Source organism: Lycorma delicatula, chromosome 7, assembly GCF_047948215.1.
Source record: "Lycorma delicatula isolate Av1 chromosome 7, ASM4794821v1, whole genome shotgun sequence".
Taxonomy (NCBI): domain Eukaryota; kingdom Metazoa; phylum Arthropoda; class Insecta; order Hemiptera; family Fulgoridae; genus Lycorma; species Lycorma delicatula.
In genome coordinates, this window is record NC_134461.1 from 29,369,322 (window position 1) to 29,422,288 (window position 52,967).

Genomic DNA, 52,967 nt, shown 5'->3' on the forward strand with positions numbered 1-52,967 from the left:
GTGTCTCAGTACCAATGAACAGCTGGGGACGCCACGGGAGATCAGGATGGAAAATGAGAAAAGACCCGATACCAATGGGAGTACTTCAGCACACCCATTAGGGCAAAATAAAGATCCAAACAGCGAGCCGACCTGCCATGCCGGACGTACTGCCGGTAGGTGGAAAGGCTCATTAAAGTAATGGACAGTCCTCTGGGTGGAGTTATACCCACCAGTCGGATCGACCCAGAGGAGGAGAAAAAAAATAAATAAAAAGAAATGTAATATTCTGTATTTATATCAATATATTTCTATCTTACTTATGCTCTTAAACTTCTAACATTCTACTCTATAGACAAATTATTATACTACATTTACATGTATGTACATGCAAGTACATATGCAGACAACACATACAACATACACACACACACACACACAAATATTAAATACTAGGTGCAGTAAGTCACTAAATATGCAATAAGTCATCATTATTTACACTTTCTAGCCAATGACACCGTGGTAATTCAGGCCCACCTTTGCCATCACTATCCTTCCTTTTATTTCCATAGCGCTTTTCCAGTCCTCTGTCACCATAGTACCCAAATATTTTTTATTCTTTCACTTGTTCTGATTACTATACATTTTTTCCTATAGGAAAAAATGAAAGAGAATGGAATGACAATGAAACAGTCCTATAGGACTGTTAACAATCTCTGAAGCATGTGTGTGCCATCAGCTAAAATTACAATATTATCCACAAATCTTAAGCGCCGTATTTTTATTTTTCACCCTCCTATACTTATTCCTTTTTCTCTTTCTTCTATACATTTATCATCATATCTTAAATGTAAAGGTTGAACAGTGTCTAAGAGAGGCAACATCCTTGTCTAACAATTTGACTTAAATCCACCTGACCAATTCTATTCTTACTTACTTTCATTGCTGCTGCTTGTCTCATGACTTTCTTTAATTATTCTGTCTTTTTAAGAATCTCCATTATTTTCTTGAATCTGTCTAGCTGCCTTCACTAAATCTATGAAACACAAACTCATTTCTCTTCTTCTGCCTAAGTATCTTTATCCAGCCATTCTTAGTAGTGTGGCATTTCTAACTGCTTTCCCTTTCTGAAGCCAAACTGTTCCTCTCCTGCATTCTCTTCCATTATTCTTACTAACCTAAAGTTTAAGACTCTAACAATATTTTAGCAGCATGGGCTATTAAATTTATAGCTCTGTGTATCAGAATTGATATAATTACCACTTTCTCAGTCTTCATGGAATTCTACTATACAGTGTACCATATTACATAGTTTAACTACTTCTTCCACAACTTTCTCATTTAAGCACTTATAAAATGTTATGGGAAATTCGTTTACTCCAGTCAATATTTTATTTTTCATTTCCTTAATTGCTTTCTGTGGTCTCATACTTTAATATTGCTGGTCCTTCATTCTTTTAGCTATCTCCCATTCCTTTTGTATATTTAGTCCTTATGTTCCTCTCTTGTCACATACAGGTCATTCACGAACTCCTTCATCTTTTTCTTACTTTTTTCTCCTCATGTAGCATTTTACCATTCCTTTCCACTTATCTCATGTATGACCTTCACCTTCCTATATATCATATCATACTGTCCTTTCATTTACTAAATCATTTTTTTTTGTAAATCTGTAGATCAAATAATTCTCCATATTACTTAATTTTAAAATTAAAAAATCACAAACTTTCAATAGTTCTAAATTATCTTCTTATCATAACCATCAATATTCTCAGTACCCATATGTCATTGGATCAGGATGCAGATCAAGAAACTGCTTAATTCTACCCTTCTATTTCTCTTCAAAACTTTTTCTACTTAAACTCAATTTTTTCAAGTCTTCCACACTACCTATCTTCATAGTAGTAGAGTTTGACTTCTTCCTATTGCATTTCAGTTTAAAATTTCTTTTTAACTCCTTTGATACTCTTCTATAATACAAACCATTTTACCCTATCCTGCTCTATTTTCAGAAATATTTCTGATCTTTTCTTACTTATGAGTTTGGTTCCAATTGTTAGGAGAGCACTTTAACATAGCACCAAACAGTATAGCTGTCTGTTTCTCAAAAAAAAAAAAGAAATCCCTGTCATCAGTGATTATGTCTCGTGATTTTTTACAGGAATTAACTAACTACAATTAAATCTGCAAAACTTTACAATTTATTAAAAGTCATTAAATGACTTTGTAAGTTCAACCAAAAAATTAAAGTATTTTAAGAAAAAACAATTTAAAGAAATTTAGTACTGAAATCATCCACATTATAAAAGTAAAATAATTTTTAAATAAAATACAGACCTTGATTCACAGTAGGAATATTCTCAGGAATGCTAAAACTACAGTCATTTTAGTGTTATCTGCAGGGAAGTTATTCTCATTATGTCTGAAAAATTACATTATTCTATAACAGAATATATAATATAAATAACATACATTTGATGCAAATATATAAATTACATTAACTTAAAAAATATCATCCATCAAACAACATCAACAGCATTCAATAACAATACTTAATAAATTTATATTTTGAATAAGAAGCCAGTAGTAATCTTTACTTCACAATTTTAATAAAAAATTTACTGATCCACATCCTAACAACAGAATGTACACGGTTTATTAAACTTAACTGTCTTACGTTAATTACACTCACTTTTACTGCTTTTGTAATTATTTACCTAGCAAAACATTTTCACAGTTATCAAACTGTAAAACTGTTTTTTGAGGAAAGGTTTTCCTCAATCCTTTTCTTCTTCATCTTTTTTTAAAAAGTATGATGGCATCTTCTGGATAAGATATTCTGGAGGTAAAATAACGCCATTGTCAGGTCTCTGCATAGTGACTGCTCAAGAGGCTACAGTTATTATAGAACCAGTGGGATAAAGCAGTATGTCACTCCTCAAGCCACAGCATGCAATGTTCATGGGTTAAACAAGAATGGTAGGGTGGCTAATTTAAAAAAATAAATATAAAGGTTATTATTAGAGTATTAATTATTATTAGAGTATAGCAGTAATTTTTACTTCTTCAAGTAAACTGAATAATTAAAAGTAATAATGGAAAACTAAGTGATATTAAATCAGAGAAAAATAAAACTTAATAATGCAAATTTATTATACTACAAACAAAAGATGAATTAATAAAAATAGCCTCTTTGGATTCAAAATTTTTGTAAGAATTTATAACTGAGGTTTCTTTTCTTCATGTTGTATCTTCATGGAACAGTTAACAATAAAACACTTCTTTTTTCCATTATTTTGCTAACCTTTTAAGAAAACTCTTAATTAATACTAAACCATCATTTGATAATAATGAAGAAGTAGAGATAAAATTTACAAATACTAAACTTGAAAAAGGTATTTCAACATAAACTATTTGGAATAAATTACTTTCTGTAAACACAAGACTACTGGTCTACTACACTTATCAGTCACAAACTGGGTATTAAACAATTTGTGACTATTAATACCCAAAGGATGGGTTTTTAGATACAAAGTACAAAATTATAAGAATTATAAGAACCAACTGAGGATTTAAACTCATGTCAAACTATTCTTTATTAGTATTTCAACAGATTCATCATATCTAGTCAAATAGAACGTGATCAGTTTTGTCATTCTTATGAAACTAAACAACAAACTAATCTAAAAGTTCTTCACAGGATGCAAATGTTTGAAAAATTTCCTTACTATTTAAGAACACATAAAAAGTTCAGATCATTAATTTATCCAGTTAAAGTACAAAAGCTAACAAAGACATTCATTAACAAGCCTTATAACCAGTTTCCATTAAAAGACTATAACACTATATGTTTTTTTGTCTTGCTTTACTATTTTGACCTTCAATGTACTTTTACACGTGTTTTATGATTAGGATGAGATGAATGAAATGATAGGTGAAGAAAAGTCAAATCTTTGCCAGGAATCAATCCTGAGACTACCTGATCTAGAAGGCAGCATGCTAATCAGCATCCTATTTGTTGTTCGGCCAAATTTTTACTGACTCACTGAATCATAAATTATTTCCTGCGGACAACAGGGTGTCTCCTGGTAAGAGAAAGGTCACTTATATGATGAAAATAAGGAGTGAACTGAATAAGAAATGTGGAAGGCAGCAGTAGTATCTGAGGTATAATGAAGTACAGTCTATGAGTAGGAACAATGCAATTAAAAAATCCAAAAAACTGACAAGGTTTCTGTGCCAAAGGTTAGCACTGGCTGCCTGCAAATAAGCTACTAACCCTCTACAGAAGCTTACACACCTTTGAGAAGTACATACTGTATTACAGGTGCTACCATAGTGGATAAGTATCTGTAATGCCAGATAAAAAGGTTCTTCCTAAAAGAGGGTGGCTGCCCTAATAGTTGTGAGGTACTTTAGGCTCCATGTACTGTCCAGCTAAAGGCAATGGAAAACTACAGCTATATTTTCTGAGAAAAAGTTTTCCTCAATTCTTTTCTTCTTCTTTTTTAAACAGTATGATGGCATCTTCTGGATAAGATAGTCTGGAGGTAAAATAACCCCCCCCCCCTGGCAGGTCTCTGCATAGTAACTGCTCAAGAGGCTACAGTTATTATAGAACCAGTGGGATGAAGCAGTATGTCACTCCTCAAGCCAAAGCATGCAATGTTCATGGCTTAAACAAGAGTAGTAGGGTGGCTAATTTAGAAAAATAAATACAAAGGTTATTATTAGAGTATTAATAAACATGATGAAATGAAAAGACAAACAGATTTTTAGTCAGGTTATTTTGCAGAGGATAGAATGCTATGAAAGAAATATGAGCAATCAACGAATAAAAGAGGAACGAGATTTTCAGAAGTTTGCATTAGATCACCATACATAAATTAGAAATTTCAAGCATCATTTTTTAAAAAGCATAAATGAACACGTGCCTGGGTGAGAACAAGAAGAAGGTACATATTAATTGATATAATCTCACAGACATTAGTAGGTCAGAGATTTTGAAAGCAAATTATGGGCAATAAAATGTATCTAGCAGAAAATACTGATTCTGATCTAATTTTGACAAAACATAAGGTGAAGTCAAGAAACTCAGAAAAAATGAGAAGAAATGGAACATAAACTAAAAGAGAACAATGCAAAGTTAAATTTGAACAAATAACAGTAATAGTGGCTAAAAATTATAGGAAAATCAGAATCAGTTAAAAAATGGGTAAATTTTTAAAATAGCATGACTAAAGTAGAAGAAACGTTAGGTACAACATTTGGTAGAGAATCATGGAATGATGGATGGGCATAGAAACTAAAAAATTATAGAAATGATTAAGGAAATTATGTAGGTTCTTTAGATATCAACTTAATAGAAGTAGTAAAATAGTACAATAGAACTGGTTGCAGCAGAGATATAGAAATGATTTGGAATAAGATATATGACTACTGGAAGGGTGGAAGTAGCATAAAAAAAAAAATCCCTTTCAGCAGGCTGGAAGGCGGTGGTAGATTTCACCAGTGCTAAGTAGGAGATAAAAAGGATTTCCACCTTAAAGTTAAGAAAAACTTCAAATTTACTCAATACGACAATGACTGCATGTGAAAAAAGTTTCATATGTTTAGCATACGACAAGCCCTTACAATTCCAGCAAAATTTTGGTCATCCCTTGCCTTAAGTGTTGGTCATATCAAAAATTGCTTCCGAAAAGTTTTAGGTAATGTTTAGAGGACTTACGACCAATTTAAATAGATTCGATACTATGCCTATTAAGGGAGGTATGATTTTTTTTGTCATTGAAACCCCATTTTATCCACCCACTGGGCCAATGGTTGGTGATATCAAAAATCTTTACTAAGATAAGTTTTAGGTTCTTATCCAAATAATAGTAGGAACTTTAAACGAATTTGATATTTCACTTAATAAGAAAGTTAGTGATTTTTTTTTCGAAAAAGCCCCATTTCCATCCCGATGGTCCAATTTTGACCATTAACAAACTCCACCAAGATTTTGGATTGTCATATTGTATGTATCAATTTGAAAGTGATTGGTGCAAAATTACAGCAGTTATCATGTCCACAAGAAAGTGAAATTTATATGTATATATAGACTTTTGAACTGACGGTGGTTTTGGGGTCTGAGGGATGTGAAACGCAAAGATATGTCAAAATTTTCCAGAAGTAGAACCATGGTACCCATTACAATAGGTAGCTTTCTTATGAAATCTATCTAATAGAGAAAACTTCCAAGTACAGTGAATGAAGTCAAAATCTATTAGTATGAGAGGTATATGTGGAAAATCAAGGGTAGGAAGAGCAACTAGTAGGTGATAAGAATTTATAGAACTATAGGGGAAAAGTTATCAAATGGAGAAAGAAAAAGAAAGAAATCTATGGCGGCATTAGAGGAGACTGTTCTGAGATAAGAGTTTGATAAAGCTCTTAAAGACTTAAAACAGAATTGGAGTAGGGGTAGATGATATACGATCAGAATTACTATTTAATCTATAACAAACAGAACTACACAGAAATCAGATTATTCAAGAATCTAAATAGATTATACCCATGATTATGTAAAGTTTGTGAGATGGGAGAAGTACCTGTATATTTGATAAAGGATTCTAACTAAAAGTATTCCAAAGAAAGCAGGAACAGTTAACTGTTCCTAAATTAATCAGTCTAAATTTATAAATTAAATTTATCAGTCTAATATCTAATGCAAAAGAAATACTAAGTAGGATAGTTTACAGCCAATTAGAAGGTGAATTGGAAGTTGACTGGTTTTGTTTCAGAAAGAAGCAAGGAGGTTCCTACTCTAAGACTAATCTTATAAGACAAATTTTAAAACAGGGCCCCTACATTTGAGAGGAGATATTTGATAATGTAGAATGGAATGATATATATAAAATTTTATAATAGTTTGCACTTAAAAATAGTACATAATCTGTGCAAGAATCGGACACAATAATAATAGCAGTACATTACAAAAACCTGTAGCTCTCTGAGAAAGGTATTAGATAAGGATACAACCTGTTATTATTACTTTTCAACTTGCATACATTAGAAACAATACAGGAATTAAAAGAAAATTTTGAAAGAGAACTAACCGAGAGAGGAGAAAGAATAAAGATGTTGAAATTTCCTGAAATATTTTTTTTCTTAAGAAACTAAAAATAAATTAGAAAAAATCTCAATGGCATGTGTACATAGTTAAGAGAAAAATTCAATTTTTAAAGAGCAACTCAATTTGTAAAGAAATTCAACTTAAAAGTAAAACAACAGTAATGAAATAATAACAAAAGAGCTAATGAAAAGGAGGATAACAAGAAATTGAATATACTGGGTGTACAAAAAAAATTTTTTTTTTGTCTTCAGTCATTTGACTGGTTTGATGCAGCTCTCCAAGATTCCCTATCTAGTGCTAGTCGCTTTATTTCAGTATACCCTCTACATCCTACATCCCTAACAATTTGTTTTACATATTCCAAACGTGGCCTGCCTACACAATTTTTTCCTTCTACCTGTCCTTCCAATATTAAAGCGACTACTCCAGGATGCCTTAGTATGTGGCCTATAAGTCTGTCTCTTCTTTTAACTATATTTTTCCAAAAATTTATCAGGGTTTTAATTTGTTATACAGTGTTCAACTTAAAATAGGCCCCATCACTCATCAATTTATACTAAATGCATATACTGGCATGAGATGGGTAAATAATGTAGAAGACATGGTATGAATGGAACCAGTGTGGGGAGGACTGTTTATTGCTAGTCAAGTATTGGCTTTTGAACAAGGTTGCATAACCGTGTGTTGTTTGTTAAAATGTGGTTAACTGTTGAAGAACATGTATTTGTGATGGAAACTTATTTAGGGACAAACTCATGTTGTGCGTTGTGTGTCTGTGAAAGTTCAAGGAGAAATTTGAAAAGAAAATATCAGTGAAAAGTGTTTTTCAAAAGTAGGTTTAAAAATGTTGTGAAACAGGTTTGGTGTTAGGCCAGAAACATGCAGTACACAGGTGATACAGGACATTAAAGAAGTAGTTACAAGATCTCCTCATAAATATTTGCAAAGTTCAGCTCAGACTGCAATGAGGAGATTGCTGAAATATTATCAGTATTGAATACAGGTTTTCCATGAGCTAGCTAATGCTGATTATGCTAAAAGAGTTCACTACTGTCAATGGTTCAAGAACTTCATTACAGGCAACATTGGAATTTTAGATCAAGTGTTTTTCACAGATGAAGCGTGGTTTTACCTCGTGGGAAGTTAATAATCAGAACTACTGAACCTGGAGTACTGAAAATCCCAACATTTCCTCTGAATTTCCCCTGCACCCAAAAAAAGTAAGGCATATGATGTGCAGTTTCAAGGCGATGAATATTAGGACTCTTGGTTTATTAAAAAAACTACGAATACTGCCATCTAACAATTATAAAACAGTTCATAACCTTACTGCAAGAGGATGAGCATGACTTCTGGTTGCAACAGGGTGGCAATAGCGCCACTTCCCATATGGCTCACTCTGCTATGGAGATGCTACAAGACATTTTTGATGGAAGAATCATTTCCAAAGGATTGTGTCCACCAATTTTAATTGTGGTCAATTCTAGTTCCACTTGACGATGGCTTTTCCTGAACAGAAAGTCTTCTGCGTTTTGTAGTTTGCTAAATGTGAATCTTTAGTTACAATTCAAGAGATTCTGTAAAAAGTCTAATTGTGATTCTCCAAAAGACAGTAACATCGGTCGATGGCATAATAAGTTTGAAGTAACTGGATGACTGTGCAAAGGGAGGAGAAAGGGGTAATTATGAATGTCTGAAAAAATGTTCAACAGGTCAGGAAGTCTTTCCTCCTTAGTCCTAAAAAATCTGTAAGGAAGGCCGCCCGTGAACTACCAACGCCAGTGTGGAATGTTTTAAGGAATCACTTACATATGCATCCATACTGTTAACATCTGTTTCAGGCTTTACAGCCTACTGACTAGCTGAGCATGCAGTCTTCGCGATCAAATGTTGCAACATGAAGATGAGGACTTTCTTGATCATATTGTGTTCAGTCATAAGTGAACAATTCATCTTAGAGGGCGTGTTAACACACATATGTTTATATCTATTATCAGAAAATCCTCTCGAACTTCTACAACACAAAAAAGACTCCCCAGAATTATCTGGGCAATATCCTGAGGGCAAGCTTATTCTTTTTCACTGAAGGAAGCATAACTGGAGTTGCTGTTTATTTGGATATGCTGCATATATGGGTCTTTCTTCAACTGCAAGGTGGGGACCAGAGAATTTTATTTGGCAAGAAGATGGTGCACCTTCTCATGTCATAACTCTTTGCGGGTTTAGATGAATAACATTTTCTCCAACTGCTAGATCGGTCGACATGGACCCGATAACAGAACTTATTTGTAACAGCTGACCCCCAGTTTTTTTATGGGGTCAGACTGTCCAATCTGACCCCCATGTAACTTTTTTCTTTTGGGGTATTATAAAGGATCTTGTGTTTGTGCCTCCACTATTAACCTATTTACCCAATTTTAGACCATTATTGAAGCAGCTGTTGTTTCCATTACTCCAGACGAGCTGATTAAAGTGTGGGCAAAATTCTCCGATTGGTTAGGTGTGTGCCACATGGAAAGTATTCATACTGAAGACTTAATAGGTGGCAAAAACTAGGAGTTACTTTTTCATTTTATTTGACTGATTACCGAAGAGTCAAAGTTAAGAGATATTTAATAGCTTTAAAACCCCAATTTTTTTGTAAACTTTGTATATTATGATAAGGGAACCATAAATTTCAAAATTCTGTTACCTAGATAATAAAACTAAAAAGGACGGTCCAAGCAAGATAGTGATAAATAAGCAGCCTGACCCAAGAAAGCAGAGCTTCATGCAAAAACAAAGTTGCTAACATCAAATATCAATTTAAGAGCTGGAAGATATTCTTTAAATGATTATGTGGAGTAGTGTTTGTTGGTCATGAAACAATACTACAGTAGCAAAAAATGTAGCAGTGTTCCTCAACTGTAGGTCCACAGCATGGTCAATTATAACTGGCCACGAAATGTTCTACAATTTCATTTTAGGTTTCATGCATACTTTATAGAGGATGTTCTGAGAAGAGAGTTTTCATGAATGTGTTGAAAAACACAAAAAATAAGTCGTTTTTACTTCCTTGTACAAAGTAAAGGAAGTATTGTGATCGTGAAAATATTCAGGTTTCAGATTTCAACGGAAATATCCATTTTGACCATCCCTGAATTAATTTTGACTAGTTTCGGCATAACATCTGTATGTACGTATGTATTTCACATAACTCAAAAACGATTAACTGTAGAATGTTGAAATTTTGGAATTAGAACTGTTGTAACATTAGTTGTGCACCTCCCCTTTTTGATTGCAATCGACTGAACCAAAAATGTCCAAAAAAGCCTAAAATCAAAAAAAATTTTGAATTTTTCTTAACTGTAGTAATAAGCCCTCACATTCAACATTATAGCATGTGGTCTTATTTTCATTGGTTCCAGAGTTATAGCCAAATAAAATTTTAATTAATGAAATATTTGGATCTTACAAGGGGAAGGCACATCAGTTCAAAGGACTTCATCTCCCATTTCATTTTTTTAATTTAAATATATCGATTTATTAATAATTATTAACCTCCAATTGTAAAAAAAGTTTTACAATAAATAATAATTCAATAATAACAATTAAAAAAAAATCAGAAGTTATTAATGAAATAAAATTTTATGTACTTTTCATTTTAAAAAGATGTTTGTTATTCCCTTCTTAAGAAAGGCACTTAATTTACAAAATCATATGCCAATTTCATTACTGTCCATACTTTCTTTAGTATTTGAAAAAATTATGAAAAACAACTTACAACTTTTTGAAAAAGCATAGTTTATAAAACAACCATTTTTTATAAATCATAGTTTATAAAACAATCAACTACTAACAATCATTTTCCAGTATTTGGAAAATTCTGTAGGTAACAAAAAGATTGCATTTAAAATTTTTGCAACCTCAGTAAAGCAATCTATTTAGTAACATACTTTCTATTGATGGAAAGACTTAGTAGCTATATTATTAGAGGAGCTGTTCAGAACTGGTTTAACTCATACCTTACCAACTGTAATCAAATAGTTAAAATTTCATCTTCTGATAAAAATGCACATATAAAATTAAGTCCATAATAAATAAGATGTAGAATGCGGAGAGCCTCAGGGGAAGTGTTCTCAGTCCCTTGCTTTTTTTTATTGTTTATTAAATGACCTACCTAAAAAAAATTGTGAGCATTCATTGTAACCCTTCTTGCACAATACAACTTTTTCTACATCTGAAAATTGTTATTTAAAAGAAATTAAAATACGAACAACAAAAAATTATTCACTGGACTGCAAACATCTAACTTTAAATACAGATAAACCGTTGCACTAGGCTTCACAGGTAGAAATAACATTGCTGTTAGCATGGATTTCCCATTGTAGTATTTCTGCTGCTCACAAAGAAAAATTTCTGGGTGTTTTGTTTATTAAGTGACAATTCTCATGAGGTGATCAAATTGATTTCATTTGTAACATAAATAAAACTGTACTGTTTTGATCTAAATGCTAAGCTTATCATCACTATTAAATATTTAGTATGTTTACATGAATATAAAGTGCAAAGTCATGTCAATAGTATCAGGACAAATTTTGAAGACAAAAATGGGCTGCATTATCTGGAGGAACCCCCTAAGCAGAAATCGTGTAGACCTTTATTTAGAAAATTAAATATGTTAACTTATCCTTGGGTTAATATTTTATGAATGTGTAATCTTTGCTTTAGAAAAGAATTATCTCATTCTTAAAAAGTAACAATATCCACCATTACCAAATCAGATAATGGAATTGTTTTCAACTGTGTGAAAACACAACACAATTCTACAGGCACACGAAAAAGGGTTTTGTTATGCTGCCCATTGGCTTTTTAATATTCAAACAATTTGAAAAATATTCTCACCAATTTGTTTAAAATACGTATAAAAATATTTCTTTTATGAGAAGAATATTATTCTGCTGATGAGTTTTAAATATTAAAAACCAAAACAAAAAATTTGCTTTATCTGCATCCTCAACATGTATGTAAATATGTGTTCAAAATAATTGTGGTTCCTGAATTGTGAATTATTTTGTAGTAATCTTTTTATATTTAATGTATTTACCTTAGCATTATTTCTTGTGTTCAAGAAATTTACTCTTACTTTTTGTTTGTTATCAATTAATACTTTTATTAAATTTCTAAACAATTATATCATTTTTCAGCTTAGTATTGAAAGGCTTGTTTTTTAGTTTACTAATAATAATTGTGTTTGAATTTATGTTTTTTATTAATAAATCAATATATTTAAATTAAAAAAGAAAGTTAAAAAAAAAAATGAGATGAAGTCTGATTCCAATTGATGTGCCACTACCTGGAACCAATGAAAATAAGTACCTCTTATGATATATCATTGAAAAGCTCTCAATGAAGGCTTATTACTGCAGTTAAGTCCAAAATCTAAATTGTTTTGGATTTTGGGCTTTTTTGGACACTTTTGGTTCAGTTGATTACAATCAAAAGCAGAGATGCACAACTAGATGTTACACCAATCCTAAATCCAAAATTTCAATATCCTATGGCTAATAGTTTTTGAGTTATGTATACATATATAGAGTTGTGCATATGTACATATCTACGTACAGACATCACATTGAAACTAGTCAAAATGGATATTTCCGTTGAAATCTGGAAACAAAATTTTTTTGCAATCACAATACTTCCTTTACTTCATACAAGGAAGTAAAAAATAGTGATATACAACAATTTATATCATGTAGCAAATTTTTCTCTTAGTATTAAACGTTCATAAATTCAAATAGTGCAAATGACTTTTTCAAATTATTTGCCTAATGTCATTGCCAATATCGTCATCCAGTATTTAATTTCTGGGTAACTAGGTGGTGTAATCAACTAACTTTATTCGGTAACTATTGTTAATCTAATGGTTTGTAATGACTCACTATTATCAAACTATTTCAGTGATTAATGCATTACATTCAAACAACTTACACAAAACAATATCAAATTTAGATTATCTTTTAATAAACTTTGTTGCATTTGTTAATGATTTTGTAGCAGGTTAAACCAAAATTTTTCTGTCAAAATTATAATGCCAAAAATATTTTACAACAAATAAATAAATTCATTAAAGTTCTTATTAATGCTATGAATATTCATGGGTAAAAAATCAAATTTAATATTGTGTTTAACTGAGGTGAAATTAGTATTTAATAATAAAAACAACTATTGATTTAAATGTCTTCATTCATATCACAGACAATTACTTCTAAAGCCTCAACAAATTTTATAGAATAACACCACTTTGCAAACAAACCTCATATAGCTGGACTTTCTGAAGACTTTCCAAACCACAAAAGTTAAGGCGTATTTATAACTGCTGTTTTTTTTTGTTTTTTTTAGCTTTTGTTATATTCATACATATTCACTCAATCATTTTTACTTGGTAAGCAGGAACTAAGAGGCAATAATCAGCATTTTTTCTCTAATAACCAGCCTATGCACTGTGTTAATTTTAAATTTTCAAATTGTAGTATTCTTAAGTACTTAAAAAGGTGTACCAACCCTGTGTACATAAAAAAAAACAGCAGAGTTGTTTACTGAACTTTCATATAAAACTTAGCTATTACTATTACAGTGGATGAAAGTGTAGATTATATGAGCCTTCATAGTAGCCAAATAGAAATCTAACAGCCCTCTTCTGTAACATGAGAGAATAAGTTTAATAATGTTGAATGGTACTTGTCATTGTTTTGTACAAGTCATTGTTCCAACATTTTTTTTAATGTAACTTGATTATCAAAAAACAACATATTAAACATATTATTACAATGTATTAAACAAAAAAATGTCTTTTAGCAAGCGTTGTTTGTTTAGATTATGTTGACAATGTGTACTGATGAATCATATGTATATCAACTGGTTAGATTATGTTGATGTACGTACACTGTCAGTACACTGAGCCAACATAATTTTATGTGTTTTGTAATTTTTAATTTTCATTAAAAAAAGTTTTTAGTTTTCCACGATAATTAAACTTGGCAGTGCGATAACAAACAAGACCTCTTATATTTATTTAACAAACAGCTATTTCAGTGAATAATCTTAGTTATTTGATTGTGATAAAATCAGCTAATTCTAACTATAATTTTGATACAGAACAATTAATTGCTATTTTTATGCGATAGAATAAACCATTTTTGTAGCACCAATGTTGCCAGAAGTTTGCCAACATATTTGACATATGTATAAATAGTATACTAGCAAGTTTCGAATAAAATATTTAGTTAAAAATGTTTAATCTGTTTAGTACAGAAGATAATTAAACCTGAACTTCAATTCATGAAGAATTTTCATAAACCCTCAGGTAGTTGTTATTCATATGTATATAATACACACATATGTACTGAATATTTAATGTCAAAATTAATCATTTATTTATTTCACTTTTTGATTTGAAGAAGTATTTTGGCATTCCAAATTTCACTCTTGGGCTCTAAATTTATTTTTAATTTGTAAATTATCTTCCAATGAATACTTGCTTGAGTACATTATGCAATGCTACAAACAAAATTTTGTACACGGTACAATGTTGATTTACTTGAAGAATAAAGAAGTTTATTAAAATCTTTTAAAATTGAACTTTAGCAGAATTAATTTGTTTTGAATGTTTATGTAATCAAAACAGAATAAATATTGACATTGGACCTGGACTGTGATTTCAATTTCTCAAAAAAATACTACATTCTAATTAAATCTGTAATTTCCATTTCACATAAAAAGTTACATTCTAATTATTTTTGCTCAGCTTGCGAAATCAGGCCTTCACCTTGGGTAAAAGCACTTAATTCTGCTACGAAACATTTCTTTTTTGGGTAAAGAACATTACATAATGTACTCAAGCAAATATTCTTTGGGAGATAATTTACACATTAAACATAAATTTGGGGCCAAGATTGAAATTTCATTAAAATTTTTCTTTTAAATATTCAATTCACTGATGTACTAAGTAAATTAAAAAATTCACATATATAATTATGTATTTTATATCTATATACATGTATCACCTACCTAAGGGTTTATGGAAATTATTTATGAATTGAAGTTCAGATTTAATTATCTTCTCTTAGTACATTTATTTAATAAAATAAATCTTAATGAAACAGCGATGCGTTGGATGGATTTCGACTTCCACAGTCTCTATATTCTATTCCACTCAAATTCTAAATATGGATCGTTTAACAAAAAGGACCACTAAAGCTGTTTTTCTATCACGCCAGATGTTATATCACTGTTTAGCGACGGGATATGGAGTAGAGTAGGGTGAATTTACAGTGAAGATGGGTGTAAATTTACAATATACTATGAATGTAATTAGTATATATGGTGGTTATACTACAGTAGTAGTAATTGGGTGGTTATAATTAATTTGATTATAAATCTTAACCTAATATGAAAAGAAAGTAAAGCAGTTTTTACATAAAATTGCCCAAATCAGTCTGTGGGTAGACGGTTTTGTAATGAAATTAACATTAACACTAGAAAATCTTAATTAAAGATAATTACATGCGATTAGAAAGTGGGTATTCTATTAAAATAAAACTGCTAACTTGAGAATTATAAGTAGATTTTAAAATTGTTTTCTAAACAGTAGAGACTGTGTCCTAAATACTTAACTGGGCTTACTGAATTTGCCCACACATATAAGGTGCAATTTTTTATACAGGGAATACATTGCACAACAGAAAGATTTTGCAAAACACATTATTCAATCATATACCTAATGTGTTTGGGTGTTTCCTAACCTTTTTAAGACAGATGCTATTAACAATAATACTATTAGTAATTCCTCAGAAAAAGTTGCAGCTAATCGGTTCCAAAAGTTCTCTAAGTAAACGTTCAGTACTTTAAAAGTAGCTTAAATATTTAACAATAAAATTATAAAAACTATATTTGCCTATTTATTATGATCATATGTAAATGATTATTTACACTTTTCTTGTTTTCTAACTACTTGCATACATTTACATACCCAAAATACGCATGAATAAGACACAAGAAAGCACAGTAAGATGTATTTGCTCAGGACTTATTAACATAAAACTATGTTAAAAATTAAAACAGATATTTTATATTTTTAACATTAAGATTATAAAACAAAAATCTCACAGCGGTTCACAATGTTTTAAAATTATTTTTTTAATTATCTTTTCAAAAGTTTCAACAAATCAATTAACAAAGAAACCGGGGGTAAAATTATGAAATAATTGCTTGAATTCTCACAAATTAGCGAACACTAAGCCAAGATTATGTTAATACTGCAAAACGAGACTGTAAAAAAATTATTGTAGGTTCCAAAATATCATGTACTGCCTAACTCTAACTAGGAATTCCTAACAAAAACCGATTTATTCCTTACAATAACCATGAGACACACAATTTGAGGATAACTTACAACGACTTGGCATTCAAAGTAACAGTAACACCTCTTCTTAACGATCCTAATGAATTATACTTTGCCAAGAACATGATTACGATCAGAAATACACTTTATCTGCGGTAACACAAAATTCTGAAGAAAAAGTATCATGTAACCTAAAACAAACCCACCCATTCATGCCCACTTCTAACAATGCAAATCATATGTGAATTTCACACACTCCATAATAAGCGAATGAGCTATAACAGAAGATGACTTCATTCCCAGCCGATATCTTTTAGTAACATTTATAGGACTGAAATTAGTTTTTCTTCAGCAGAATCACGTTGCTCGCATAATGATTAATAAATTAACAAATTACGAGCACTGAATCCTTTTGATGTCAAAAGTTAACGTAGATTGCAGTTATTATAACTCAAAATTTTGTTTATTGTACGCTTCAAAACAAACAACTTGATAACAATTATCAGTTTTTTATTGCTACAGTTACTGGTGCTTAAGAAAGTAAATTTATTATACACTACGGTCTAATGTTATCAGCTAAGGTCATTCAATAAGTTCTATGAATTTATTCTATTAATAAATCTATTATTTATATTTTGCAGTTGTGTTTTTTAATTTTTATAATTGTTTTATTATTTAATACTTTTTAGTGATTATCAAGAAAAATTCACGATTCAAAACTTATGGATATAACGTATCTAATGTACCGAGTCGATTGAGGAAACTGTAAACATTTCAATTTATTTATTTAATTGGCAGATACCAATCTAAACTTACAGATTTCTCACGCGATTGAGTAGAGATTTTTTATCGTGTGGATCATACAGCAATTTTCTTCGATCCAAACAACTAATGGCTAAACTCTCCAACTGTCTCATGCGACTTGGTGCTATGTAGGCGTAGCCCTTGGCAAAGATGTGAGCACTCAGATCTATGACAGCTCTATCTAGGGTAGTCACTTGTAGTTTATGCACCATCACAGCCAAGCACAGCACAAATTTAGTGGCAGCATACACCGTTCCACTTTGCCCTGTCCCCTTAAACATCAAATTCCACAACAGTGGGCTTCATCCTAAATCCAATGCCGATAGCATTACCTCTAATCATACTGTCATCAAACTCTACAAAGACCATTTGTGGGAGCTCACCGGGTTCAAGCTGGTCTCGGCGTAGTGTCGGTCAATCGAGTTTTCTGAGTATATCAGTTAATTTTTGTTATAAATTAACAAAATCATGATGGAATGTGTTTTTTTTTAAACAGGATATTGGCAAATACCCCGTTTGAATTTTGAAAATCGGAAGATTGGTTGTGAAGGTATGAACATTTCCGAATAACCATGATTTGTTAAATCATTAGTATACTTGATTCATGCAAAAGTTAGCCTTCAATCTACTAACAAATGTCCCGTTTTAATTTTTAAAATCAGAGGATTGTTTGCAGAGATATTATAAAAGCACCCCGTTGCATCTCGTTTGTTATTAGTTGATGGTGATGACCGGTCTAGCCTTGCACAAGGTGCTCGCTAATGAGGTGATATAAAATCACAGTATTAAATCACGTGTTATTAGAAAAAAATTACTTTAAAAAAAAGAACGATAAACATGCGGGCAATAGACTTAATTCTTCAGTTAAACCTAACAAATGAAAAATACTGTAAATAATAAACACCTCTTATTGAAGTAACATCTTTATGCTATAGTGGATTATCTAATCGTTTTCTTTTTGATTTAAAAATATAATCACCTTTTTAAACCAAACTTTTAATGTAGGGTCGATTTTACGATTCCAAATGTAGGGCACCATCTATATGTGCGACTGAATTACAATATTTTGTTATTCTAACTTTCTTAGATTATACTTATACAAAAAGTCTTATTGTGTTCTAATATGTGTAAACAATAGATGAATATTTATTACCGGCAAAAGTATTTATCTAATTAATAAATTAAGAAAGTTATATTCAACAAAACTTCCTTATTTTTAATGTAATAAATAATGAAATTAAGTTTTACCATATTAAAAGTATTAATGTTGTGTTGTGAATTGCAGATAGTAATCAAAATTTCCATTTTTTTTTCTTGATTTGGTTATTCTGTTTCATTCTATTCATTATTAGTATTTTACCGATGAAGTAATTATATCCTCTGTAATTTATTTCTTATGCATCAATCTCTGTATTCCTCTAGTGTTTACTTTCTAACCTCGACCTATTCCCACCGACCTAAACTCCAATGAATACAAGTTCTATTAAATAACAAAACTAATGCTGCTACAGGAGAAATGTTCATATGCCAAATTTGTACAATCAACAGCTGTGTAGCATGTGGCCTTCTCTTTCGATTGTTGCCACTTTAGTTTCTATAGTCATTTTAGTCTGGTCATGGCCTTCTTTTGATAACATCTGTTTTTTTGTTTTGCTGAAAAAATTATAAGCGTTTTATTAAAGCAAAAAATTGTTGTGAAATTTCATATGAAACTTGGGAAAAACCGTTATTGAAACTTTATCTTTTATTAAAAAAGTGTATGGCAATGAATATTTATCACATGCACGGGTTTTTGAGTGTTTAAGCGTTTCCAAGATGGTCGAGAAGATGTTGAAGATGATCAAAATTCAAAGTGACGATTGTTATTTTTTCTATATTCATGGGATTGTGTACCTTCACTTGGTTCCTGAAGGTCAAACTATTAATCAACATTGCTACCTTGAGGTCCTTGCTCAACTCCATGAAAAAATAAGAAAAAAAGACCCGAGTAGAAGTGGAAAGTGGAAGAAGTGGAAGAACAAGTCATGGTTTCTTCATCAGGACAACACACCAGATCACACTGCATTGTCTGTCAAGATGTTTTTAGTTAAGTATAACATCCTAGTGTTAGACCATCCATCATATTTGCCTGACCTGGCACCATGTGACTTTTATCAGTTGCCCAAGGTCAAATTTGCATTAAAAGGAACAAGATTTCAGACCATTGAAGCAGTGAAATAAAAAGCAGCACGCGTCATGAAAGGGCTCACAGAAGAAGCCTTCCAGCCCTGTTTTGAACAATGGAAAATTCACATGGAGTGTTATAGAGATAGTAGAGGTATATTTTTGAAGGGGATAATAACTAAATATGAATAAATTTAAAATAAAATATTTTACAGCATTAGTCTCATTATTTGATACCCACACCTTGTATTTCTCTATGTATTAGAAGTGGTAGTGCTATCCGGATTCTAAATGTATATAAATAGTTCAGTTTACAGACACTCAGCTGTACAAAGAAGTTGGTTGAAAATAGAAAGATAACCTCTTTTTTGATTTTAAGTTACATTTGTTTAACGTTTCATAGGAATGAAGAATGATGATGGACACCGCTTGAGTTTGAAGACTGTATCTAAATTAGTGTCTAATGTTGGGACTGCAGGTGGAAATTGGCAAGTGTTTATTGAGGGTAAAAGTGGTGAATTTGTGGTGACTACCCGTTCAGCTGCTCTTAAAAACAACTCCTGTGCTGTATGGATGGAATAAGTATCTGAGTGTTTCAGTGATTGATTACTTCTTAATTTGAATTTTTTTGTGGTATATTTTTTATTTTAGTGGTTGTTTTTTTACTTTCCCATCTAGTGTAACCTGTAGAAGGTAAAGTATTGTAATCTGTCTAATTTCGGTATATGTAGTTTTCATTGAATTTTGATGTTGACACCTAAGCAACTCGAAAAACCGAATGAAGATTTTCCGGAAGTTTATATGTACATAAGTGCGTGTGCACACGCGCATGCTTGTGTGTGTTTGGTGTCACACTCTACATCAACTTATATCAACAGAACTACTGGCCCGATTTTGATCAAACTTGGTCAGATTGTTTCTATACATGAGGCATTGATACCATTAAATTTGTAACTTAAAAGGTCAAGGAGGTGAGGCTGTAGAGCAAAGTTACCAGAAGTATCTTGAGATTTCACCTCATTAAGGTCTTATTTGTCTTAGGCACATTTGTTAATGATTTTGGGAATGAGACAAGCACCTGGAGTCTTCAGAAAGACATACACACGAGACATGTTTTTCATCTCATTCTGACTCAGCAACAGCTTAGTTCTCTCGCATCTAAAATACCATTTCCTCCAACTACTGTTCACAAAATTTAAAATTACTGTACTCTAATATTCACCAAACAAATAAATTTAAAAAATATACATAAAAAAACAAATAACAATTACAATTTATAAAATGTATTAGTGTGATAAAATAATTACACACATATTTCATCAAAAGTTCAAACAAATAAACAATTTTTATATTTCCATTGATGTTTTGAATGTACTTTACCAACAAATACTAATACACATTCCAGATTTCATAGACAGTTTTTTCCAGTAACTCAACAAACTAAACAGTTATCTCTAAGATAAAATACTGTAGTTAAGCAAAATCACAAAGTAAAAAGATTAAAACTGTATTCAATTGTTAATTATGTATAAAACTGATTAAAGATGAATAATTTTTTTGCCCGATACACAAATGCACTTTAGAAAAAAATGTGGAGAAATAGAGAAAATGGCATATTCTACACCACACATGATGAGTTAAAATTCACACAAACCTTACAAGTGATTTATCAAAACATTTGGAATAAATAAAGTATGACGTAAAGATAAGATGATCAGTCATGTAATAATAAACCACTCCATTAGATTTAAAAAGTTAAACAACGTTGGCCCCAAAAATCTCTATTCAGTTAATAACTTAATCTGTTGACATTTTTCAGGCATTAACCAACCGCTCTTTGTTTATTGTAAAATTATGTCTATAATTAATTATAGATATATAAAATACTTACTTTAATATTATCAGTTTGTGTGCCGTATTTATTGAAACTGTCACTTGGCTGCACTTTAGGAAAAAACAGAAGAGATTTAAATGTCACTTTACCTTCAACAAAAGCAACAAAATGAACTTTGGACAATGGATCTTGAGTATCTTTTGTTAATGAGTTATAAAACTCACTGTATTCTTTATCTTCGACGTCTACTGGCCTAATGAAAATACATACAAAAGAATTACATCGTAAATTAAAGAACAAAAACACAAACTTAAGTTTGTATTTATTGCAACATGACATATTTGTTATTACATACTTCTAGTATATATACAGTGTTCCGGGATGTATTCTTTGAAATTCAAGTACAGATTCAAAATGAGCAGAAAAATTCATATCGACGTAAGTCCTATTTTGCTTTGTTTTATTTCTGGATGTCATTTCATGATTTTCAACAAAAAAAAATTTTTTTCACGAACGGGTAAACCTACTTTAATTTAATATGGCAAATCTAAGACTAGCGTTTTATTCTACAAAATAAAAAATTCTGAAAACATCAACTTCAAAAATTTCAAAATGGCAGCCTCTTATGATTGTAATTATTTGTTTGATAAAATTTTTACTTATAACAGAATTTATTAAGCATTTTATTTTCAACAACATGACCTCATTTGTAAAAATCTGTTGACAAACAGTCGAGTTATTGCGATAATTAACTCAGCAGCACACTTGTGCACCGTAATGCCAGGTGATCAATCTTTGCCAGTTTTATTTTCTCCTCCAAATGTAATAAAAATTATTAATAATAAATAATAATAATTTTTTTTTTTTAATATTCAAATAATTCAGTAATATATTAACCACTGTGCTAATAAAATGTAATATTAAACATTTATAAAACTAACAATTTTAACTATTTAAAGTTCACAATTTATTTTTATGTAATTATAGAATTAAATACCAACTGAAGATGTAGGTCCTGCAAAAACTGATCCTTAGAATTAATGTGGTAAGTTTAACATATCTATTTACTGTGTTTTGGCTGTTTAAATTCCATTTAATATTAAAGATATATACACACCAACAATCAAATGACAGTGTAATAGTTTCATTTTTTCATTGAGCACAAATAGTATACGATAGTTTCAAAAACTAAAAATTTCGGATAATTCTTGAGATGAAAGAAATAAATGAATAAAAACTATCATAATCAAAAAAAAGTTTGTGGAATGAGTTTTCAAAAACATGAAAACTTTTTAGCATACATTTCTTTCAAAGTAGTTTCACACTTTTTGAGTCAATAAAATTACTGGAACCCTTTTTGAGAAACCTTCCTCAGCTGCCTGCATTGCAAGCTACGACATCAGCATCTTTGTATATTTTCCTTGTTACAGCATAATGTGTATTTGTAAACAGAAATCAATAGCTATAATTTAGAAGCAAATCACTAGTTTATTTCATCAACAGATATCGCTCCTATAATTAAAAGAGCATTTAAGAATATGTCCCATGCTTGGAATTAACAGCTCTTTAGCTGGCTTGTAATAATTAACAAACAGGAAATATGTGTTTGAGATAGCTATAAAAATTTTAAAAAAAAATTAAGATTTAATCATTTAGCAAACATACTTGCAAGTCCAAATAGGTTTGCTATCGTTTGCCAATTCCCAATCCCAGACAGTTGTTTCAACTTTTTTTGTTTTTGGTTTATCTTCTTTTTCTTTAGCATCTTCTGCTTCAATATCTTCATCTTTCTTTCCTTCTTCATCTTCCTCAGTTTTAGGTTCAGCTTCTTCATCATCAATAGGTTGTTCTTCGGTACTAAAGTACTAAATTTTTCCTAAATTTGTTTACTAAATTTTATATATATATATATATATATATATATATATATCATAATAAAAACAATTGTAAAAATTAAAAAATACACAGGAAAAATATTAAAAAATGTTTTTAAAAGAAAAAGATCGTTGAATTTTATTCAACAAAATAATATTAAAAAAGAAAAAAGATATTTAAATAAAGAAGGAAACAGTTACGCGGTATTTAAATATTACATCATCTTTGAGATAGATTTAATTTTTAAATGGATTTCTCTTGTATAAATAGGAGGTATTTAAAAATTAAATGTCCTCACCTGTCTTACATCGATAAGAAAACAATTAAACGCGGTTATTTAAAATTTAAAGAGCTCTCTAATACCATTAAACAAAAAAAAAATACTTTCAAATAATTTTAATTTTTATATAATATTTTTAATAGGCATGATTACGTATGTGTGTACAGAGTGTTTCTAAAATACTGGGTTGGCAACACTTTTTCTAATTCTACTTCTAAAACTAAACAAAAAATATCCACACGATTAAGCCGTAGAGCTTTAATTTTTTAATAGGCATGATTACGTATGTGTATACAGGGTGTTTCTAAAATAGTGGGCTGGCAACAGTTTTTCTAATTCTACTTGTAAAACTAAACAAAAAATATCCACACGATTAAGCCATAGAGCTTTAATTTTTTTTAATAGGCATGATTACGTAAGTGTATACAGGGTGTTTCTAAAATAGTGGGCTGGCAACACTTTTTCTAATTCTACTTGTAAAACTAAACAAAAAATATCCATACGATTAAGCCGTAGAGAATCGGCAAGTCGAGCGCTAACCGTTTAACTCATCGGGTACGCTCTTGATCTACTGGATCTTGGTCGTCCGGAAATTAATTCGTTTAGCCCTCTGTTTTGATCGCATTCACCCCACGTAATACGTACAGATCCGATCTTCCGCTAAACACGCTCAAATCAGTGCGCTAGCGATTACCGGTCCACAGGGCCTAGCTGCCACGACAGGATGACGCCTTAGACCAATCAGCTACAGCAGCTCCCGGGCAAACCTCCTGAAAAATGTAATATATAAGTTGCACGGGAGAAGAATGAAACATATTGACCATCTTAATAAATATATATCCTAAATACAAATATACATATGTGATTGTGTGTGTGAATTAAATTTTTTTCTTTAATTATTATAGTCCCACTGTTAGTATGTGAATCCGTGTGATTATTTTTTTCGATATTTTTAAAGGAAAAGATTTTCCCTAACATTTATTTCGCTGGCGCTAGTATCTCGAGAACGGTAGCCGCTAGACGCGTGGGACTAGGACCGATCGATGGCAAAATTACTTTCGGGTTTAGAATTTTTAAATGGCGTTAAAAATGCCCTAGGGCGCGCCGTTTTCGAGGTACGCCCTTTTTTTTTATTTAACAAAAGATATGTCCGAGCGATCCCGTTTCTTATGTATAATATAAATAAAATAACATCAGCTGTCGATAGTAAGCTATTAAAACTATAAGAAATTAAAAATCATCCGCTTTCTCTGAAAGTAATGATGACTGATCGATGCGGATCGTCGTTATAAATTTACAGCGTTAACCGAATCGTTGTTAGATTATGAAAACCAACAATAATTTTAAAAGTCGAATCGTAAATAATGATCGTTGCGTATATTAAATAACGATCGACGATATACACACATATCGCTGAAAGTAATGATGACATACATCGTCATCATAATTTAAAATTAATCGTTCTGTTTGCAGTTAAAACATGTTTTATTATGAATTTTTCACTGAATCGACTGCTTCGACATGTGAACACAAATTCGTCATTGAAAGTAGCCATTCTTTAATGTATTCGAATAAACCCGTGAAAAGAGACGTAAAGGTTCAATAGTCAATTTCTTTGTTGTAATTTTCTGGGCGTCTCAAACCCGTGTTTTATTACGTATTTTGCAGCAAATCCAGTCTTTCGGCGGGAAAATTTTACTACAAACACGGGATAATCGTGGAAAAAAACACATTTAAATTGGTTCTAGGGGTGAAAGGTTAAAGCGGCTATTGAATGTAATCGTTATACGTACGCTACTTGTAATATATATTAATTCGAAACGATTGCGATCCCATACAAGTTTTCACTTTGGCCGTGCGGTGTGAAGCACACATTTGTTTTTTTATTTTTGTTAAAAATAACAATTTTTAGGTGAGAATTAAGGAAAAAAAAATTTTTTTACCTACGCTCGCTGACATCGACAAATTAACAATAATGTTTTCATTATTTAAATAATAAATAATTGTCAGAATTACTGAATTTATAATTAATTAGGCAACGTTATCGAGCGAAGCGAGCGTAGATTAAGTTTGATTAAATTATATTTATAAAATAAATAACTATAAATGGTTACATTGAGTGAATTCCTAACATGTTCAAACTTGATTAGGGAGGAAAAAGTTTTATTTTTCATTTTAAAATTATTTTTATGCCCAAAACCAAGGAAATACAGAGTGATTCAGGAGGATAGAGCAATTCTTTGACAACTCATTCTAGAGGCTAAAAATAAGAAAAAAGTTCATATAAACACGAAAACGCGTCGTTAGCGAGTTATACAGAGTGAAAGATTTCGCCCGAGTTTCAGTTCCTGCGGGTAAATTAAGGCTTTCTGAAATTCTGGGAAGGTCAATGAATGGGAAAATTCGATTTTTTCTTATGGGTTTTGAGCTGGGAAATTGAAAAAAAAATAGGTCCCAGAACTGTAACTCTCTTAGTTTCTAAGATATCCAGTGTAAAACGCCAAAAATAGGGTCAAAAAATACATTTTTTTACGTTTGACGTACAATAACGTTGTGAAATTAGCAATAAATCGTACATTTTTTAAACATAAATTGTACAGAATTTAATTATAAGAAGATTGATGTAATAATGTCAACAGAAAACGAATAAAATTTTAAACATGTCGACTCTTATTAACAACAAAACCGACGAAAACTTAGAAGAAAATGTTACAAAAAAGAAAACAGATGTGTCTAGTAGGTACAATAATTTTAGACCTACGGAAAACAAGTTGACAACACTGATTTTTTTTCATCACAATTTAAATACTACTCATTGTTAATTGTGGTAATGTGTTAAATAATAACCTTTTGCTGATCAATCGTGTTTGCAGTATTACGTCGAATTCTTATCGTAAAAATGTCAGAAAACCGTTAAGAAGTGTAATTTTGTATTCATTTTATGACGCATAAAAATCAAGTCTGTTAAAATAGGTGAAATTCTGTTTAGTTTTGTTTTGAAAAATACCGCGTATCTTCACTAATGCCGAATATGCCGACGTGATTTTCATCTATGGATTTTGCAATGGAAGTGCTGCGGCAGCGGTTACGGAATATCGACATAGGTATCCTGGTCGTGTTGTACCAAATCGTAAAGTATTTATTAGAATTTTTAATAATCTTCGTTAGAACGGTACACTTCCCGGCGCTCATATTTCATCTGAACGACAAGCAAATCGTGCTGATGAAGGTGAAAACATTCTGCAGATGGTTCAACGTAGTCCGGCAACGAGCACACGATTAATTGCAACACGGCTCAATATTTCACAAAGTAGAGTATGGAGGACATTAAATAATAATGGATCGCATCCTTTTCATATTCAGAAAGTGCAACAACTCCAGCCTGGTGACTACGCCAGCCGGCTGCAGTTTTGTCAACGGGTTAATAGGAATCGACATTTAATTCCATTTATACTATTTTCGGATGAAGCTACTTTCACTCGTAACGGAATAAACAACACACGGATTTCGGATCGGTGGTCTGAAGAAAACCCACATGCTACAGTGGAAAAAAATTTCCAGCAACGATTTTCAGTGAATGTTTGGTGCGGTATCATAGACGACCAATTAATCGGTCCTTTCATACTACAAGATCGTGTCACAGGGAGAAATTATCTGGAATTTTTAACGAGTTGAAACGTATTACCAACTTGATGGAGGTCCTACACATTTCACTAATGACGTAAGGCAATGTCTTGATGAAAAGTTTGCTGGTAAATGGATAGGACGTGGAGGGCCGGTTAATTGGCCACCGAGATCCCCAGACCTCACTCCGTTGGATTATTGTTTGTAGGGATGGATGAAAAATGAGGTTTACAAGCAAGAAGTAGATACACGCGATGAACCGATTGCTCGCATTCTCGACGCTGCAGCTATAATCAAGAAACGCAAAGATACCGTTAGACTGGCGACACAAAATCTAGTACAACGCGTTGAAAAGTGCATTGAACACAACGGTGGCATTTTTGAAAGTTATTAAACCACATGAAATACTTGTGTAAGCAGCATTTTATCATTATCAAACAAAAGTAGTAAGTATTCTTTCTTCTTCCAATTACTTTCTACTCTACATAACGAAAAATTTTTTCAATCTGTTAAAAATTAATTTTTTTTGTTGCTAATAAAAGTCGACATGTTTAAAATTTTATTCGTTTTCTGTTGACATTATTACATCAATCTTCTTATAATTAAATTCTGTACAATTTATGTTTAAAAAATGTACGATTTATTGCCAATTTCACAACGTTATTGTACGTCAAACGTAAAAAAATGTATTTTTTGACCCTATTTTTGGCGTTTTACACTGGATATCTTAGAAACTAAGAGAGTTACAGTTCTGGGACCTATTTTTTTCAATTTCCCAGCTCAAAACCCATAAAAAAAAATCGAATTTTCCCCTTAATTGACCTTCCCAGAATTTCAGAAATCCTTAATTTACCCGCAGGAACTGAAACTCGGGCGAAATCTTTCACTCTGTATAACTCGCTAACGACGCGTTTTCGGACCTATGTTTATATGTGCTTTTTTCTTATTTTTAGCCTCTAGAATGAGTTGTCAAAGTATTGCCCTATCCTCCTGAATCACCTGTAGATATATATATATATATATATATATAGAAATTCAGGCTACGAATGGTAAACGGAAACCGTAGACGTCACAGACCCAATCTTTTGCCAATGCCGTGATTGATTGAGTGGAAAGAATGTAAGACTGGACTCAAAAGGTCTTCCTGCAAATTCTTTGCGAAGAAAATGAAAAACTAAAACCGAGAAACGGTGGGGATAGACGTGAAGTCTACCGGTGGATTAATGAAATTACGGACTCTTGCGGCGAGGAGAAAAATGTAAAGAGCAAGATGGAACCGACCGGCGGAGGTGGCAGAAGCTGAGCTCGCATATAATACGCGTGGAAATCTTAGTGCCACAATCAATCAAGCAAAGAGAAGAGGTCGGGAAGAATCAATAGAGGACCTAAATATTGACTCGTGGGGCCGGGCGTATCGGGTTACACTAAGGAAATTTGGCACGCCGCCGCCCACATTATCCAGAGATAAACTCAAAAAACGATTACAGAATTATTTCAAATCACGAATTTGCCCCGCGTGACCATAACACAGGAAGAGAGAAAGTTCACTATAGAAGAATTACACGAAGTAATTGGTAGAATACATTCAAAGAACATCCGGATCCAGACGGGGTCTCGGGCACCCTATTAAAGGCGTGATCTCTTTTCCATCCTGCACACACACACACACACACACCGTCATGCATACCCCTGGAAGAGGTATTTTAGATCGTTCAGATTTAAGAGAAAGGATGCTGTGGTGTAATAAAGAGTGAGGCCGAATTGCTTCAGTATTTTTTTCGTTACTCAATTCCACGGAAGCAGTTTTTTTTTTAAAGAAGAACATTTCAATATTTGGTATTTAAATTTCTTAATTTGAAGGGTCTCATTGGTCAGAAGACCAAGTAAAATTTTTATAAAAAATAATTGGTTAGGTCTGAAAAATCTTTTTTTACAATTTTTTCTAAAATTGTAATTCTACTTCTTCGGAAATAGTAGTACTTTTAGGGGTACTACTAATTCCTAAAAAGTACTCTTTGAATATAATACGATTTCTATAATCGAAAAGAACTTGCAACGCTTTCATAAAACTGAGATAACAATTTTGAAAAGTAACAAAATGAAAATACAATTTAAAAGAATTTTTATGCAAGTTGTAATATTAATAAACAGAAAATTGGATTCTGTACAGCACACATTTTTATGTTTATTTAAAGTGCAAAATTTATTTCGTGTATTATTGTTTACAGGTTCACGACTATTATTATTGTCAGTTTATTATATTTTTTAACGATTTGGATCAATTAACAGCAAATGAAAAATTACAAGGCAGATTGGGAATCAAACCCAGTAACTTACAGATTAAAATCAAACAGGAATGGTAGTGATAAACGTAACATGATTTTTTTATTTTCAGCCATTTGACTGGTTTGATTCAGCTCTCCAAGATTACCTATATAGTGCTAATCATTTTATTTCAGTATACCCCCTACATCCTACATCCCTAACAATTTGTTTTACATATTCCAAACGTGGCCTGCCTACACAATTTTTTCCTTCTACCTGTCCTTCCAATATTAAAGCGACTATTCCAGGATGCCTTAATATGTGGCCTATAAGTCTGTCTCTTCTTTTAACTATATTTTTCCAAATGCTTCTTTCTTCATCTATTTGCCGCAACACCTCTTCATTTCTTACACCCGCCTGATTTTTAACATTCTCCTACAGCACTACATTTCAAAAGCTTCTAAACTTTTCTTCTCCTACTCCGATCGTCCAAGTTTCACTTCCATATAAAGCGACGCTCCAAACATATACTTTCAAAAATCTTTTCCTGATATTTAAATTAATTTTTGATGTAAACAAATTTTATTTCTGACTGAAGGCTCGTTTCGCCAGTGCTATTCGGCATTTTATATCGCTCCTGCTTCGTCCATCTTTAGTAATTCTACTTCCCAAATAACAAAATTCTTCTACCTCCATAATCTTTTCTCCTCCTATTTTCACATTCAGCGGTCCATCTTTGTTATATCTACTACATTTCATTACTTTCGTTTTGTTCTTGTTTATTTTCACGCCATAGTTCTTGCGTAAGACTTCATCCGTGCCGTTCATTGTTCCTTCTAAATCCTTTTTAACCACATCTAGAATTACTATATCATCGGCAAATCGTAGCATCTTTATCTTTTCACTTTGTACTGTTACTCCGAATCTAAATTGTTCTTTAACATCATTAACTGCTAGTTCCATGTAAAGATTAAAAATAACGGGGATAGAGAATATTGTAATACATTACCAGTTAACAGTCAGTCGATTATGTAAATCGATGAAATATAATTTCTAGCTTTAATAAGTTTTCCTGTGTTTTTCTTTTTACGTCGATGAAATCAAGAGTTCCATTCTTTCGATAAACAATCGAACTTGCGATCCTCAGTATATCGGTCAAATTAAAAATAAATATATATATATATATATATATATATATATTTTACCGCAATGTACAAAATTGTAAATGATCAAAATAAGTAACGCTGAATTGTGTGGAGTCAAGAGGACTCTTTATCTAATTCTTTAGACAATCCAGTACGTATACGATTACGAGTAGAATCTAATCCGTGTCCTTAAACTTTATATTTTATAAAGTAGACGTTTTTATATTTTATAAGGTAATATCCGAATAAGCATTACACATGCGAGTGAAATCCAAGCTTAATCGAACCCAAAGTTTCAGTGTATTCGTGTATTTATTTATAGACGATGCTTACATTAAGTTGAACTACAAAAGAATCAAACCGAGTAATAAATCTACTTTTTTTTCGAGCATTACACGTGAAATTATGTGATGTCGATTACCGAGCAAAGGAGCTTCATTTTAGGAGTAATTTTTTTTAATGGATTATATAAGGATAAGCTCGATGCATATGGACTGATGTCCAACCCGAGACCTTCGGTATAAATTTATTACAAAAAATAAGTTGATTAAAAAGTTGATTAAATTTTTATAAAAATAGTGGTAAAATTTTTATCGAACAGCCGAGTTAAGTTTAATACGTATTTTTATAGTTTGGTTTTAACGATATTTTGAAGAAAAGTACGATATTTTTTCGATCGTACGGTGGGAGTTAACGTTTTGAAATATGAGGAGTACGGGAGTTTCCAAACTTTGGAAACTTTTGTGGCTGGAAAATCTCAAAAAGTATTAAAATAATTTCTTTGAAATTTATACACGCTGTAGTAGTGTATCTGAAGTTGTGCGTGTGAAAATTTTATGATGGTCGGTTCATTTTTTTTTTAGTTACGTTCAATTAATCGAAAACGTTTGAGCAGAGCAAGTTAGAAGCGTGGTTCGTTAAGATGCTACAAGTTTAATCTGGGACTTTTTTTTTTATATACGTTTTAAGTATTAAAACTATCAAAAAAACTGTACGTCATGCAAATATTAAAAACTCATCTTTTCATTAAAATTCTTCTGTTGAAGCCTCATTTCTCGATGGAGAAGAACTCTTTTGTTTTATCCTCTCTGTTTCTATCTTTTACGGTTTGTGCTGCTATCCCTAAAATGTCGATTCTTCAACTTCTGTGTAATGCGCTCGACTATATTTGCTAAGGCTGGCGCCAGTTTAGATATCGCATCAGTCGGTTTAAAAAATACTGAAGAAGCGGCAGTTGTGACTTTTAGCGATCTGCTTGGCACGATTTTTCCGGCTTCAAAGTAGATTGTCATTATTTCGAGGTTTTTCAAAATAAGGCAGGCGATACTGCCTTTTAACCCATATCTGGATTTGAGGTCGGTATGTAGGTTTCATTCTTCAATTATGTATTTGACCGTTAGTGGGCCTGCACAAGAAAAAATACACCGTTGCAGTCCCTGGAGAAGGTAGGGTGAAGTTATTCTCGTATACCCGATTCATAGCAAACGATGCAGAACTGTTCGTGTCGGAACGTAGAATATAAATTAGAATATAAATATAATATAAAGAACGGGTACGAATTAATTAATAAATTAAATAAGTTAAAAAGTATTAATAATGAAACTAAAATGATTAGCTTTGATATAAATAATACGTACCCAAATATATACCCTTTGATTACACAATCTCAATAATAGAAAATAAATTAATAAAAGGAGATGAAGACCAAACATTTATAAATAATACTATAACTATAATTAGACGTATTTTGAATTTAATGGAACCTGTTAAACACAAGAAAATGTTTTATACATGGTATTTCCCTTGTCTGATATAATGTCAAAAATTCATCTGCGGGAATTTGAAAATAGAATAGTATTTGGCGTAAATCAAGTACGTAAAATTTCATTACGGGTCAGATACCCGGATGATAATTTAGTTATATATGAACCGGTTATAAATAATGAACGTGAAGTAATTAAAATTTTTTTTAAATTTATTTTTATTTTAAACAAACAATTTTTACAAATTGTAAAAAGCTAATATAGTTATTGTGTACATTTAAAACGGTTTAAGAATTTATAAAAGATGTCACTGAGGATAGGCTCAGACCCGTAAGTTTGTTTTACTCTTATGTAAATCGGTCCAGTAGTTTTATAATCCATAGCGGACACATATACGAACGCTGTCTTATATATATATTTATTATATTTATATATAAATGAATAAAATCTGTTTGTATATTTGTTTCGTAAATATCTCGACACCGGCGCGACCTAACGGGTATATTTTAGATTAAAATTTTTATTTTCACGAAAGTAATATGTATTCTGAATATGAACCAACTCGGTCCATAAATACAATTTTTTTTCGTAATATCTCAACCCCAGCGCCACCTAGCTGGTCCAAATTAACTCAGAAACCTTCACGAGCATGCGCACAACAACTCGCCAATGTTTCATCGAATTTAGATGAATGGTATAGAATCGCATACGGGACAAACAAACAAACATTCATTTATATATATATATATATATATATATATACCATTTGAATAAAGGTAATTTTTAACGAAATGTTATTCCTTTTAATTTTTATCATTTTTGTTGTTTTCTGATGTAATATTTAAAAAATAAGTCTGTAAAAAGAATTATGATGCAAGACGTAAGTGAAATTATATGCTTAAACATAAGCGAAACGTAAAGAATGGCCAAAACCGGCAAAAGATTAACTACGGATCGTCAAAGACTTCGTCTTTTTTTTTCCTGTTTAGCCTCCGGGAATCACAGTCAGGTATATTACTTCAGAGGATGATATTTTTGAATGTAAATAAAGTATAGTCTTGTACACTGTAAGGCCGATCGTTTCTGAGATGCGTGTGGTTAATTGAAACCCGACCACCAAAGAACACCGATATCCACGATCTATTACTCAAATCCGTATAAAAGTAACTGATATTACAAAAATTCAACCCTGCAACTCCCGACTTCCAAATCAGATGAAGACGCGTTCACCGCTAGATCAAACTTGTGGATTCCTATATACCTTAAACCCGCCGTTACTCGACGTGTGAACGCCTCGTTCAGTCTGACGGAATAGAAAGAATCGATTAGAAAGTACACATCTAGACGGCGTTCTAGCAATCTTGAAAACGTTTTCATGCTGTTGAGAATATTGACGAATCGGTCCGTAACGACACCAGTTAACCAAAAAATTGGCATCGGTCAAAATTACGAATATCCGGTTTTCACAGAATTGACCTCCAAGAATTCCAAAAACCGAAAATTGGGATCGAATTTCCGCTACAAAATTTGCTTACGTATGTTGTCGTATAAATTATCTTATATCTGTAGAACTATTTGACCGATTTTCACCAAACTTTGCTATAATATTACTATAATAGATTCATCGACTCTTACAAATTAATACAAAAGGTCAGCGGGTGGGGGATTACAATGAGGATAAAGGAAATTTTATACAGTGTTTGCTGTATTATGATATTTGTTTTACAATTTTGCGATTATACAATTTTTGTAAAAAAAATATTTTTTCTAAATTTCACCCCCTCATAAAAAAAAAAATGCTTTTCGATGTTGCCATGTAAATCACCAGAAATACTTGACCGATTTTTAGCAAATTTGTTCAGATTTATTTTATATTTAGGGCATTTTCAACTCAAAAGTTCAATGGGTGGGGTTACAGTGGGTTGGAAACGAAATCGTCTATAGAGTTTGCCTAACTATTAGTTTTTTTTAATAATTTTTTATAGTATTTATAAAGTATACAATTCTTGTTCGAAATTTCACTCCCCCCCACCGCCCCCGAAAAAAAAATGGTTTTCGATGTTGCCTTGTAAATCGATTTTATATTTCCAGAACTAAAAGGCCGATTTTGATCAAATCTGAACAGATAACTTCTACATATGGGACGTAAATATTACAAAAATTTCAACTCCAAACGGGTATGGATGGGAATTAAAAAAAAAAGAATGAAAAATCGTCTACAATTTTCGCTTAAGTATAATTTTTTTAATATTTTTGTTATAAAAACTTTTTTCTAAAATTCACCCTCACACCTAAAAATGGTTTTCGATGTTGCCTTGCAAATCATTCTATATCTCAAGAGCTACTCGGTTTATTTTCATCAAATTTGATCGATTTCTTCTACATATGGGGGTATAGATACGACTAAATTTTCAACTCGAAAGGGGTGGGAATAGGAAATACGGGGTAATAAACGAATTCGTGTACAGATTTTGCACGATTATAATTTATTAAGAGTTAAAGAAAACAGTACAGTAGAACATTTTCGTTATAGTTTTTTTCTATTAGCATCTCTCGTTGGACTTACAAATTTGTTCCCCGTCAAAGTTGGGTATTAACCTAACCACCCGACCCCGTTACACGCCCCGCATTTCACTTAGCGGCCTCTGATACTGTTCTGTAGTCGACCGCTATGTTGTGACGTCACAGATGAGCGGGAGAATTAAGTAAATTAATTATATTTAAAGTTTTTAAATTGGCCGCTTAAACCGCCGCACGCGCGCGAATTAAATACGCTACGTGCGCGCGCGCTTTACTTAGAAACGTTGAAATACATAAACGATAAATATTATATTTAAATGAAACGGTAAATATTGTAAATTAAGATTTTCAGATTTGCGCGCGCGGGTTTTTTAATATTTAGACAGAGGTTCCCAAACTTATTTTTCTCATAGACCGGTTTCAAAATTTTGCTGGTTCCGGTGGACCCCCTGCAGCTACATTTCTACCGTATTTCCATTCGACGGAAAATGTTGTGAAGATTAGATCTAACTATGAAAATTTGCGTTACGGCTGAGTTCCACGAACTAACAGCTTCCGAAAAAAAAGTGAAAATCGATCGGTTAATTTTTGATCGACTGTGCTGCGAGTGGATGTCAAAAAAGTAAAGTTGGCCGATCAAAAAAAATGCTTCCATCCGACTTTACATTTTTGACATTCACTTACAGCACAAGAAAGCAATCGATTCTCACTTATTTTATTTAGAAAACTTCCCATTCAGAGTGGTAAAAAGCAAAACAAAAATAGTATATTTTTTGTGTTGCATTTATTCAAATATGTAATCATTACGCTATTAATTATTATTGTTATCGTATTGCAATGTAATATAATAAAATTTTCGTAATATAATTAAAATTAAACATTAATAACGTAATGTAACTTCTACAATGACGATCACAAAATAGTTACAATTTTAATGGCAGGGATGTACTTGATGGATTGACAGCAAATTATCAATATTTGGCTTCAGTTTTGTTAGGAATAAGCGCAAATCTCCCCGTTCTGTGATATTGAATCTGCTCCTTTTTTTTTGATAAAAGGTTTGTAACGACACTAAAACTTTTTTCGACAAGATATGACGAGGGAAACGCTATCAAAAGCTTTCTCGCAATTCCCCACAGTCCAGGATATTTTTCTGGTATTTCTGCCTGCAGCCAAAATGTTTGATACCCTCTTTTAAATTTCACCTTCAGCTCCTCATTAGTGCTAAGCTCGAGTAGCTCCTCTTGTAATATCACATTCTCCACTTCCGTTTCATCAAATGGATTTATGATCCGTGGTGGTATTTCCATCGTCAGAATATCTTCAAATCTGATTTTGAAGTCATCATGCAGGGCGATTAAATGTTGAACGTATGTCTGAATATCCTCATCAAGGCATTCTACCTGTGACAAGTTTGAAAACTGGGAAAATACGCGCCGACTAACATTTTGCTTCATAAATTTCAATTTTCCAAGAAAAGCTGAAATTACACCCTTTGTTTTTATTAAATCGAGACTGTCCCCTTGTAATTGTAAGTTAATGTCATTAAATTTTTTGAACAAATCTGTCGAATACGCGATGTCAGCTTTCAAAGTGATCAGGTTTTCTTTTAAATCTGAATCTTTCTTTACCTTCCAGAAACTCTAAAACTGATTCAAAAAGTGAGTAAAATCTGTACAGAAGAACTGAGAGGAGAGGGGAAGAAGTGTTAGGAAAAGACAGATTTGGTAGATGGGAAAAATCGTGCAGGAAAGTGACGTTTGGAATATGTAAAACAAATTGTTACGGGGGTATACCGAAATGAAACGAACGGCACTAGATGGGGAATCTTGGAAAGCTGCATCAAACCAGTCGAATGAATGAAAATAAATAAATCATATTATTAATATGATTCGACGCACCCCCCCATTTATTTTGTATCTAATCGTATATTTGAGGGTATAAATTAAAATAAATGCTATATAAATTTTATAACCGAATTTATTCGTACGTATAAGGAATAAATTCATTAAATTAAAAGCTGAACCTTAGATTTACGTCTTTAATTTTCTCTTCCGTTCTTGCTATTTTTATTAAATTATTCCTTTTTTGATTGTCATTAGCTTAATTGTATTACAGACCTACCGTTACAATGCACATAGTGGTCGTAAAATTGAGATAATATATATATATATGTGTGATTCAGGAGGAAGGGAAAATAATTTGGGATCAGATTTTACACTTTGAAATAAGGAGAAATGTTCACACAAAGTTAACGTATTGGCTTCTAAATCAGCCGATCTTAGTGACAAGGGTTCGATATTTTTTCACCAATCATATTAAACATATTATCTTAGTTAAAAAAAAAAAATGTCGCCAATCTGTGGCTCAGCCAACCGTTGTTTTTATTATTATTATTTTCATCTTAGGCTTGTCACCCGTTGACAAACAGCATGATACCAGTTCCTGACAAGAAGTTGCTTCCCAGTAGGTGATAATGAGGAAGTAAAAAAAGCCACAGTTCGTCTTTGGCTGTCCGTCATTGTCCGTGTTGTCCTATTGTCCTAGTGGTACGTTCGGGTGGGTGCGGCTTTCTAACTATCACTAGTCATCCTCTGGCGAGCAACAGATTGTCAAAAACCGGTAACATGCTGCTTGTCATCCAGTGGCTCAATGAGCCCAGTGTCTCAACCGGTGCCCAGCCACCCGTTGGCGTGCCAAGGTATCATGGCACAACCACCCAGTGACAAACCTTCCGATGTAGTATCTGCTTTTTGAGACTAGTAAAGTAAATATGAATTTTATTAATTTTCATTAATCAAATTCACAGTAAAAAAATAGGGAATAATGAGTTGGATATAAATAAGTAAGTTAGCGGTAAACAGACTTATGATAAAAATAAATACAGTGTAAAATATAAACCCCATGAAACCATAACTATTACAAAACAATAATAAGTTAAATTAATGAAGTTTTTATAAAATTAAATACAATGGTTTACTTCAAAATTATATTGGAAAAACATTTTGAACGTTTCAAGTTCAAGGTTTACAACATTAAGGAGTGCTAAAAAAACAATAAATTTTACTAATATAATATACTGACAATAAAGTTACTGAAAATTTTGTTTAGAAAAAAGTATTATCAATAATTATATCAGAAGTAAATATCAAAACAACAATGATAAAAGAGTTACATAGAAAAATACAAGAACCATCTAGAAAGTAAATCCTAACATAATACTCACAAAGGTAATGTTTCATCAACAGTGTAAAAATTGGTAGTTCTCTGTTGTATTAGCACATTCGATTGTAATTAATAACATTTATTTTAAAATATATTATTCATGTTTTAAATCAAATTCAATAGTAATAATGTTATCAAATTCAAAGTGTGATATGATATTAAAAGAAATGTTCCCCTTAGAGACTTTTGTACAAATAAGTAAATGTTTAGTGATGAGATTGTGATGGAATCAATTGTGAGAAAACTGTCACATTCAACAAAAGATGTTCACAGAAAATATAACCCTGGATGACCCTTTTTTTGTAATTAAACAACTGAAACAAAAATCAGTAATGATATTTATAAGCGTAAACAATTCACTGTTGGATGGCATAGCGCATTTTGTCAAAGTTCAAGAACGACACAATATTGCTGATAAAGATAAGCCATGTTTTTGGAGGTAGCCTAAATGTCACTGCTGCATACTCGGTTATTTTTGTCAGAGTGAAATTTGCGCCTATATTTCATTACAGACTATAGTAGAGTTTAAAATATTATTGGTCTTTAAAATTTATATCATTTAAGTAGGGACAGCTTCCAAGATCTTCCTTTGCGTTTAGGCTGTGAGAGGCAAGAAATATATCTTGCATTCACTAAACTAAATTCGAGATGACCTAACCCTGTTGTATCTATATTCCAAACCTTTATTTCAGGTTTATCAGAAAGTTCTGAAACGGTCATTTTCCAATCTCTTGAATAAGTATTTAAATTCCCGTCTGTTTGTCTTTGCCGACTAAGGTTCTTAACCGATAAGAATGAGGTGTCAACTCGGTGAATCATTTTGAACTCTCTTCCGACCCCCTCTGTATGTCTTGCACCACTTACCAACTTTTGAACTAAGAAAGACATTCATCCTGAAACTTCCAAAATGATTTTAAGCCTCGTAGAAATCCGATTCGGAAACCCCCATCTTTTTATAAAAAATTAAATATTAATCTTCTATCAACGCTACTGGGCTTTTCCTGTCGACATAGATATGACGGTTAAGAATAACAGATAGTAGAGAATCTGCAACTAACTACTGATAAATTCAGATTGGTATTTTTTTTGTCAAATGAGTCATGTCCACCTTGAAAAATTATACATGTAGAGCGTAAAAATTGTTATTTTATATCCAATCTTCCCTTATATATTATGTATACACATGGTTTATGAGATTTGTAATATTTGTTCATTGCCTATAACTAATAAAGAATTTGTTTTCAATTTTTGACAACAGGTTCAGAAATTCAGGCTCGCTTTATCGGCTGTTTTAATAGCAAAAGTAAGATATTAAGGCATTATAAGGTCGATTTAGAAGACAACTCACCTCAACGCTGTGTAGGAGTCTGTGAAGCTCTTGGTTATTATTTCGCTGGAGTTGAATACGGGTATGTTTTGAAACTATAAAATAAAAACTAACACCGTGATAATTGTAATATCTTTTAGTAGTAGTAATTGTAATAGTAGAACTGATGAAAATTCTGTGAACGCCACAAATTAATTTTTATATGATCGATGAATTTCCAGTTGCTCTAACTACTTAAACTTGACATCGACTGTTTAAATTTGATATGTTTGCTGACAAGTTCACAGACTAGAATTAGGAGTGAAATTCATAGGATGAAATGTTATTCAGCAATGAAAACATTGTTTTTGATAATATATAAACATAATTCAACACTGACAGTAAAAAAATCTCAGATTTCTTTTTTACATTGACATCCAAATAATTTTCAAGTACCTATTTCTATTTATTTATTATTTTATCCTCCGATTGTATTTGTAATACTACTGGTGATCAGGCGTTATGAAAGCTATTTTAAGATGCCGCAGAAGAATCGTAGTAAATATTTGCTAACATTAAATGTATCTGAGTGCCTGTTTAATGGTACGCTTGAGTTTTCACTTTATAAAACTTCAGTTTTAACATGATTTCAACATTTGTCAGCCTGAATAGACCGACCGCTAAGCCGGTAATTAGACAAATACTATTTTAAAACAAAAGATTGTCATTCAAAACAAGAAAGCTGCTCCTTTCTAATTTGTAACAAAATTTTCATAGCCTCCTTGTTTGATAAAAAACTAAACTGAACCTGTTCAGGAAAAATCTGCACATAGCAATAAGTTAAAATCGCTCTATTAAAACCGCTGTTTTTCTTAAGAATATTTTGTAATTTATATATTTGTGTTTTTATATCGGATACTAAATGGATCGTAAATCTATGGATTTACTATGAAAAAAAAAAAATAATACTATGGCATTATATAATATATATATTTTTTCATTTCCTCTTTGTAAATACCGACTAACGTCCTATTCCAGTGGTTTATGCGAGATGAATTTTGTAAAGGGTGAAAAGACAAGCCTGACCTGATCCGTGACCTTCCTGAATGAGACGCTAAACTCTACCAGAGAGGTTGGATCTGTGGAAAATATAAATCCAAATATAAAATTCTAAAAACTTAATCTGTAAAGTCTTATTTATTTTTTATACATTCACAGAACGTTTCACGCTCAAGTTTGAGTAAGGAATTTTTGTGTGTTCATTATAATTTTTCTTATGACTGCGCCCTACTTCAATTATGTTTTGGAAAAATTATTTAAATTAAGTTTTAAGGTACTTAATTTAGTCAGTTACAAACGAAAATATCACCAAAAATGGATTGTACAGTAATATTTTCACTTAAATTTCAAATTGACTGAAACACTCAAGTAATTATAATTTTAAAAAACCAATAAGATATTTTATTTTTTACTTTGTTATTTTAAAAAAATCGGATATCGAACCGCATAACTTGCTTGTATGTCTATTAAATTACATATTCACATTTTTTGCTGCACTTCATTTAAACTTATTTCATTTGAAAGTGAGATACAACCCTCCAATTCTTTAATAAAGTGGACAGTTACACGATAGCTAAAATATTAGTTTTTATTAACATCAAATATTAATACGATTATTAATTCAACAATCTTTTCTTAAATATTATTTTAGAGTAAAAGTCATTTTATTATTCTTTAAATTATAAGTCTTATATCTATTTAATATTATGTTTTTTAAATTATTATGATGTAACCGTCAAAATAATCAAAACAAAAACAAAACAGAAGGTTACTAAATTTTATAGCGATACTTATTATCAAATAGACTGAAAATGCATAACTAAAAAAAAAATTATGTATTTATACAGAAGAAATGGAAAACCTAAGTATATTAACTATTCACGCATATCATATTTCATCATCATTACATACGTATATATATATATTATTTTTTATTTTATTAAATTCAATAAAAATAAAAACAAAACTGGAAAAGGTTACTAAATCTTTAGTTTACATTTTCAACATATTTTTACTGCGTTTAAAATGAGTATGGTATTGTAGGGTTTTTGTCATTGTATTATTATTCTGAACTTGTAACATTTGTTACTACGGTGTACTTGAATTAATTTTCAATAAGATTCACACTTCTATTCTTTGGTTTCAAAAGAATGACGTTCAAACTTTTAGGTAAAATTTCAGAACGATGAGCGATGTTTGTTCCACCATCAGTATATAGTTATGGATATAGGTTTTAAAGACGCTGAATCGTTGTCGTTGTTGAAAGTATTTTTTGTAAACAGAAAGTTTTTTTATTCAGTACCTCTGAATCGCATCTATCTTTTAATTCCCTTTCTTTTATTCATGTCATCGCTTTTTATTTCTTCATAAACGTCTTTTGAAGCTGCAGTTGCAATCGCTTTTATATGCGCATCGTTTCCCCAAGTTTTAATGTTCACAGTATTATTTATTAATTATATTTGGAAAAAACTACCCGAGATCCATATTAGTAGCTAACAAGGGGAAGGCACAGGCTTCAGGGACGCTGATTTAAATCGTATTGCGTGTGTGAATAGTAACATTGTTTACATGTCTTCATCGCAAAATACTAACGTGCGATATTCAGTTATACTAACAAAAAAATGGCCCTAAAAATTTCCTTAGCGTTTTATATTAGTTTATATATTAATTTTGTTTCATGTCGCTGAAGTAGATATGTAGTATAAGTAAGAAAGTGTTGGACCCGTAACCGTGCACGCATAATTTCGAATCCGACTTATATACATATATTTTTTTTAACTTTTTTTTAATTTAAATACATTGATTAATAACTATTAACCTCTGATGGTAAAAATATTTTTACAAAGAAAAATAAATAAAATTTTATTTCACCAATAACTTCTGGTTTTTTCATACTTTTTTTTGTATTGTTATTATTGAATTATTATTTATTGTTAATTTTTGTTACGATTGCAGGTTAATAATTATTAATAGATCTATATTTAAATTAAAAAAAGCAAAAAAGCAAGAAACCCCCTTGGAGCACTTATTTAGTGAGTCAAAATGGTATCTCTTTTAAGAGGTTTTTCATGATTTTTGAGAGGTTATAACTTTTTTATTAATGCAATACACAACAAACTTTTTTATTTGCCATAAAATCTACAAAAACACTGCAAGTTATGCGAATTTGAGATTTTTATCACCAGTCTCTTCAGAGTTATTTGAAACCAAATTTTAAATTTAAAAAAAAAATTAGCTTTCAAAAAGTCATAAAGATCTAGGGGTAAGTAAATTACCATTAATATTATTTACGGTAAAATTATTAACATATACCTACATTCAAAAGAATAATTCAAACTGTGTATGCCATCCCTGCCTGTTGAAAAAAATGACCAAAAAAGAAATTTCACTGTTATTCATGTTCAACTTTACGGGTAATCTTCTCATAGAAATAAGAGAGATAGGTAAATAAACTACTAGACCGATCTTACTTTGAGAAAATATGAATAAATTGCATTTTTTTCATTCTTCCAGAACCGATAGTTTTTTAGTTCCCTTATAATCACAAAAAAATCGGTGTGGTCACCATAACAAAAATCGCCAATACAGGTAAAATGCTTAATTAAAAAATTAAAAAAAAATACTTTTAAGGTCTTGAAACAAGTAGGTAAGTTTCAATTATTTTTGAATCGGTCAAGCAACTGGCTTATGTTTTTTTGGTATACTTCAAATATATTGAATTGTAAGTGTAATTTTTATTGTTGATAATAATTTAAGATGTTCTGTTTTTGTAATAACGGTTGTTCTATTGTTACACTAAAACAAGAAAGCATTCCAAACATTCTGTACCGGTTAAAGTCATAACATATATTGCACTTGGTCTATCCACAACAATCAGTGAATACTTGTGAAAAAATCAAATTCTTTAATATTTCACCAGTCAATACAGGACTTTTCTTCTTACTTCATTATGGTAATTGCTTAAACTGTTTAAATATTCCATACCGGTATGTAGATTAATGGAAATCTTCTGTGAAGTGTGTTTTTATTTTCTAATTAGTATATAAGAGTGCATGAAACATTGGCTACATTAAAGAAAACAAGACCCTTCATTATTATTTCAATTTGAGAACTTTTTTTTTGTAATATCAGTAAGTTTTTTTTGTCTTCCATAATACTCCTAAGAGAATCTAGCCACAAAAATAAAAAGTTACAATCAATCATAGAGAGGGAGATTACAAAAACTGTGACCATGACCCATAGTGAATTTATTGAAAACGTGAGAGGTTGAGTTCTAACTTTAAAATCATTGAAACTAATAAATGAAATCCACCACCTTAAAATGTAAAAGGATTTGATTGCCAGTGAGGTTCTCTATTGTTTGTTAAGATTTCATTCTACACTCATAAGGCCTCAAAATTTTAGTAGAACTGTATCAGTATTAGCGGAAATATCATCTCATTGAACTGTTTAAGAAAAACAAATAGTACTTTTCAAACTTCATTACTGAATATCATCTATTTTTCTTTCCTTTCTTATTTGTTTATCATGATTAGTAATTGTTGGTATCTGTTAGAATATAATACATTTTTTCAAGTATCTTTATTTCTGCTTTACAGAATTGTCACTAGAAACCAAGAATGAATTTTACGGTCCACACTTCATATCAGGAAGAATAAATATTGCTATGACAGTAGGAAATGAAAATTTAGTAACAAATAATTAACCCACCGGGTTGGTCTAGTGGTGAACGCGTCTTCCCAAATCAGCTGATTTGGAAAGCCGAGAGTTCCAGCGTTCAAGTCCTAGTAAAGCCAGTTATTTTTACATGGAATTGAATGCTAGATCGTGGATACCGGTGTTCTTTGGTGGTTGGGTTTCAATTAACCACACATCTCAGGATTGGTCGAACTGAGAATTTACAAGACTTACACTTCATTTACACTCATACATATCATCCTCGTTCATCCTCTGAAGTATTATCTAAACGGTAGTTACCGGAGGCTAAACAGGAAAAAGCAAGTAACAAATAATGGAAATGAAATTGGCAGAAAATTTTTAGAATGTGGAATTTTAATGGGTGGAAGTGATTGCATCCATAAACAACATAAAACAATTTATAATTCTAAAGGGTGGAACAAGGAATTTCATAATTTCACACTTGTTTGGCTTCCAGGTTTGTGTGTATTACTTTAAAATTAATATTAAATTTGCTGTATTCATTATGCATTATTTAAAGGGTTAAAATTTCTGAATGGTAGGATCAGTACTTCTTTAATGTAAAGGTTATAGGGGTGAATTCCATTAATTTACATATGTAAATTAGTTCCTGGGGTGCCCTATTTTTAGAATTGAGCTAATGCAAGAATTACGGTGAATTGGATGAATCCAATTCATCCTTGTTTGTTCAAATTTGTAATTTTGTAATAAATAACTTTCTAACTTGTTGATTTATGAATTACAGTATTTCATCCCATTCTACACTCTAGCAGAAAAATAAATAATATTAGGCAAATATCATTCTACAGTAATGCTGCTGATGCCATAGGTGATGTCATAGTTCCAAGGGAACTATGCACATATACATTAATGCCATAGGTTCTGAGGGAAGATCTTTTTATTTTTTATTGTTATAAGTCATAAAATTGGGAATTGGATTCCATTCAAAAACAATTTATAAATAAATTTATAAAACAATTTATTAAAAATTATAAATATGAATACATGTGATAAAAGAGGCAAATGTAATTATTAGTTGACATATAAACAGTTTTTTCTTATACTTCATCTTTGTGTTTTAGGTTTTAAGTAAAATTTTTGTAAACAACTTTGTAAATTAGTCGATCTAGTTTTCTGGTTTATTTTAATAACCCATATGGAACAAGTTGATTTATTTAAAAATTTTCCACTACTTTCATTTTTATTTATTTATTTTTTTTACTTTAAGAATTATTGAATTAATTTTATACATAAAGATTTTTGAGAAAAGAGAAATCTTTGAATTGTTAAGTTGAAATGACACCTAGTAATGGCAGATGTTTAATATTAATCATATCTCAAAGCATGCCATTTAGTTGCTAAAGATTTGTGATGGGATGAACAACATGCCATTACAAGAAATATAAAATTGTTCTATAGAAACAATGACTATATGAAAATTGTGTAGTCTTAATTTTGGTTCATTTTCAATTTGTCAACAGTATCTAGTTTGCCAGCTTACACCATTAGGAAAGAGCTTGATCAATTTAAAACAGTGGGCTCAGCACTTGAAAAGGAATAGAAGCTTAAAAAATGTTTCAAACCAGGGAAGCTTTCACTTAGAGTATAATATAACATTCTGCCAGATGACTTTCCACATTAGTTTAGTTTGTCTTACCACACTTTTTTAGGATTTAGATTAAACGATTTAAATTTTAAATGTCCTGTTTGAAAATCTAGAATTCATCATGGTAATTTTTAAATTACCAAATTCTCTAAATTCCACTTACTCAAATTGTACTTTCTCTATTTTTATTGTGATTGCAGTTATTACTAATCATTTTAACCACTCAAAACTAAAAAAACATTAACTACATCCTACATAGCTGCATATACATTCAAGCCTTTCTCAATACCGAATGAATAGATTTTGATGATTTTTTTATTTTGTAAAGGATAATTGTTACTGCATAGTTAGTATCCAGGTAACTTAAGTGAAAGATTTTTTAAACAAAAAGTTACATTGAGTAAATAGATAATTTGAAGATTTTTTTTTGTCATTACTGCTTAGTTTTTCTTTTTGTACCATAACATTACTTTAGAGCTAATATTAAGCGATGATGATAGCATATTATATAGACTGATGTCATAGTGATTTTCACAAGTATTTTCTTGTGAAAATTCAAGAAAATTAATGGAACAAGTTAAAGAAAAAATAATCCTTATTTCTGCGTTTCACAAAATTACCTCATATTCTGTAACAGTCTCTTTACATTGTTTCTCTGCATTTGTTTTCTTATTTTTACAAAGAGAGAGTAAAAAACAAATATATATTCCCTCATTCCAAAGTGCTTTATCATTACCACTCTACTTCATCCCACTACATTCCTTAATATCTCATAAAAAAGTAGATCCATTTAATAAGATTCAGCTGAACAAATGTACATCTCACAATAAACAAAACTTAATCAATTTCATTATAACAAGATATCATGTTAGCAATCTTAACAGTTATGGTTACAATTAGGTGTGTTTTTTTGTTGTTTATTTCAGGGTATAATAATGTACCTTTAATGTAGGTTATAGTATACAAGTTATTTATACCAAGGTATACCCGAAACTGACTCTATAACGGTAAATTAACTGAAGATCGATCTACTATTTATAAGTCAAAAACAGTTATACATTTAACATTAAACAATTCTAAAACTCTCTTCTTAATTAACACAGAAGGTGAATTAACATTCAGAATTATAATCTGGTTACAACAAAATTATTCTACTGCCCAATATTATATCATAGAAAAATTTAGTTCTCTTCAGCTATCTTTTAAATATATATATATATATTTTCTTATTTATGTATAAATATTATTTCATGTTTAAACGAATGATTATTTTTTTTATCAATAAAAAAAACAATAATAAATTATCCTGTTTTTGTAGGATAAAAAACTTGTTTTATTAACAAACTTTGGGTTCCCCGTAGTAAAGTTATAAAAATTTTAATTTGAAGACCAGTAACGTTCAAATCTGAAAAGGAATAAAATCTTCTGTCAAGAGGATTCCTGAGAGTCAAGCAGTAAAGTTTAGTTAGGAATAAGACTATACTGCAGTAGGCATTAAAATAAAATTCATGTTTAGAATTTCAATTCTAATTTAGATCTTTAGAACTTTCCAGTTCAAATTAGTATGAGTGTTTTTTTCTCTTCAGTAAACATATTTTCATTTCTCTTTTTTTCATTTTCAGATGTATTAAGTTTATAATAAATGGAGAAGAGAATTCTATTATGTCATCAAATGACAGCAAAAAGCTATGTTCTGCAGTTGATTAAATGACTTATGTGACAAGCTTTGGGACTCTGAATAAAAAATTGCACCATTTGATCAAGATGTAAGATATAATTATTAATGGTGTATAATCAGTCAAGCTCTTAATTAGTATTAGCAAATAATTTATCTCAAAAGTAGTTGAATGCATTTTACTAAAGAACAAATTTTTAGATCGGTAGATTTCATGCTTTTACATTGCAAAATTTATTAAGTCTAATCTGATTGATTAGAAAACAAGCGGTTCTTTTACTTTTTAGAACCGAGCTGCTTGAAGTAACATGCTGATAATTACTGTTTTATCTAGTTACGTTGCATAGTTACTCTGTAGTAAGTATACCAATACATTTCCATTTATTTATGACTAAACAAAAAACTTATTTTGAAGCAAAACTTCACTAACTCAAGAAGTCCAAGGATACAAGAGACTTAAGTATACCTATGAAGTACCTAAAAATAAAACTTAAGTGACTTAAGGATCTAAGTAAAGAATCCTATTCTATCCTTCCTTTATCCACTGTATCCATATATTTTATATTCTTCCTATGTTCCTTTTTAAGTCCACTCCTTCTACCGTACTATCATACTTTCAAATTTGGAACCCAAAATTTAATTTGTTTAGAATTGTAAATACTGAAAGTACAGTCACGCCCCATGTTAAATATTGCTCGCTGTATTATTTTCCAAAATGTACTTTCATGTAAATATACATTATTACTTCAGTTACAGTTATTTAACAACAGGGAAATCAAGAAAATTTAAATGTATGTTATAGATTCTTATCACTACTATGACCAAAATGTATGTACTTTGTATAAAATCTTGTTTAATTCTAATACATACATGCACAATGTAACTTTTCATATTTTTTTGTTACAGTTCTATTTAAAGATTGACTTAACTGTAGGTGGTAATCACGTGTTTCCTGACAACAGTATAAGTAATGGATATTTAAAACCTTGGAAAAATACTGAAGTACAAGTTTTTCGTGTGTGCTGCTGGTGTTCATCGATTTATAAGACATCACGTCACTAAGTTCTTATCTAACTTTACAGACTTAAATTTTTATTATACAGTATATATTTTTTATTTAGACAATTATCCAGATCAAATTTTATGAGGAGTAAATGAGCTGGCAATATTGAGTAGACATCAGCCAATTGTTTAATTTTTTTATGAGACTCCTTCTTAAGAAAAATGATGCTTAGTTTCAAAACTACAGGGTCACTACCCTACCGAGATTTAATACAGTCTTACTGTCTTTAAAAACTGCCTTCTAGCTGTTACTTTTGGATCCAGGGCGGTTACCCAAAAATTGACATGGGATTCATCCAAGTAAGAAGGAATGAATGAACGATAACTGAATAGAAACGGGATAATTAACTCCTAGTAACTTTCTCTGATTAGGGTATTTACCATCCAGAATTTATCCACATTTAGAATTTTATGTTTGCTTTTGTTTATTGTTCAGATATAAATAAAATATTTAAATTCATTGACTGTGCGTAATAAATGGCAATTGTAATTATTTGAGATATCGATGTAAGATTGTTTAATTTTCTTCAGTACATATTTTCCTACCCAAGAAATTGATTCTTTTTTTCTTAATTAAAATGTCGTTCCAAAACAGATTTACGTAAACTTTAAAATGAAACAATTGTCTTACATGATGACTGAAAAAATAATAATAATGTGGTATATTAGGTAATTGCAAAAAATGAAATCTGGTGATATAAATTTTGTACGTACAATATGCATTAGTGCACGCTAATAAGTAAATAATATTTTTCTGTACCTCCTCTACGTACGTACGTACCTTCTCTACCTCCTCTATGAATCATGAGACCTTGCTGTTGGTGCGGGGGCTTGAGTGCTCAGGGATACAGAGTAGCTGGACCGAAGGTGCAACCACATCGGAGAGGTATGTTGAGAGCCAGACTAAGGAATGATTCCTGAAAGAGGGCAGCAGCTCTTTCAGTAGCTGTTAGGTGCGTGAGTCAGAATGACTTAAACGGCCATATCAACATCACTCAGTCGTCAGAGTACTGCGCAGCTGAAAGCAATGGAAAACTACAGCTGCTTTTTTTCCAAGAAAATGTAGCTCTCTTCATTTTCAAATATCAATGATGGAGGCGCCTTCCTTGGTAAAATATTCCGGAGGTAAACTAGTCCCCCGTTCGGATCTCCAGGTGGGGACTACTAAGGAAGGGGTCACCAGAAAATTAAAAAATAACATTCTACGTTTCGGAGCGTGGAAAGAATTTTGTTATTTGAGAAGTAGAATTACTAAAGATGAACGAAGCAGGAGCGATATAAAATGCCGAATAGCACAAGCGAAACGAGCCTTCAGTAATAAATATAATTTGTTTACATCAAAAATTAATTTAAATGTCAGGAAAAGATTTTTGAAAGAATATGTTTGGAGTGTCGCTTTATATGGAAGTGAAACTTGGACAATCGGAGTATCTGAGAAGAAAAGATTAGAAGCTTTTGAAATGCGGTGCTATAGGAGAATGTTAAAAATCAGATGGGTGGATAAAGTGACAAATGAAGAGGTATTGCGGCAAATAGATGAAGAAAGAAGCATTTGGAAAAATATAGTTAAAAGAAGAGACAGACTTATAGGCCACATACTAAGGCATCCTGGAATAGTCGCTTTAATATTGGAAGGACAGGTAGAAGGAAAAAATTGTGTAGGCAGGCCACGTTTGGAATATGTAAAACAAATTGTTAGGGATGTAGGATGTAGAGGGTGTACTGAAATGAGACGACTAGCACTAGAAAGGGAATCTTGGAGAGCTGCATCAAACCAGTCAAATGACTGAAGACAAAAAAAAAAAATTTTCTGTACATAAATTAATAAGGCTTACACCGTTATAAAATGAAAATACAATTGCATGCCACTGATCTTTCTTGGGTAGTTGTTTAAAATGATGACCTCTTTGAATTATTATTTGCAATATTAATTTTGTAGTGCATTCTAGTATTTGCTTAACAAGTAATACTTTTTTGTGTTGCTCTAATGAATTTTACACCTTTTACCAGGAAATAATTAATAAGCTTACATTCCTTCAGTTAATATACTCGGTATTTGCAAAACAGAAGCAAAGAGAACAAGGACAAATCTTTTTTTTATTCTCTAACATATTACTTGAGCGTACATAGAAATGGATTTTTAAGACCCATTTATGGTATAGAATAATGTTTCCAAATAATGCGCTGGTTCTTCTTAAGATAACAAATATGTCCACTTTTAAATATTAATTAATAAAGATAAGAGAGATAATTCAACATTGATTACTGTTTTATCAGTAATCAAAATGATTTAAAAGAAAACTAATTCTTTAGTATTATAAATAACAAAAGGTTCTATTATCTACGTTACTGTTTTGAAACAGGCATGACTTGAAGTAGGATTTAATATTCCATTTTTACCTTCTTTTTTTTTTTTAGTGAACTTAAAACATAATACAGATTCATAAATTTAACTTGTATATATTACTGTTTTAAATTTTACTTCCCCATATGTTATCAGAGAGTGTTGTAATCTATGTGACCTAATTCAGTAGTATGAAAAAAAGAAAATTCTATATAGAACAGTTATAGTATATATAAATTTGATAATGTAAATTCACAGTTAACCACTTCCTAAAAATGATCGATCAGATTTTACCAGTGAAAATCTTAATGTAATTTCCACTTGATTTCATTAAGCTTGTTTAATGATCTTTTGCTAAATAGTACTCTTTTTCTCTTCTATTTTGAGGTTCCGTTTCGTTTAGCCATTCTGTGGTCAATCAGCATTCAGCTAAGAATTTATTGTTTTCAGCAACATCAGAAGTAACATAACTTTAATTTCACTTATTTTTATAGCGCTATAACCAAAGCATATTTTGATGCGATGTAATTAATTTAATTTAACCCGTTTCTTATTTTGCATTTCTGAAAATCTGAGAATGTTTAACACTAATAAAATTTGGTCTGGTGAATGTACTCTGTCATAACATCACAAAACAAGAGAGCAATGAGTAGAAGGCATGTTGTAGTAAAACCCGGGTTGCCAGTCTGCAAGTTATGTCCAAAATCAATGGACAAAAAAATCATGCCAGTGTAGTTAAGTTCAAGATCATATCCGTGCAAGTCTCCTCCTTTGTACTTAATAGTAGTTCAAGAGTTAAGGATATTTTTTGTTTGTATCAAATCTTCACTTCATCTGGTATTCTGTGAGGTTTATTTATATTATTGTGGATAGTGTTAAAGAAATAATAAATTTCACTTTTAGCAAAAGCAAATGTAGATTTTTATTTTTTTTCCATGTTTTTAATTTTGTTTTTCGTAAATGACATTTTGCTTCCTTTAGTTGTTTTATTTTACATTTAATTTACTTTTCTTGTTAAGATGTAGTTAAAAATGCAATACCTATGCAAACATTTATTATTTTATAATAAATTGATAACCGTGCAATTTTTGTTAAATAAACACATTAATTGTCGCAAAGCCACAGACAGAGTTTCTGTTTTACAGTGATTCTTGAGTACCTGAGATAATGATAACTATTGAGGCTCCCATTCTGTATGTTTGAAAAAATGATTAAAACCTGATTAGGTTTGGGATCAAGATGAGGTATGAATCAAAACATAAACAAATAACCATAAAATAAATAATGAATACATTAAAAGTATTAAACCATAGTGTATCAAAAACTGGACAAAAGATTATGAGACCTTGACGATAGAGACAAACATTCATAGAACAGTGATTGTGCTTTAAGAATGACCGTAACAATTACACTGGTAAACATGATTTTTGACTCATGATTATCAATATGTGTACTTAATGCAGTTTTCAAATATTATTTGAGATTTCTCCATCACCCACAGTTTTTTATTTTAAATATTTTAAAACGTGTTTTTCGTCAATTTGTCCATTGCCAAGTAAAAGCTCATAGAGCATTGTAAATATGATGGATCCAATTGAGCTAACTCAAGGGTAGTATTGCTATTGTTGTGCAGGTTCAGATGTGTATAGGCATGTACAAACACGATCTAGTGTACCATATATTCATAAAAACGATGCCAATTGTGAGATAATAGTGAACCAGTCAACACATCATTGTGAATGCTTTGTGTGTCTGAGTTATTGTGTATTGCATATTTACAAATTTATTTCTTTTAATTACTTGTTAATTACAAAATGCCTAGAGTCTGTTTAAATCATCCTACAAATTTTTGTTATGTATCTGGTGAAGTGATGCTAAAGTCCCAAAGGCAAAACCTTACTCCAGTAAAAAGTGTAAAACAGAAAACTGTTAGTAGTAAAAAGTGTTATGAACTTCATTTTGGGTGTAGAGTCAGGAACCAAACAAGGGCTTGGGCCCCACGTATCTGTTATTTTTTGTGTTCTAGGCTCCTCACTGCATGGAAAAATGGCACACGCCACATGCCGTCCTTATGATTTGGAGGGAACCCAAAATCACTCTTGTGACTGTTATTTCTGCTTAACAAACATTAAAGGGATTACATCAAAATCAAAACATACAGTGCTGTACCCTAACTTGCAATCTGCAATAAGACCGGTTCCACACTGCAAAGAATTGCCCGTACCCAAGCTTCCAGAACA

The 52,967-nt window shown here is 31.1% G+C and overlaps 1 protein-coding gene across 1 annotated transcript; it reads right to left on the reverse strand.

The window, feature by feature from the left end:
* Positions 1 to 20,885: 20,885 nt before the first annotated feature.
* On the reverse strand, positions 20,886 to 38,696 carry LOC142327953 (endoplasmin homolog). The gene is made up of 4 exons (XM_075371373.1): positions 38,635 to 38,696; positions 22,945 to 23,136; positions 21,337 to 21,532; positions 20,886 to 20,912 (listed from the first exon to the last, which is right to left on the reverse strand). Exons 1-4 carry the CDS (start codon positions 38,694 to 38,696, stop codon positions 20,886 to 20,888), a joined length of 477 nt encoding a protein of 158 aa, XP_075227488.1.
* Between the last annotated feature and the right edge of the window lie 14,271 nt (positions 38,697 to 52,967).

Excerpts from the sequence above, each read along its gene's own strand:
- LOC142327953 (XM_075371373.1), bottom strand. The coding sequence starts at position 38,696 with ATGACCGTTTCAGAACTTTCTGATAAACCTGAAATAAAGGTTTGGAAT. Across the intron at positions 21,533-22,944 it reads AAACCTATTTGGACTTGCAA|GCCAGTAGACGTCGAAGATA; the intron begins GTATGTTTGCTA and ends TATTTTCATTAG. Across the intron at positions 20,913-21,336 it reads CACAAACTGATAATATTAAA|TATTTTATCTTAGAGATAAC; the intron begins GTAAGTATTTTA and ends GCTTAACTACAG.